The 72,089-nt window shown below is 39.8% G+C and overlaps 2 protein-coding genes across 4 annotated transcripts in view; one reads left to right on the top strand and one right to left on the bottom strand.

Moving 5' to 3' along the window:
- The window catches only part of TASL (TLR adaptor interacting with endolysosomal SLC15A4), a 9,431-nt gene extending 1,172 nt beyond the window's left edge, over positions 1–8,259 (bottom strand). Inside the window, exons 1-3 of one of the 2 annotated variants that reach the window (XM_075174636.1) lie at positions 8,120–8,259; positions 7,411–7,504; positions 1–1,136 (exon numbers count right to left, since the gene is read on the bottom strand). The exon at positions 1–1,136 is cut by the window's left edge and continues 1,172 nt beyond it. In XM_075174636.1, the coding sequence (XP_075030737.1) occupies positions 255–1,130 (876 nt within the window). In that variant the 5' untranslated portion in view covers positions 1,131–1,136; positions 7,411–7,504; positions 8,120–8,259 and the 3' untranslated portion in view covers positions 1–254. The remainder of the gene's footprint in view (positions 1,137–7,410; positions 7,505–8,119) is intronic. The other variant, XM_075174643.1, reaches the window with a different exon arrangement.
- Positions 8,260–29,302: 21,043 nt separating this feature from the next.
- Positions 29,303–69,052, top strand: GK (glycerol kinase). Of its 2 annotated transcripts, XM_075174618.1 has the most exons (20): positions 29,303–29,467; positions 38,480–38,553; positions 39,234–39,340; positions 39,918–39,995; positions 40,990–41,069; positions 42,095–42,232; positions 42,742–42,851; positions 43,474–43,540; positions 45,677–45,712; positions 46,263–46,330; positions 47,895–47,937; positions 48,625–48,705; positions 52,030–52,108; positions 53,997–54,093; positions 55,762–55,846; positions 59,219–59,339; positions 60,749–60,892; positions 61,763–61,843; positions 63,371–63,457; positions 66,607–69,052. In XM_075174618.1, exons 1-20 carry the CDS (start codon positions 29,390–29,392, stop codon positions 66,618–66,620), a joined length of 1,668 nt encoding a protein of 555 aa, XP_075030719.1. In that variant the 5' UTR covers positions 29,303–29,389; the 3' UTR covers positions 66,621–69,052. The 2 variants fall into 2 exon arrangements, with proteins under 2 accessions (XP_075030719.1, XP_075030727.1); XM_075174626.1 differs by lacking the exon at positions 63,371–63,457 and having other exon boundaries at positions 29,305–29,467.
- Positions 69,053–72,089: the final 3,037 nt, after the last annotated feature.

The raw sequence follows: 72,089 nt of genomic DNA, 5'->3' as shown, positions 1-72,089 counted from the left end.
AAAACTTTTTTAATGACTGAGGCTCACTAAAACAGGCCTTTGGGGAAAAACTTTTTTAAAAAAAAAACAATAAATCATCTGGTCCACAATAGGGACTGCACAGTACAAATATTTTTACTTATTTGATATGTACTGGAAGGTTTAATTTAAGTGGTAGATGGTAAATGAATTTTTATGAAGCAGAAAAATGTCGTAAGAAACTAAAAATTGACTTTGCAGAACATAAGAGCTTTCTAACGGCAGTCATTCAAATACTACGCATTAGCGTGGCTATATTGGGAAATGTGCAGACTAGGTGTGCTAATTTCTGAGGATATTTTTCCACTGGCTATTTGTAAGAAGCGGCTAATGACAATGTCTTTGGCCTTGGTGGTCTCCATATTCCTCTCCCGTGATATCTGCATGCTGATTTGATCTACGTTAGTCATGATGAGCTCCGAGGCCAGGATCTGAGTGGGGGATGCCCTGTTTGCTGTGCTATCCATGATGTACTGCTTATACAGTTCCACCAGCTTCTGTTCGAGGTAGTCGTTCAGGGCCGAGTCGGAGAGGGGCTGCTGGTGGGGCACTAAGCTTGCCAGCCGCCAGCACGAGGAGTAGCCTTGGACCGGCTTGCGGCTGGTGTCGCTGGGGGGGACCCTCACGGACTCCATGGGGGGAGGAATCTCTGAGGACTCCAAGAAGGGGCCTATGCCACTGTCGCAGGTAAAATCTGTCGTGACTGAGCTAATTGGCACCACATAGTCCCCGGCTATATGCAAATCGTTATAGTTTTTGCAAATGCTTTTGCAGGAAGATGGAACCAGGTAGGTGTCTTTTCTTGTCAGCCCCTCGCAGACATGCGTAGCTGGAGACGGCTGCCCTTCGGGCACCGGGTGCTGTGCAGGCTGTAGGAGATTATCCTTCTGCCTTCTGCTGTGCTTGCTACCTCTAGAGCAGACTGAGGAAATGCACTTGCCAGCAGATCTGCATCTCTGAAGGAGGCTTTTTCCTTGTGCTTCATCCAAGGAAGAAGAATTAATGGACCTCATTTCATACACCACTTCCTCAGCTGAACTCTTGCTGTAGAGCTCAGGGTTCAGGTCTTCACAAAGGTAGGCGATTCCATAAAGGTAACCTTCCGACAACATCCTTCACTGAAGGAAAGGGGCCACCAGCAGATAGAAAAATGACAAGAAGAAACCATTAGTTCATTACAAAATCATTGAGTGGTGATTACATTTGCAAGTCTGTTACTAGCTGAGGAGAGATGTTTCTGATTTGGACGTGAACAAGAGTGTCTCTGTCTTTCTAGAATACTTGAGTCAATGAGTGAAGTGATCAGCTAGTCTCCCTGTTGGGCTGTTAACTCAATCACATCAAAGTATATTCTGTATAACACAACGTATGGCATGTCCAATACATCCAAAAACAAGTGAGTTGGGAGGAGAGGAACAAGAAGTGGCTTGTTGTGGTAATAGTTGCTGTAATAGCTTACACTTAAATGCGTATATTTTTGTCCTTGACTTCAGTAAGAAGCCAAGGGGTTTCCCCCTTTTTCTCATATGCTTTGAAGCAATTTTTGTTGTATGTGGTTTGTCAGCTGCCTCTGAACCATGTTGATTTGAGATTCATATTGAGAGTATCACCCCTTCTGTTCCATACTAATCACTGTAGGTGTGGTTCCTTTTCATTAAAAAAAACCTCAGATCATTAAATTAGCAGTTAGCACTTCTGCATGCCAGCCAGGATGGAATTAATTGTCTCCAACTTTTAGACACGAAAATGTCAGTGGCAAAAGCAAGGCTTTTGAGAGGCATGATTCATCTGGCCTGTTTTAGACACCTAAATCGAAATGAGATGAATTGTGCCCTAGATTTGCTTATCACTCTCCGTTTACTATAAAAGGATCTTAAACTGACTACCCTAGATGTAGAAATCTGCAGTGTACTTTTGAAGAGACATATTTCAGTGCAATGCATAAGAAAGTGCACGTTTCAGAAGTACTCCGGCTCCGCCACTGTTGGATTAGTCGTGAGTATCACCAGCTCTGAAATCAGTTTCCATTGCGTTTCTATAAAGGCGCAACCAGGTTCCAGCAGTCACTAACTCTCTCCACTCTCTGAGCAGGCAGCTCAGTCTCAAACGCTGTGTAAACATGTTAGCAATGAAATCAGGACATGTGCCTCTGCACATCAGTAAAAGTTCTGCCCAAGCTTTAGCAGCTCCACTACCACATAATTGTTCTTAAGGCCACTTCTGTGTCTCTTTTTTTAACAGATGTCAAGGAGACGATCAATGGGAAAGATGTCCTAAAGAAATTGTGTGGTCCAGCAAAGAGAAAGTAAATCTTAAGTAAAAATAAATTAAAAGAACAAAATATCTTGTGTGAAAGAGGAACAAACAACTTGTCTTTGTTTTTAATAGCAAGTACTCTTCTTCGTTTCCTATTTAATCCAATTATATAATTTTATTCCTTACGGATATTGTCTCTGCGGACATGAACCGATGTCCCAGTTATCTGACAGTTTGCCTGTTGATTTCAATACAGCCACTGTGATGGAGCGCCAGAACAGGAGCATCTTTCCACAAACGGTGCATGGGGAGGTGGCGTCTCTCTGGCACACGCTGTACTACCCCATGCTGCTGTCAACCGCTCGATTTATCTTTTCCAAGAGTGAAAGGACTCTCATTTCTTAGTAAAGTATTTCATGTGTCACAGTTGCTAGTGCAAAATGCTACACTAATAATAAGTGTTGGCTAAATCCTGCCTAAGCATGGATATAGACTTTAGGCAGATGTTGGGAAGAAGACAGCATGAGAAAAGACTTTCCTCGGGCCGGGGGAAATCACTTCCACGCTACGAAGAAGGAGGCTGGAGGGAAAATAAACTTCCTTCAAAAGGAAATATTCATGGAAATTAAATGTGTCCAAACACTCGCTTTGGTGACCCTGGATCCTCTCTGCTGCTGCAAGTTGTGTGAGATTTCCCACAGACAGGTAACATTTAACGAAAAACGATCTATTTAGATGAGAGGGGAAAAAAAACATATTTGGGGCTTGGCATTCCCTGCAGTATGTTGCTGTTGTCTTGCTTTAGGTTTTAGCTGTGATTAAAGTGCCACCACAGAAAACTTAGCCAAATGCTAGAGCTACTCAGGTTATCAACTCATCCCCCTCTCTCTCTTCTGCTTCTGTTCCCCCCATTTGCAGTGCGAAGGCTGTTCCCTTCCCCCACTCATCCATGGCCCGGATGGCTTTATTGCAAAGTCACCTCTAACTTCGGCTAGCGTGAATCTGGAATTGTCATACACATATTCCTATGCTTATTTTTAATGCAGATTCTGAGAAATGGGTGAAAATATAACGTATGGCGCGTTCACTGCTCAATCAACATAGGCAAAGCCAGTTGTGTTCAGGTAGCATGTGACACTTCTGTCTTTCCTACCACCCAGATGTATGCTGTTTCCGTCACAAGGTGATACATTAGGGAAATGAAACCACTGGTTTCATTTCTTCACACTGCATTCTGCAACACTTATTTTAAGTGGTTTAGAGCACACTGTCTGAGACAGGAGTAGAAACAAAAGAACTGGCAAATTCAAAAAGATTAGGCTTCCATCGTGCTCAGGAGTTGTGTGTTTTGCTGAATGAGTTACAAGCTTACCCTCCGAAGTTGGCAAGGGTCGTTGCACTAATCTGAAAATATTCCCAGCTTTGCAAGGAAATCTGATTGAAGTTTTGGTAGGCAGTGTTGAGAGCCTGAATGCCAAAGAGATGCATATATCTCTGGTCCTTGTACTTAACATAATATATACCCCTGTCAAGTTGTTATTCCATCACTACCAATGGTCACACAATTGGGTCACCTTTAATTCTTGCATTTTACATCTGATAAGGATGAGAGTTTTCATTAATTCTACTTTCTCGTGCCCCTTCTCTTAATCCCCCTTCCATGCCACACATGCACGTATACACCAGGCTTCCAAGTGAACAGGGATTATATCTAATGTCTTTCAATATTTTGGGTTTCATGCTCCTTAAATTGAGATTTCACTTCCCTCTTCCTGAAAATAACTGCATGACTTTCGTTGCACAAGGAAAAACAGCCCTTTTACAATTCTGATCTGATGCATTTTGTATGTGAGGTGAACAAAGAGATTTCTCCTTGCGTGGCTACTGTCCTGGCAATGGGAGCTGACTACCTTCTACGTAAGCCTAGATCACAGTGGAGACAGCGGGAGAAGACTGGTTTAATCTGTCTTTGCTATCTGACATAGTCTTTATTACTGTCAGATGATCTTAAAAACTTCTATGTCTTCCCTGAGGTTTTTGTTCAGTTCTTCAGTAGAAGAAAAGCCTAAAAGCAGGAGGAACATTTAAAGCCACGTGGAGAATCCAGTGGTATTGCCAGTATTTTCTGAATGGCAGCAAATTTGCTGGGTTATAATGCTTGGAGATGGTGCCAATGTTTGCATAGAGACCTCAGATTAGAGTCTGGGAGCAGGCAAACAGAATGGGAGTTCTTGGCTCAGGATAAGCAAAATACTTAAGGAAAGCCTGAGAAGTGTACACAAAGAGATATGATAAATTGTGTCCTATATAAAAACCTGAGCAAGACGAAAAGTTGCTAGGGAGAACGGAAAGAACGTGGTGCCAGCTGGGATCACAGCTCAGTGGGGAAAGGGACATTCTTTTGCATTGCAAAAGGAGGGGATGGAAACCCATAGAAGAGACAAGCTTCTTTTGAATATGTCTGGCTTTCAGATCCCCGAGCAAGGCTCTGAATGGCACTAAAGTTGTGCTGCTAGTAGTTGCGGTTCAAGTTTTATCACAGGGCATATCTTATGTTCTAGCTGACTTACTAGATGGGATCCCAGATGACAAAGTCTCCCTGTCTCGAGGGAACCCAGATCTGTACATCTGTACATCTGTAGTATTCTTCCCCATTTTAAGAGGCACTTTTCCAGGCTGTGGAGATATAGACAGATCCCTTCAGCAAGGTTTGGGATCTACCCGAGATTGCAGGACATGCAAGAGTTCACCTGGCAAGCAGGACAGGCTGGCGAGCAAGCCTGCATATGCTGCAGGACCCATATCTCACCTTCCACTGGGGCTGGTGTGAAACAGCTCCCAGGAAGCCTCAGTGCAGCCAGCGTAGGGAAATCAGGAGAGTGAAGGCGGCAGTATAATGAACTGTGCATACGGATGAGTATAGCCTTTCCTTAATTCCTGAAACCCACAGATCTTTGATACCCATTTGATAAAGGCTATCTCCAGTGCCCAGGGCTGACTTGAGTAAAGGCTGATGACACTAAACTGCGTGGTGAGGTGGATGCGTCAGAAGGGAGAGACATTTTACAGAGAGACCTGGACAGGCTGGAAGAGTGGGCCAGCAAGAACTGTAGGAAGTTTGACAATGACAAATGCAAGGTCCTGCAGCTGGGACGACATAACCAAAGAGCCCAGTACAAGCTAGGATCTGTGTGGCTGGGGAGCAGCCCTGCTGAAAGGACCTGGGGGTCCTGATGGACGACAAGCTGAACATGGCTCAGCAGTGCACTGCTGCACCACCGAAGGCAGATGGGATCCTGGGCTGCATCCACAGGGGCACTACTAGCACAGAGAGAGATGTGATCATCCCACTCTATTCAGCGCTTGTCAGGCCATGTCTGGAGTGTCCAGTTCTGGTCCTCACAATTCAAGAAAGATGTGGACAGACTGGAGAGGGTCTAAAGACGGCCATGAAGATGATCAAAGGGCTGGAGAACCTGCCCTATGAGGAAAGATTGAAGGCATTAGGACTCTTCTCCCTGGAGAAAAGAAGGCTGGGTGGGGACCTCATCACAGTATTCCAGTACTTAAAGGGCAGCTACAAAGAGGACAGAGGCTCTCTCTTCACAAGGAGCCACATGGAGAAGACAAGAGGTAATGGGTACAAGTTGCATTGGAGAGGTTTCATCTCAATGTAAGAGAGAAATTTTTTACAGTGAGAACAATCAATGACTGGAACAACCTCCCCAGGGATGTGGTGGAGTCTCCATGGCTGGAGGTTCTCAAGATGCGATTGGACAGGGTGCTAGATAATCTCATCTAGGCTCCCTTTCCCACGAAAGGTTGGACTAGATGATCTTTCGAGGTCCCTTCCAACCTGAGCTGTTCTATGACTCTATGATTCTGTGATAACAGTGAGGTAGGAGTTGGCGCACTTTGCCCATGGCAGAAGAGAAGAGGAATAGCTAAGAGGTGCTTTTGCAAAGGATCCGAACGCTACCCGCTGCATGTGTAACTTCCTCTCCCTGCTGCTGCTGCTGCTGCTCTGGAAGATCTGGGACCTGTGGGACTGCGCTGTGAGGCTCTTTCAGCAGTGGTCATGAGCCAAACCCCTCTTGTCCCCTCCCCACAGCTCTCTTCGCTCTGATCTCACACAAGAAAACATGAGCTCTGCACGTCTTCTTTATTCACATGTCAACAGCTCAAGAGATGCAGGACAGCTAGGAGTACCTCTCCCACGGGGGAATATGGGCTGTCTTGGGGGGAACAGTAGAGGAGGTTTGAGAGGATAATAATCCTGTATTTCAAGAGTATGAGGGAATCTCCTTGAAGGAAGCAAGTGAGGAGAGACATCTTCCCTAAGAACACATTATTCTTTAAATGTCTATTGTACTGTTGAATGTTCTTGTTACACAAGTGTCTACCCATTTTTAATCATGCTACATGGATGGCAGTGAGCTTCAGGAGCAGCTGGTTTCTTTTATTTAGAAAAAAATACATTCTCGCTGTATGTTTAAATGCTGTTGTATCTGTAAACCGAGTTTGGGGGGACAGGCTTCCATAAAAATACAATGAAAACTGTATATGGGTAAATACAGCTTCCTGAGCTCTCAAATAATTTCCCATCCAAGTCTGTTTTATCAGTTCAAGTTCCTTGAAACTTCGTACAGAGCAAGCCTGGTTCATCATTTTCCACACTTTTCTTAATCATCTATACCCATACAAAGTTGTTTTAGGACACCATCAATCTGGTTTGATAGCATTTTACATCTCATATCCACATCTCTAAGCAACAATATGAAATGTGAGGCAAGAAAGGATCGGGCTCCACATTCATAAGGATGACTGGACTACATGATACTTCTACATTGTGCTTTTATGTCTTTCTGGGGTGGAAAACATCTAATGTTTCTGGATTTCTGTGTTTATTTTAATGAGTTGTTAGTTGTTGTCATGACTGAACTATATGGACTGCACTATTTTGTATCTAAGCAGTTGAAGTAAAGGGGAAATAAATTCATGCGCACTCTTATAGAAGAGAATATACTTTCTAGAAGTGAAAAGAATAAATGGTAAAGCAAGACAGAAAAGGCTGAAGGGATTTCCCAGGAGGACTGAGGGAAATGGTGCACTAACGAGCATTGAAATGTTACTCACATCTGCTGTAGAGTATAAAAAAGAAGAGGGAGGGTGCATGTTGTGGGTGTACACCCATGTCAAGCTGAGAATTTGCAGCAAACCAGGAAATTCGCTGTGAATCAGGAAAATACAATGATAAAGCTTCTTTGTTTATACTTTTTAACATCATCTTGTTTTCAGAGAAGTCTCAGCTTTTTTTCTATGAACTTTTCTTTAATATGATTCACACGTTTATCTATTATGGTGCCTATTTTTATTTTTAATCTACAAATAGAGTACTTCACTTCAAAGACATTATTTAGACAGTACATTAACATGCACAGAAACATCAATAAAAATACCATAACTATGCTAAAAGCAACACACCTGGTAAGACTCCCTTTAAAAGTATTCTGAAAAACATTTTTTAGTATGATTCTATGAAAGATTTTAGAAATATCAGAGGAGCAATTTTTTTTGCATTTTGAAGTTGCATTGCTATCACAGTCAGTCACTTGTGAAGATGGCACTTTTGAAATGTTCTCGTCACTTCTTAAGGCAGCAGAAAGTGCATGTGGACAGTGGCTGAGACTCTGCAAACATGCACATGCATTCAAAACAGAAAAAGTACATCTTCATTTTACCAGCTACCAGCTGTGATTCCACACAAACAGAACCGAGCCACTTTGATAAGCAAGAGCAACATTTTCATACATTCATATAATGCAGAGTATGTTTTAGTTCTTACCTGCAAAGATACAGCAGCTGACGAGGTACAGAAAATTTGTTGTCTTCTAACCAGTTTAAAACTTCCTGTGAGTCTGTCCTACCCCAAAATGCAACGTTCTGTGTTTATTTCCTTTTTAAATACGCTTCTAAGATGACATGTGTTTTATTTCTAATCCTCTATAGCACAGAAGTATAGAAAGAAAGTCCCTTAGGAGATGAGGGGGGTTTTATAACTGACTGAACTGCAACACGCTGAACTTGCTTCCTCTTTTATGTCTAAATGAAACTTCGTTGTGAAACTGTGAACTGTTAAAATAGCTGATTGCAACACACTCAGTCCAGGCAGATGGACTTCTCTTTATTAACTGTTATACAAAAAAAACCTGGTGTATTGAACAGCTAGACCAATCTTAGAGAAATTGCTCATTTGTTGGCACCTTACAGCGTATCCCATTTCAACCACTATCTATCGTTCTCCTTTTAACTGACACAGCAAGACATCTAGACATGCCAAGATCGTCATGCCAAACAGGCAGGAAGAGTGAGATGCCAAAGCAGAAATGCATTTCACAGCAGGTCTACTTTGCTGTCTGCAGACCCCCGTACATCTCAGCTTCCACCAAACAGCACAGCTCAGATGGTTTCTCAGGTTTTGCAATCTGATATTTTTACAAATTTTGGTATCTGCAAAACCTGTCATGAGGGAAGTTAGACTCGAGGTGCACTCAGTACCTCAGTGCCTGCCATACCCAGGCAGGCAGCTTGTCTTAGCAGGGGCAGTGTATGAAAACGCCTTGGGCAAGTGGGAGTTCACCCTGCAAGCTTGAGGTGTATGGACAGTGAATATGGCTGGTGTTGGAGTATTCCTTAAAGGACAGAGGACAAGTCTGTTTGAAGGATGTAACTGGACTGTTTGAATTGATCCCAATAGGATGTACAGAATTTGTTTAAAAAGGCATCATCAGGCATCCATACATAGCAATAATAAGAGAAATTTATTTTCATTCTCAGTGAATAACTTCCTTATTAAGGGCCTATTTTTAATATTTTTTTTCTCAGAAGCCTCCAACTCTGCCAGCCAGAAAATATGTTGTAGTAATTTTGCTAAATATTTGCTGTGGTATGATATATGTTAGGGATTAGTATCCAAAGTCTTCTTGGCCATAGGCATGGAAAAAGTACGTATGTCAGTCTGGCCCTACCTACATATCCCTAGCTAATTCATACAACAGTTTAATCAAATAATATTGTGCCCAATCATATGCTATGCTAGTATCAACAGTATCTAAAAAGCACAAAAACTGGACAAAATTGGCAGCTTAATGCAAATCTCAATAGATATCTTTGCTGTAAAGGTGCTCCCTGTGGCAACAAAGCTACTCTACTAACAGACAACTCTCTCATGCTTAACATTAACATTAATATTAGCATTATTGTATTTTCTTCTCTGATCTTTCATCAGTACTATGGACCAATCTCAGGTCTTGTCAAATTTACGTTGGTCCAACACTTTTTTCGGTGTTTCCACATCTGGTTGAAATAGTATTGAGGGGAGCAAGAAATAAATCACTAGGAAGTTTTACTTCTTCTGTAGATCCAGAGAGCTCTATATACACAGGAGCTCAATATTTCTAGTTAGGCTGTTGGGAAATAACTTTGGTTGTATAAAAAACCATTTCTGTAAAGGTCCTCGGAGAGTTTTCAAAATATGTTTTAAATCATCTAAATCCATGTTAAAACAGCAAGATACAAACGGACAGATTTTTGAAAGTAAACAGTGCTTGTACAGCCAGAAAAGCACAGCTATCCAGAACCACTGAAAAATCAATCTACTTTCATGGACATACCTAAGTATGGATTTAAGACTTACCTTCAGGCACCTAGATTTGGAAAAAATAAATGGCCTTTTTTTTTTCCCAGTCAGGCACTTGTAATGTTTTTAGTGCTCTAGAGGAAGTCAAACACTGTCTGCATTTCCGCACAGTAGCCATATGTGCCTATGGAAGGGAGATGTAGAACTGTCATTTCTTGTCATATAAATTGCACATTAACATCCTGACTGTCTAGGCTTTGGGGACACTCCTTTATTCTAGTGACCTTCTCCACATTCCCTCATGACCTTGGAAGGGTTATCCTCAGGTAAGAGGCATTGTCCTATATGAAATTTTACGTTGTGGCTTATCAATTGCTCTGAGTGTAGCACTCTGAAGGCCGGATTCAGAGCTGAATGAGTTGGGGGGCTACACAACGTAGTGGCACCTGACTTTTGGCAAAGACCCCTGCATGTGCTGTGCCTCCCCCAGGCCGTGGAATAGGTTTGAGAGGAGAAGGAAAGCTTCAGCACCTTAGGGAGTCAGTCAGTCAGTCTCTTCATCTGTAAATGTAGCTCAGATTGTCTGAGGCCACGCCAAATTATTTTTGTCGGTGTACTTCGCTACGGCAAGTCCAATGCATCAAGAATGTGTTACCCCACTCCCCAAAAAGAAAAGAAAAACATTTCAAGTAAGTTCCCTGTTTCCTTCCCTACCACATTCCTTCTACTCCCAGGGAGTTTCCGCTAGGAAACAGCTTTAATTTTGACCCTAAGTATATCTATCTTAGCTTTTTATTTCAGTTCACGAGATTTTTTCAAAACAAATCTGCCAGTTGTATGCCCTCACTGTGCTCTGGTTTGCCTCTTGAAGCACATGAAGCAGATTCCTTTTGGATGAAACTCAGCAGGAAGAGACACACCAGGACCATACTTGAAATTTGCCATGGGCAGGTTTCCTCATGGGCTTTCATGGGACCACAGTGGAGCTAGTCCAAAAGAACCTCTCCAGAACATGCATACCATGGAGGCAGGGTTTCAGCACCAGCTGTTTCGCTGTCCACATCTGCTACGAATGTGATGCACTATTGGCTGACGTAAGCGGAACAGAAAAATGCTGTCATGGGACTCATCTATAGGATAGTACTAGACAGTTTATCATTTCTTCACTGAGTAACCCTTGCCCATTAATGATGCCATTAAGCTAGGGTGTCTCAATATGTCGTAACTGATAACGCTACACTGCCATAAACACAAGAGAAGGCTGAAGTTCCTCCTGTATAGCTACAGGCTCCACCAGAGAGGCTCAGTATAAATAAATCTCTGCTTAGCCTGGGCCTGTTTTGTCAAACAGTGCAAAGGCAGCTGCCTGTCACTCATAGGTGAAATGTTTGTATTCTAGAAATTATAAAGTGGGAGCCTTTGAGAGGACCAATATTCCACAGCTTTTTGTTAAAATTAATAGTAGGAGTAAGTACAGAAAATAAATCAATTTTCCTGTGCATATATTCAAGCAGGTATGTACACAGTAAGCTCTATCAGATTATCAATCAATTTTAGCTCTATCCCCATTTGGTACGTTTATACCATTAACTAGGAATTTTGAAATTCAAAAGGTTAAAGATAACACCTTAAGATTATCACCTAGTTTATAATTACTTTGTGCAATATGACAAAGGGCATATTTTGAATCCTTTTGGTTTTTGGAAGGGAAGAGGTTATGGGAAGGAGATAAGCACATTACCCCTTACTTCATCATAAAGAACAACCATGAGCGATTCATGTTCCTTAAAGCAGCAAAATCAATTATATGTCAAGCTGCCTGGTATGCCACACTTGATTAGAGCCTGAAACTCGGTTTCCAATGCGTTAATTACACAAGGATAATCAATTATTTGAATAAAACATCAGTCTTAAAACAGGGAAGAAGCCTCCATCATACAGTTTTCTCTCCTCTTTCTTCATTGCTGGTAGTAGAAAATAGATCAATATAATTTTCTAGGTAAAATGTGAGGATTCCCATCTTCCAAATGAGTGCCAGGCAAGTCTGTTTTTGAGATATCTCAGGCTGAAGGGAGTCTCCTGGATTAATTACTCCACCCCTCTGCCTGTTACATGGAAGAAAGGTGGTTGTGGCATCGTTCCCCTCCTGGCCACGCGCTTCCGAGGAGGAAAAAAAGGGCATGGATGCACAGAGAGCCTTGCCGCTCTGGAAAAGACGGGGGAGTTTCGGTGCCCACCTGTATTTACTGTTTCCAGCTGCCCATGGCCAGTGACCGCCCACGCAGCACCGAGAAGCCTGGCTGCGCCTGGGGCCCAGAGCCTTACCTTCAGGAACACGAGTCAGGGAGCACAGCTCCTTCTGCATGGCTAAATCGATCAAGTTTTGCACCCCGAGATTGATACTTCAAAATGAAATAGTCATTTCATCACACAAATGACCACTAAATCTTTTAGTTATCTACAGAGGCAAGGGCCGTGAATTTTCTACTTTCTTGTTGCACTGTAATATGTGTTTTGTACTTTAAGTGACAATGTAATAGGGAGCACTTGCTGCTTTACATGCTCCCTCTGGTCAATAAAATACACAATTTCTTCTCACGTTAAATTTGGTTTCTCTTTTGTGGCTTACGTAAATATTTTAGTTATATCCAGCCATCTCTACAGGTTCACTCCATGTGAAAATCAAGGAAAAAAAGCAAGGCCTTTGATATGAGAAAATTATAAGCAAGCCTATTGCACCCTCCAATAAAATCTTCAAGGCCAAAGGGAGTTTTCTACGAGAAAAGACGGCAGTATTGGACATAGCATATTGAAGCTGTTCTACGTTACGTTCCCAGCATTAGCCTTTTCTAGTAATGAATAGCCAGTTAATGAAGTCTTTTCAGTTCATGTTCTTTTCTCCTCTCACTAATTTACATGAACTAGGAGGCTGGTATTGTCACAGTTCAGAAATCTTTCCCTTCAATCTCTACCTCTCTTCATTCATAATCCTTTATCTACCTTTAATGGTCAAACTGTTCTGCCCATATTTTTTTAATGAAGGTCATAAATAATGCTGCACCAATGTATTCTGAATAAAGTACCTTACCGTACAAGCGATCCCCCTGATGGCAGAAAGTATATTGTGGTTTCCGTGCATAACCACATATGGGCACATCAGCATATAAGCGCTGTTACTTAGTCTGCAGTGCATGAATCGCAAGTGGCCTGTAAAGCATCAGAAGGTAGTGTGCTGGGCGGGCTGCCCTCTTTCCATTGTCAATGTCTGGCCAAAAGCCAAAAACTTATCTTTTTTCCTCTTTTTTCTTTTTTTGTTTTTTAACTAGTAGCATGATAACTAAGGAACGGATGTTTTTAAACAACAACAAAAAAAATCTAAATGCAACCTACTTTTTAACACCCCTCTAGCCTCAAATAACAATGAGGATAAAAGGTTGTCCACCACGTATAGATACATAGATATATATTTACTGAAATACTGATGTACACCATAAATACTGTGGACAGCTTGCTCTCTGCTGCTGATGGAAATACCTCAGGGTATGATGCATTTCAGTCAGCAGCAGAGAGGAGCTTGAAACTGCAGTATGCTGGGTAGAGTGCAAACCGCAACTACTCTTTAAGCAACGAAGCGTATTTTTCCCCATCTCACCAGCCAGCTCGGCTAAAGGGTTTATCAGCAGCTATAACCCTGCTTATGTTTGCACCTTGCAGATCCTTTTACGGAGTCTTCTGGGGCCATTTTTTAAGCTTTCCAGGATGCGAAGACATCAGTTCTGCTCCTTTCATAGAATTTGTGTTGTGGTAGGCCTCATCCATTTCTTTAAAAGTCCATTTTCAAAGAGGAAAATTAGCAGTGACTTTTTTTTCTGGATTTTTCGCCAAGATGCATCATTCCTTTGTAAGTATATAAACTTTCAAAATATGCATATATAATCTGAAGGGTTGGTGGTTTCTCCCGGGTTTAGTTTTAATTAATGCTTTTCATACATTGAAAACTTCTTTAAATGCTTGAAATTCATATAAATCATTTCAGCACACAATGTGAAAAAAATCCTTAATTATTATTTTTTATTTGCAAACCTGAATGTGCGTAGCCAATAGAAGTGATCAAAATTAGTATTTCAGGTGGCAAACAAATAAAGCAGCCATCCCAGATCCCTGCATTTCAAAGCACCTCCTGCAGAATAAAAAAGTGCTTGAGCCCCTATGTCGATCACTTCCTACCGCAGGAATTCCACAGGGATGTTATAACGCATTCTTTGCTTCACAAGTCTGAAATGATTAATCACATATGCTCACTTAATTAAGTAGCAGCTAATTACATCCTATGTACCAGACAGAAGGGCACATCACTAGAAGTAGTGATAAGACTAACCAGTAGGTCTGGGAGGAAATATTTTTGCTGCTTGGAAAGTAGTGTCACCTTTTATTGAAGGAGTCTTTTGTACAGATACGGTGTCTAGTGGAGAGTCCAGCAGCCCACAACACCGACCTAGGAAGACGGCAGCAGAGCCTGAAGTTGTTTTACCAATGTTGCCAGAGCAGGGTTCTACCTTTCTCTCCTCCTCTTGGCCTTCTTCCCCCAAGAACCTTTTTTTTGCTTTTTTGCCTCTGGGTGAGCTCTGGATTCCCTTCTCAGCAGGTTTCCAGATTTAATAAGCTCTAAGCCTCAGCAAATCCCAGCTGATAAGAGGAGGAGCTTGTTGTTTCACCTGTCTGCATCTTGAGGACAAGGAAGACTATTCATCTCTGCAGGACTAGCCCAGTACAATATCGGCAGTTTTCTTCCTGGCTTTCTGTCAGATTCCCACTGTGGCTAGACAGACTCTCTGCGACAAACCAGGATTTTCTGTGTAATTCCAAAGGAGGAACTAGTTAATTATATTATAAAAGTTTCAAATGCTATTTCCAAAGGCAATACAGATTGGCTGGAACACTGCCTACCTGTATAAAATCCTGCCATATGATACATACTCTAATTCCAACGCTTGCATTGAGTCTTTGTTAAAAATAAATCATGCATCACGCTGCTAATGTACTTCTTGGTTCAGTGGTGGTGAGGCTTTAAGATGCCAGGCAAAGAGCTTTTAACTGGAAAACAGGATTGTGCAATAGATAGAGTTTTTCTTCTTTTTTAGTCTTTTACTATACCTCAGTGTAACATAATAAAATTGAAGGCGGTGAGGCTACTAAGAAGGGATTCTTTTTGACAGTGTATCAAAATACCACAAAAATTGCAGAAACACAAGAGGTATTACAGAGGTTTGGTTACATTAGGTGTATTGGCACGTCTGCAATTTCTAGGTAGAGCCATCCAGTGGTAATTGGCTGAATTTCATGTATCTTTTTCTCAAGTACTGGCTCTTACTTTGACTCTGATTTCCACATCCCTCAGTTCTTATTCTTACATCTTTCCAGCAAACAACCTTTTTGGCTATCCCAAATTCTCTGTCAGTAACACTCAGTTGAAAATTGCGTCTGAATTCAGGCACTGTCTTCAGGAGGTTTCCAGTGGAGATGATTGGGGAAATCTGGAAGCAGCAACAGAAAAAGCAGTTGATCCTCTGAGTACTTTTAATAAGATAATAATAGAAAACCCTCCTGCACTTTGGTACATACAAACCAGATGCCAGCAAACCACTGCCTGTGGTTTTGTTTGAGTTAGGTATTCCTGGGCAACCGTGCCATGAACAAACAAAAAAAGGAAAAGCAGCAACTGTTACAGGCTGGAATGACCGCGGACAAATCGTCGGTTCCATCTGCTGACAAAGAGACAGTGAGCATCGCAGTTTGCAGCTGAAGCAACATCCAGGGGCATGAGACCTGGCAGGGGGGGTGAGAGGGAGGAATGGTACCATGGACAAGTTTCTGAAAAGCAGCTTGAAAGCTAAGGACCACTGAGTTGATTTTTTGAAAGAGATGGTTGCTGGTAAGGGGCAGAAAAACATTAAATCAAGCAATTATACAGGCATAGAGAACCGAAGAAGCTTTTTCAGGTGGAGGCTGAAACTGAGATTTTGCAAGGAAAACTGATAGCAAAAGGTTATTTACTTACATAAATAAGTGGAAAACAATTTAAGAAAAATGGATCCAGTGTGGTTTCTGAAAACAAGAAATATATTTGCTTTAAGGTGGAACTCAGTGAGTTAATGAAAAGTGTATGTTTGATGTGGTGCTTGGAGGATTTACTGAAGATACATATAGATATTCAGACTGGGACAGAAACAATACAAAGATTTAGGAATAAGGTAGAACATTGTAAATTGAAAAATTAAAATTAGGAGCCACCAATGTGTCATTGTAGAAAGAAGGCCAACATCATCTTGTGCTGCATTAGGCAGAGCATTGCCAGCAGATTGAGAGATCTGCTCCCTCCCCTCTGCTCACCCCTGGTGAGACACATCTGGAGTGCTGGGTCCAGTGCTGGGCTCCCCACTATGAGACATGGACATACTGGAACGAGTCCAGCACAGGGCCACAAAGGTGATTAAGGGACTGGAGTACCTGACACAAGAGGAAAGGCAGAGAGAGCTGGGACTGCTCAGCCTGGAGAAGAGAAGGCTCAGGGAGATTTATCTATGTGCACAAATACCTGATGGCGGGAGTAAAGACAACAGAGCCAGACTCCTCTCAGTGGTGCCCAGTGACAGGACGAGAGGTAATGGACACAAACTGAAATACAAGAAATTTCATGTAAATCTAAGACACTTTTTTACTGTGAAGGTGGTCCAACAGAGGAACAGTTGCTCAGAGAGGCTGTGGAGTCTCCATCCTTGAAGATACTCAAAACCCAGCTGGATGCAGCTCTGAGCAACCTGGCCTCACTGACTCTGCTCTGAGCAGATGTTTGGACCAGATGATCGTCACAGGCGCCTTCCTGCCTCAGCTGGTCTGTGATTCTAAATAGGAAGGAGGTAGAAAATATAGTATTTGGTAAAAGACAACAAGTATTTCTCTGAGAATGTTGCTACTGCAACATAAAATAACAATGATGTGTGAAAACACATCCATACAATACAATTAACAAATATGCGTGAGACTAAGCACAACGACACAATAGATAAAAGCTGGATATGAAACTAGACAAAGAGGCAACAAAAAAAACACAAAGAAGAAAAACGGAGACTAAAGGTAAAGAAAGATTTTTGTGCTCAAAGCAACTTTTGATATTTGATAATTTGGGCTATATTGCCAACACTGCCAACATCCTCTATGTTTCTGAATGAGAACTGAATGTAAATATTACATGACTAATTTTCTCAATTCGTAAAATCACTTAATAGCAAGTACTAGTTTACATAAAACTTTCAGGAAAACAAGACAATCTCATGGATTTGGTTACACAAAAGGGAGACAAATTCAAGTCATTTCAGCAACCACTAAGCAAAACTGGAAACTAAGAGAAAGCTAACCAAAGAAGGTAGCCACAGGCCAAGTAATTACATTTCCATAGTAAAAGGTATTACTGGAACAAGTTTGAATGCTGGCATCAAGAATCCCAAAAGAGCAGAGAGATTTCTGAAAATCAACAGGAGGTAGGAAACTTAGAGTTCAGGACAACGTGGATGACACAGGATTTTGTTTGTTTCTTTGTTTTAAAAAAGCAATTATGAAACGAGGAAGAGTAGGAATAGCACCTACTAAACTGAAAAGTTTAACTCCTCAGTCAGTATTAAGGAATGTTTGTATCTTTCTGGGCATTCTAGAAATGTTGAAAAATGTAGGCCTGTGCTGTCAGGCAAAGTTGGTTATTTCCTTTTTTTTTTCCTTTAAATTGTTTATCTTTTTTTTTGTGTTAGGTAGTCTGCATCTTTAATGACTTGGTAAAGGTATTTATTAGGAAAGAACTAGATAAATCATCAGAAATTAGAAATGTTTAATATTTGCACCATTTCTAATTTTTTTTGGCTCGTATCACACCAAGCTGCACAAACACCATTACTTACAACACAGAAGTTGTAACTTGAACATTACAGTGACCCTACAGACATCTGTATGATCATCAAACTGAGGAGCCATTCATGCTTCATCAAGTCAGCCAAGGCAAAATGAAATAATAGAAGTAGTTTGTAAAATAATTATACACACCCAAATGCTATGATAAGATAAGGAGCACTTAGCATCAGAGCACAATTCACATTCTGCTATGGATTTACTGTTACAAGGGGCTAGGAAATACTTCACAACATCCCTGACTCACCCATGTGTGATACATGATGCAATCAATGGTCACAGAAATTTGTATCTGGCCTTGTACCAGAACACAGTACTTTGAACCGCGTGTTATTACGCCTAGGCAAAACTCAGGATTAAGGCGGCTCGCTGCCGTTAAAGCAGTTTGTTTGCTTATCACTCACAGACTCTGGACTGCAGAGGTAAGTGGTTGTATTATAGATAATGTTGTCTGGTAGCCCTGAGGAGCTCTAGACTATGACCGCTAAGGTCAACTGTGTAAACAGAAGACCTGGTCTCTGATGACTACCCTGAAGGGTTGGACTTTTTTTTTTTAACTGAAGTGTTTGAATCTGCTACATCACGCTAAAGAAAAGACTGGGAGGGGGCCATATCTCCATATCTCCCCAATTACATCCCACAACTTCTCCACAGACCAGCTGTATCTCCAGCATGAAGCACGAGCTTTCCTGAAGAGCAGAAGCTGCTTGGTCACTGCCTTGCTGCCTTTCAGCTGTGGCTAAGGAGAGGACAAAGAGAGAACTTCAGCCATTCTGTTGCTTGCTTTCCTGCCAAGCAATGTGACCTCTGGGATGAACTGAGCAGGTCTGACCAGCTCTGCATAGCAACTGAAGGGCACTTCCCATCCAATACGCAGCCCTTAGAGCAGCCCAGGAAAGAGGAAAAACTACCAGCACCCTGATTCACAACGCTGGCAGCTATAGATTGATCCAATCTGTGCTGGTAGGCCACGGTCCTCATGAAATAACATGGGAGAAGAGAAGAGAGGGGAGGGAAGGGGAGGGAAAGGGAGGGGAGGGGAATCTGCCCCAAAATGTCTAAGTTATCCCCTTTGCTGTTTTAAATGGTAAATTGAATTCCTTATGATTAGGAGGTTGGACGTACCTCTTAAATGGTGAAATGTTTGTTAATGCAATGAACACCAGCCTGAAACGAGGAACAGTGGGTGTCTTTGTAGCGCAGGGGGGAGGGAACTTTGTCCTGTCCTCTAAAAAAAATGATTGTTATGAAACCATGTGGGAATTGAGAAGCTCTTTTACCTGAAGACTAGAAGAAATCATCGTTTCACATTTTTTTTCACTTCTCCAGTCCTCAGGCCCTCACTTGCTGCAGGTGGCATGGCTCATGTTCAAAGGCACAAACGCGAGAGGAAGAGGTTGGGCCTCCTCAGATTTGCATTAGTGTGATAAGACATATAAGATTTCCGAAGAAATGGACACTCCACCCTTGAACTGCTTCTTTGGCAGAGAACATTCCAGTTCCTCATTCTTTGCCTCCTGAGGTAAATGAACTGAGCATTGCTCATAAAACTGCAGAATGAACTTTCCCAAGACCAGTGAAATTTGTTATAAACAAGTCTCTGAACTCAAGTCAACAAAAGAGAGGCAGAGCAACTGTGTAACAAATACAGTATCCACACACCAGCCGCTCTTCGTGCAGAAGGACACAACACATTCAGGGAAAATAGCTTCTCACCTGGAGAAAAGCTAATATTCCAAGCTAAAAATAACTTCTCAGAGTTAATCCATTTTGATGAAAAAATCTCTCCTTTTCTCATGGTTTAACCCCAGCTGGCAACCAAGCCCCACATAACCACTTGCTCACTCCCCCACGGTGGGATGGGGGAGAGAATCAGAAGGGTAAAAGTGAGAGAACTCGTGGGTTGAGATAAAGGCAGTTTAATAGGGAAAGCAAAAGCCGCGCACACAAGCAAAGCAAAACAAGGAATTCATTCACTACTTCCCAACGGCAGGCAGGGGTTCAGCCATCTCCAGGAAAGCACGGCTCCATCACGCGTAATGGTTACTTGGGAAGACACACGCCATCACTCCAAACGACCTCCCCTTCCTTCTTCTTCCCCCAGCTTTATATGTTGAGCATGACGTCATATGGTATGGAATATCCCTTTGGTCACTTTGGGGTCAGCTGTCCCGGCTGTGTCCCCTCCCAACTCCTTGTGCACCCCCAGCCCACTCGCTGGTGGGATGGGGTGAGGAGCAGAAAAGGCCTTGACTCTGTGTAAGCCCTGCTCAGCAATAAGGAAAACATCCCTGTGTTATCAACACTGTTTCCAGCACAAATCCAAAACATAGCCCATGCTAGCTACCATGGAAAAAATTAACTCTATCCCAGACAAAACCAGCACACCTTTATTTGCCAAAATATATAGCTCTGAACTGACTTGAAAGCATTTGAAATGTTCAGTGCTTAATTCTGTTACGCAATTCTTAAATCCTTCCTCTCCTGCCCAGCAAGCTGTCATGAGAAATATGCTTTGGTAGCTGGGATCAATTGTTTCACATACGCTGTCTCAGTTGTCAAAATGATAAAAAGTAAAACCTTCTGCTGACGTATATAAGGAAAACATAGCATTTCAGCCACAGAGGAGCTCTTTGTTTTATAACAGGCTTCTAATTATTACAAAATTTTAAAGAGGAAGGGGCAAAAAGAAAGTAAGAATCAGGTCTTCCAGGAGAAGGTACGGAAAAAAATCCTTTTATTTGGATGTTGTGTCCTCTGGGAACTTAAGGCATTATATGTGTCTGTCTCTATTCCTTTGAACCTAGAACACTCCAAAATAGCGAGCACAAGCTTCAGGAATAGCTCCTGCTGGTGCGTGCAATCACATCAGTGCCAGACCTTGGCATCAGAAAGGATCCATTACTCTGGATCAGTCCTTTCATACCCTGGCCCCTGGAAGCATCAGTCGAACTGAGACCTCCTCATCTGACATCTCCTTCCATGACTTCTCCCACCTCTTGACTATTGACTGAAGATGTCTACAGAACTTTGGTTTCTTAATATCCAGTTGCCAATTCAGAAGGTTCTAGGCTAGGCTTCAAAGCCCTTCGCCAATAACAGCAAGGCCTTGAAGGAGAAATAAAAGAAGAAGAAAAGGCCCAAGTGCTTGGCTTGATTCAGCCCCCAGAACTGTTTACAGCTCCTGCCACATCAGCTAGTACTGCTGAAAGAAAAAGACAGGGGAAAAAAAAAAGGTTACTGAGAAGAAAACCTTTTAGGTTTTCTGCAGGACTCAGTCTCTGGGAATCCTTTAAAATCACACTTGAAACTTTACATCTCTCAGTCCAGCTTTTTAGAAAAATACTGACACTGCTCCCTTCAGAAAGGAAAGGCTATGGGGCAGGGCTACTTCTGACATCAAGGCTAGGACTGTCCGCGATTCTCCTCTTCCTAGAACCAAAAATCCATCAGAGCAGGGATGCTTCTCACACAAGATGTTCAGTCTCTTCTGTCCTGATAGTGATGCTGATCAGTCCTGGATTCTGTGAAGCCCAGTCTTTTTCTGCATTTCTAAACACTGCTTTTTTTCATGGAAATGGCCCATTTATCCCCAGTATCAGCCAGAAAGGATTTCTCACCTACATACAGAACCCCTAGATTCACAACATAAATTCAGCGTAGTTTCATAATCTCTTGTGGAAGGTATTCCCAAATGTTACAGTACTGCCGGAGGAGTCAGCAACACCGAACAAGGTTTATAGGAGAATATCCAACAACCAATCTCTCCAGAATGTCTTCACCTATAAATCAGGCTCTACCGGACTCTTCTTACCTACTCGGTGATCTTCTGCAGAAGTAGTGGACTGTAAATATCAAGTCCCTACTTGGACTACAGAGTTTTTGTTTAAACACCCACCCTCTTCTTTCATTTAAGGAAATAGCTTGAAAACTCAAAAATACATAAAAAGATTAGAGCCATAAAAACAGGGGAAAAGTTTTAATCTGGCAGCAACTCTTAAGTCTGGGTTATCCAATTACCAAATCAAGCTTTGCTCCTAGGTCTTCATTCCTTTATTTTGAACCATCTGTGTAAGTTATATATCTGTTTAACTATTAATCTAGTAGCAATTTCTACGCATTCCTCAGCTGTTAAAAACTGACGTAAAAAGTTAAAAACTGAAGCAAAGGCATGTCCCATGCTCCTCTTCTGGCAAGAAATTCCTTGACATTGTGAAATCTGACGTTGGGATTTGCATTCCTTCTGAGTCCTGGATGACCTGGGTATGGAAGTAACCATCGCAATTACCAGCAGTGCCACTTGCAATGTAGGTAACATTTAGGTACTTACAGAAGATCATTCTAACAAGCCCGTTTTGCTGATGGGGTATCCCTTCACATACATATCATGCTTCTGCATAAGAATATCGCCAAATTTACTAGCAGATTAGCTGAAATTGTACACTTTCCTAGCCCTCCAATCTCTAAAATGGAAGAATCACTGCACTCCTTGGATGTCCATGGGGCTCTGCCTTTTGTATTTCAAAACTTTCAGATACTCTCTGATATCATTCATCCCTATTGCTAACACCCAGCCCCATGGAGGTGTTTTTGATTTGGGTATTTAGGACAAAGGTGACATCACTGAATGACTGTCTCAGAATGACCTCGGGACTGTCTCCATCTTCAAAATCTATAGAATGGCCCCCTATAGCTTCTTTATTAAACCACTACAGACTATGAAGCACTACATAACTGCTAAAGCATTTGGAAATGGTGCAGGTAGTGGCAGCAGTCCTGAGGTCATTGTTTGCTTGAAGCGCTTTTCTTGTTTCAGATTCTGCTTGGAGACATGTCACATGGAAACTGGCATGCAGTACGTCCAAAGAAAAGACAAGAAGTTGTTTAGCCGCAGCTTAAGTTTCTTGAGAACTGTAATCCACTAGTACACTAGCTTCATGCTCTCCTCTGAATCTATTTCATATTGCAACTTGGCTCTGTTGCGATTACAAATGGAGAGGAACTGAAAGCATGTGGCTGATGTCTACCTACAGACTTGTCATGGAGTTAAAGGGAGTAGAGCTGGAGCATGGCTACAGGTACTCAGTACTGAGTGCTTGTTGCACTTTTACCCTCAAAAAAGTCACAGAACCATGTATGCTGGAAGGAACCTCTGGAGGCTGACTGGTCCTACCTCCTGTTCAAAGCAGGCCCAGTTAGAGCAGGTTGGGCAGGCCTTGCCCAGTTGCATTTTGAGTATCCTGAAGATGGAGATTTTACAGCCTCTCTGGGCACCCGTTCCAGTGTTTGACAACTCTTACTGTGGGGGAAAAAACAGTTAAAAAAAATGTTGCTTATTTCTAGCCATTCCTTACATCTAAAGAGAATTACACATGTTCCGACTGGTGTCTCTTCCCTCCTGTCCTGTCACCATGCACTTCCGAGAAGAGACTGGATCCATCTCCTCTATAACCTGCCACTAGGTAGCTACAGGCAGCAGTAAGATGTCCCCTAAGCCTTCTCTTCTTGTGGCTGCGCAAACACGGCTCTTTCAGACGATCTTCGTACGTTACCTACCAGTCCCCAAGAACTCCAGCTGCTGGTAACTAACATCATTTTGCCTTAGGATATAACCAGAGCATAAAGAATCTCCAGAACTCTGTATAGCTGAGCTCTCCCATCAGTTTTATGAGAGATACACTAGTTTTGTGAAGTAAACTAGAAAACAGCAATGTATAAAAGTTATTCTCAAAAACTGACAGTATAGTTCAATCTTCATGACAATAGTGTAGTCATTAATATCTCCAGAATTTCCCAACAGATAGCTAACATTTGATTTGATGATATGGAGGCTGAAGGTCCGTGAGCAGCTGAGGCAATCTAAGAGGTTGCAGTTGCTGAGTATTTCATGCTGTCCCTAGTCTCCTCCACATCATCTCCTACTTATTCTTAACCTTTCCCATGCTCCTAGCTGTGGAAAGCTCTGCTTTTGCACCAGCTCTGGCACTCATTGCAGTAAGTGAGTCAGTTCAGCTTCTTGGCAGAAAACAATCTGCTTTTATTCTGTCTGGGTATGTTTTCTGCCATATTAATGAGCTCAGACAACTCAAGAAGGGATCCAACAAAAACCAGACCCATTGCACAATAAGCAGAAACTGAGCACAGCCGGGATCAGGATGGTAGTGGTAAAAACATCGTCTTTTAGGACCTTTGTGTGGCTAGCTCAACTCACCCTGTGGAATCCTGCCTCTGCTGGTTATTATTAGATAATTCAGTCCTGTTCTCTCTGAGGTCAACAGGAATGCAGTTACTGATTCCTGAGAAAGGCAGTGGCTAGGGAATGCAGCGCCTTCAGACCTGAGGGAAAGCTGCCCTTTACCTCTGCTCTGCTAAGGACTTGCTACGTGGGCAGTAATTTAGCTGCTCTGAGCCTTTCTCCATATCTGTAAAAAAATGCTAGAAGCATTACACTTTTGCAAGAGGTTTTGCAGAGATAATACATCAAAAGCTTTTGAAGTTCACAGACAAAGAAATGTACGGACCCTGGGGCCATCTAATTACCTAGAATAAATGACTAGACCACAATATAATAATCAGTACTAAATTCTCAGAATTTGAGAATGTTGCACAGCAATTCAGCACGCAATAGCCAAACTGACACAGAAAACCAAAAGTATGGGATATATTTTCTTACATATACTAAATATGTATTTTCCTTAATATAATTAAATATATTTCTACAAAATGAACATATATTTGATAGCATGTTTTAATAAACACTATCCCTGTATACTCTCTGTAGACATATGGCACCTCTCACTTGAAACATCATTTTTTTCCGCTTTGCTTTAGTTCTTCCGCATGACATAAGAGCTCAGGTTAGTGCAGGATTAATGGAATTTGTTTAAATCCAGTGTAGTGACAGTCTCAGGGTGCTCACACAATTCCACTGCTGCTTCTTGTTTTTAATATCTTCACCACATATGGAAACCTGAGCCTGGAGTGTGCATCACTAAATTTTCAATTCTGAGCCTGGATTTAGAGACAAAAGTGTCAAATAACAGTATTTAGAGCAATTCACCTTTTTTCTAATCCTACTATTATACATAGCAATTTCACTTAAGCTTATTTTTTGAAATATCCGCTATCCAGTGAAAAAAAGATACATGTGAAAAGATGGCCTGTATGAGCAGCAGTTGCCTTGCCTCTGCTAACTTGAAAGCGAGAGTAACGAACAGAATGAGCCTATAAGAACTGGTCATATCATCTGTTTATGGAGCACAAACTAGATTAATTCATTTGATAACAATAATTTAAAAAAAAAGCTAGCAAAATACAGCTGCTACAAAACCAGTAGAAAACTAACTGAGTTTTGATGCTTCCCTTCAATGCAGCGTGCATTTTTGTTCAGGAGTAAATTTTGCAGTAAGTTGCCATATTTTTGTATGGAAGCTAGAAGACCAAGTATCTCAAAGTTAAGGATTTTGAAGCACAGAGTATCCACTATATCACGAATTAATACTTATATTTCTCTGAATTATTCATTTTAACTCCCAAGAATGCTTACTTTTATCTATATAAAATTCTTGTGTGGTTTTTTTTCTGCTTTTCCCATTTTGATTTGAGTAATACTATGCATGTAAAGATGTATTGGCTTAATAGCTACTTTTCAAAGTGCTTAGTATTAGTTTTATTTTTGTCCACCAGAAAGACAGCAACTGCAACAACGATTGCTCAGGGTTTGAACAGTGTGAGAGTGATTCTAAATATAAAATGTCATTCAGGGAAAACTATTGTCTAATACCAGGTCAGAAGTAAAACACATCCTGCGAGACATTTCATTGCATCACCGCAGTCATGGCTTCACAATAAAACTGTTCTTGCCAATTGGTGACAGCGTACTGCATGTGGACACCTTCCAAAATAAACCGAGGAGACAGAACATAGAGTTGTTCGTTCTAATCTCCTTCCTCGGGATCTATGAAAAGGCTCCCCGCATATGGGTGCTACAGACGATCTATAAAAATGTAAGGGCATTGGCAGCCAACGTCATGATCTGTTTGCGTTTGCTCCCTGAGCCAGTGAGAGAGACTGCATTTATCCACGTGTGCAAGCATATGCACTCTCACGCTCATCTTCCCAGTAGGCAAAAGGGTGTATGTGACTCGTTACCCCGGCACACTGTACACTTTATACCTACACCTGTTCCAGGCTAGTTCAAAATATTTTCCTTCAGCTCTTCCTGGGGGAACACAAAGATCAGACAACAGTAAGGAACAGCAGGATTCGACTGCCAAGCCCCCTCTGTCACTAAGAGGCAGAAGGGAAAGACATGTCTGGCATTCACTCTTTAATTCACACTGTATCACATGCTTGGAGTAGCCTGACACAGTCACATTTTGCCCTTAACTTGAGGTCGATAAAAAATAATCAACCAGAAAGAGCAGAATTTAATTACCAATATCCCTCCATTCTGCTGACATGGGAAAAAAAAACAAACCAAAAGCAAAAAACCCAAACCAAAAGCAAACAACTGGGTTTATTTGCTATTGAAAATAGTTCTTCAGGAACCAAATTATGTTGTCTCTGAAAAATGCATAGTAAATATTTATGTGCTTAATGAATGTGTTTCAGATCTGTTCACTACCTTAAAATACCCAAAAAACCCATGGGTCTATATTCAGAGGTGGAGACAACTTCCATTCGAGTTCAGTCTGCAGAACAAGAGGTCAAAAAGCTACATGTGGAACAAGAGCACCATTTTCAGGAATCCGCATTGCACAGGCAGTTGCAAACAAGCGCCATCTTCATAAATGTAATATTTTGGGGAACCGAATTCAACTTTGTTGTAATTAAGTTCTCCAAAATCAATGGGAGCCTCCATTATTTCTGCCAGGCTTGAGATTGTTTTAGTAAGTATATCTAACTTCCAAAATCTCTCCCGCTGTCATGAATAATGTATACAAGGCTCCCAACTAGCACTTGCTAGATATGAGCTTGATTTTTTTTCCCCCATTTTATATGTTCTTCAGTAGGGGAATAGAATAGCTAACAACTTAAGCTGCATCATGTAGACTTGCCTCAGTGAGATCGGAGCTAGAAGCAGAAGAAATTAGTCCACACAGATACCCATGCTCCTTCCTTTAAAGGAAGTTGATTCCTTTAAAACTATCTCAGCACTATGCAGCCTCACACCATCTCACCGTAAGGGTATGGCCACAGCTCCACCCTTCCTTCCCCTGCAGGCAGCTTCCTTGGGACAGTGCCCACTATCTGTACTAATAACTCTGCAAATAGTAATGCTCATGTATTGTATAATAAATACTACAGGAAAAAAAAAATGTTCTCTTCAAACACTGAATAGAAATGCAAAAGAAGGGAGAGTACACTGTTGAATGAGCTAGGAAGAATAAGCTATTCTCCCTGATTCTGTATTGTCCAGTTTCTGACAAAATTCTTCCCCCTTCTGTCTCTCTTGCTTGCGTGTCTGCTGCAGGTTAAAGAAATGGCATAGGTTATCATTGCCACCCCTCTTGTTCCCGATCTATGAAAATACACAGGCACTGCTAAAGAATACCCAAGAAAATGGTAGATCTGCACCTCCTAGAAAATTTCTGTAACCCAGTGATCTACTGCACCTTACACAGGTGCAGTAGTCTTTCATGTTTTCCGTAAACATCCGTCACGATATTGCTTCCTCCCTTTTTGGATCCTGAGAGACCTCAACCTTTGCTGAAAATAGCCATGTCTTATCTTGAGTTAAAATAAGTTCAAAACACCGTATGACAGTTTTTACAAGAAACAGAAGAAGTAACACAAACCCCACGCTTTTCCTAGCAACTATACTAATGAATTCAGACTTAACTAAGATCCCATGAGATTAATTCCTTGAATTGTTAATCAACATGGAGATGTTGTAGTCCTGCATAAACTTTCCAAATCAAATGTGGTTGCTGCCCATGGCTTTAGAGTAGAAGCTCCCTGCAGCGTATGCTGAGACAACTGAAGGATGTAGAGGGGAGGGTCGCTTGCAAAGCCAGGAGAGATCATTATGACTTTCTAGCATGACCTGCTGTGGATCCTTCTCTATGGGTGGCAGCACATCCCTGAGTAAATTGGTCTCTGAACTACAGCTTACATTCTAAGAAAAAATACCAGTCTTGGTTATAAAATTTTAGAATAATAGAGAATCCTCCATAGTATTTGATAAGTGGTTCCACTATTTCATTACTGTCTTGAAAATATGGATCTTATTACTAGACTGTATTTGCCTCATTTCAGTTTTTGTAATGATGGGCTGCAACTAAATCCCTTACTGTGTGTTACACATTAGCAGATAGCGCTGTTCACATCCCAACCAAGGCTCCCAGATGCTAGCTTAAAGTACCAACAAACAAAAAAAAGGGTATGTTGGAAACATTGGGTAAGATGTCATGCAAAACATTACCAAGTGGCAGCAATCAGATTTTGCTTATCAGGCAGCAATGCCACGAGTTTGGACAACCACCACTAATGGGGAGTTACAACAAAGACAAATCTATTTAGTGGTGTCTGTGGGGGCTGACTTACTGGCAACATGTGTCACTAGGTAACTTCTCATGTGTCTTAGTCAGCGTTATTAGCTTTTGCAATTCTATCACAGGTCTTGCAACACCAGCAGTTTTTCTTGAAGCACTAGTTACCAACACATAGGAAGGAAGGAAGATCAAGATCCCATTTTTTAAAGTTAATGAATATTTCTGCTTGACACAGAGTAAAGCTTTGAAAGATGAAACAAGCCCCTTTGGGGCTGCTGACGTTTTTCAGCCCATGCCATGGCTATGGTGACTCAGTTTTGAACACCTTCTCGCCAATATTCGCTCTGATCAGAAAATTTCCACCGGACACCTCGCTTGGCACCTCCCGGGCACTCATCGGGAGTGAGTTGGATCGGTTGGATCCCGCCTCAGAGCGGCAGCGCCGCCGGCCGCACCGGGAAAGCCGGACGCGCCCGCGAGGGGTTTTTTTCCCCTCTCCCCGATTACAAACGAAACAGGTTCCGCTCTGGGGAACGCCGCCGCGGGACACAAATGACCCCAGACCGGGGCCCCGGGACCTCGTCCAGCAGGCTCTCCCGGGAGCCTCGCACGGCCCGCCGAAGACCCTCGCCAAGCGACACGGACTTCCCTCAGGAAACACCTCAGGTTTCCCGCGCCTCCCCTCACGCCAACGGCTCTCGGGCGGGGCGGGGTGCCCTGCTGCGCGCCGCCCGTCACGTGACCCCCCCACTCCTCTCGCCTCGCCTCTGGCCCACTTCCTGCGCTTCCCGGCCCCGCCCCCCGCCTCTCCGCCCCCGCCGCGCCCCGAGCGCTGGTTGGCTGCGGGCTGACAATGCGCGCGGCAGCGCCCCCCGCCCCGCCCGCCCCCGCCCCGCCCCCCCGCCGGCTTCACCCCGGCAGCCACGCGCCGCTGGCCGCGAGCTGGCAGGTCAGTGTCGGCGCGGCCGTTACCCGCTTGCTGAGGGATCGCTGAGGGGACCCAACGGGCGGCTGAGCGGGGCCCATGGCCGCGTCGGACCGGATGGTGCTGGGGCCACTGGTGGGCTCTGTCGATCAGGGCACCAGCTCCACTCGCTTCCTGGTGAGCACATCGTTAGGCTTGGGGCGGCCCCAGGCGCTGAGGCGTGCGGGGGCAGGCAGCGGCCCCGCGGCCTGGGGGAGCCGCTGCTTCGCCTCCTGCCCACTCCCGCATCCTCGCGGAGTGCCTCCGGCCTCTGCTTTGCTCTTGGGGCCCCGCAGGGCCGTGCTGCCGCTGCCCCGGCTCCTGTCTCCTGCCCTGGGCCGGCAACCCTCTGCCCCCCGGCGGGCCGGGGCTGCCGCGCCGCGAGGAGAAGCAGGCGCCGATGGACACAGGGGTGGCGGAGCCGCCGGCCCGGCGATCAGACATCCGTCGCCTTCCCGCCGCGCTGGGGGGAAAGCAGCGCTGCCCGTCCCGCGGAGAACGAGGGGGGAGCGGGCCGGGCCGGGCCAGGGTGCCAGCAGTGCCTGCCCGGCCCCAGAGCAAGCCGGAGGCCGGCATTTCTGGCTGCTGCTTGAGGGGGCTGCAAAATCTCGCGGCTTCGAGCTGGTTGTGTTTTAAATCTGTCGAGTATCTCGCCCTGAATGAAATCAAACGGACAAGGTGCTTCGGCACTGGAGGAATAGATGATCCGTGTGAGTTCAATGTCTGTGATTAGCTGGTGTTCACACAATGCAATGACTCTGCTGTGTTCTTTGAAACCTACTGGGGCCTGCTGCAGTTCCGGAGGCTACAACCCTAATGTCAATGCATCCTGTGCACTGTAGGTATTCAGGTGACTGAACTTGTACACCTTATGAAAGATGGTCTTGTTTAAATGCTGGAGGAAGATAGTTTGTTTAAGGATGGGACAATTAATCTATTAATCATATATATAAGCCCTTTAGTTTAAGGATCTAGTTATTTCCATATTATGCAATAGACGGTAACTAATGTTGTTATTATATATGAAACTTACTATATAAACTTCCTGCTTCCAAATCTCTACAAATGTCCTGTTGCCTAGTCGGTAAGTCGTGGTAGTTTGACTTAGATCCCAGTGATAACTTCCACCATGGAAGTGGAATAGAGATAATGACTAGACACAAAATGTTGTCAAATGTGCACAGTGTTGAACAGGGAAGATGAATGTTTTGGCTTGCCCTTGCTTTTTTTTTTTTTTAATGCTTCCCCTATGTGGAATGTTCTTTCATGAAGCAGGAGACTAGAATATCTTCTTGACCTGTGTTGCCATTATTACTCAATATCACGACCTTCATGGGATTGTCAAATGACAAAACACAGATCTTGGGGGTGGAGAGAAACTTCAAACTGACAAATGAGACCAGTAGGCTATCTTGAATGCCAATCAGGAGTCCTTTTCGGAAAAGAATTTGGAAAAGTTCCCTGTAGCACCTAAAGATAAATTCTATCTGCTTTACGTGTACGCCAAGTTAACTTTTTTCTCAGCCTAAAAGGATAACACCAGTAGAACTAAAAGAGACACCGCAAGCTTTAAATTTATGCTCAGGCTCTTTTTACAAGTATTTTTACAAGTTCTTCTAACAAGGAATTTCTTACACTAGATACATTCATCAATGATTTGTATACAGTCAAGGTTTTTTTCTGTCTACATGAGGTATGTTTCCCTTGTTCGAGGATTCAGGTGCTCACACAAATAAATAAGAGGCCATAATTCTTTCCTTAATTTTTAAAAAAAGTGTATTGTGTCTGTCACTCTTTTCAATTCTTCTTGCATCCATCTCAGTTTCTCTCAATTAATTTCGAAATACAGCATTGTTTTAAACTTGGCAGTGTGATCAAACTATTATGATAATAAAGTTATGTGGATTTGAGCAAAAAAAGATACATCATCACTAAATTAAATCAGAATTAAATTAAATTAAATCAGGGTATCGGGGAGGAAGAGGGCAAAGTGTGCAGGGACCTGCTACAAGTCGCATCAATCATTCAGATAACACATGTATCTGGAGAATTCTGTGCCGGAAAGAGATTGCCACAGTTAGAAGAGAGACTTTGCTTTGTAGTATTTTAAGCCAAAATGTAATGTGGTATTCTTTTTGCCCGAGTTGTTTCCTTGGCTCTCTTATTACCTCTTGATCTTTTACTGTGTTAGTTGTTTTGCATACCTTTCTCACTGATCTCAGTGTACATTATTTTTTCTCTAGTGCTTCCAATCATTTTCATCTTTACCAAGTCACCAGTCAAAATCAAATTGTTGGTTACTTTGCACATGTCTATTCAGTAGTACAGTGCAACTATTACTTAGTTTTTTAAGGCTGCAAACATACGATTTTGACCAGGTTAAAGATGTCTGGGTGAAAAACTGGCTGGTCCTTTGGGGCCAAAGGGTAGTGTCAACAGTTCAGAGTCTAAATTTACAACTACAGGTGGCCAGTTTACAAGTGGTGTTCCATAGCAGTCAGTAGCAAGGGCTGATACCCCATAGTGTTTTCATCAACAGCCTGGAGGATGGGTTGGAATGCCCTCTCAAGTTTGCAGATGACCACAGACCGGGGAAGGAGTTGACTGGAATTCCAGTTGGAGAAGGGGCCTGGCAGAAGCTTCATGAAGTTCAGCAACATTTAGCACTTGGGACAGAAGGCTAAGCAGCAGCTTGGTGAAAAAGGACCGGGATTCCTACTGGACAGCAAGTTGAATATAAGTGAGCAGTGTGTCCTTGTGATGGTGAAGATTAACCACATTAAGAAAAGTGCAGACTGTGGATCAAAGGAAGTAATTATTGCCATATGTGCGGCACTTAGAACACTGTGTCTGGTTTTGGTCCCCCCAGAGGAAGAGTGAGTCTGAAGAACTGGATTCTGTCCAGCAGAGGGTCACTAAGACAATCAGTGCACTGCAGCACAAGGCATGCAAGGAGAGGTTGGGAGATCAGGGGTTGTTTCATCACAGGGGAGTCTAAGGGGGTGTCTTCAGCTACCTACAGTTTGTAGAGAACTCAGAACCAGCCTCTTCTCAGACATGCACAGAAAAAAACAACAGGCAATGAACACAAGTTGCAGCAAGGGAAATTCCAAATAGATGTAAGGAAGAAATGTTTCCCTATGAGGAGCTCTGGATCAGGGGCCCAGAAAGCCTGTGGAATTTCCATCTTTGCAGATACTCAACACCTGACTAGAAAAGTCCCTGAACAACCTGGTCTAATTTTAAGCTTACCTGAGCAGTGAGTTGGGCTAGACAACCTCCAGAGATTCCTTCCAGAATTAATTATTCTGTGTATGGACACAAGTTTTGAGAGATTCTCCTGCTTACGTGAATGAGACTGTATGAGCATAGATGACAAAGAAGCATCAGAAGCACTAGAACTTAGGCGTATTTCTGTTCCTGTCACTCCTTATTTATCCTTGCCTCTCACATACATTACGCATACAGTTCTAGCTTATGCTGTAGTTTTACCCTCTGGGGACCCTAATTTGGATCTTTTCTTTGCTAAGCTGCTTGCTTTTGCAAAATAAACTGTAATTGTTTTTGAGATCTCAGCTTTTCTGTTAAGTTGGGTTGATAACAAATTCAGAGTTACCAGGGAGAGCACAGTACTTTGAGTACCAGTGCAATTGCTTAAGGCTCATTTTCTTAAAGGTATCAAGCAGGAAAATAAATTAAGTGTACCCAGATGACTAAATTCTGGTCTAGATGTTTTGCCAAATATCTTCATCAAATACTTGCATCTCTCAAGTTCCATTTTATTTTATTCAAGAATCATATCATAAAAATCCATTATAACTTCTTTTGCTGAAAGTCTTGGGATCAGGAGCTAATGGCCAGCTGAATCACTGTGTGATCTCTTGAAAGTTATTTGCTGGGTAAATTCTTTCCGGCATTTTATCCAGGAACAGCAAGAATTAGATATTCAGTGAAGTATGTATACAGTACTTCAAGCTGTAGGTTTGTCAGTCAGCCACAGACAATTTTTTTTTTCCACCTCAGTGAAATATTTCTTTCTTCCTTTACTTCATTTCCAGAAGAAACATTCAAATAAAGCTATATCACACTGTAACCATTTTTTTCAGTAAACAGAAACTGGTTTTAATTAAGGAAAACTTGAGCTTACCCTTCAGAGGGGAATCCATTTCACCCCTCTACTGTAGTAACATGACATTTTGGGAAAAAGCAAAACTTGATTGTGTAGCTAACAAGAAGGGTTAAAAATACTGCAAATACTTTAATTTTTCCCTGATTCTTAGCTTTTATCACTTAAAGTACTTTGTAGCTTTGCTTTTTATTCCCATAATCATAAGCACCCCCTTGAGAGGGGAGGGAGGTCTGTTCATCTTCCAAGCAAGATGATTTCTAGGAGACTTGCTAAACTGTGCTTATTCATAAATTCTGATTGCCTGCTCATCCTAGTTAAATGCTAAAGGTGGAATTATTGTTTGTCTGTCATCCTTCCCCCAGTTGGGTTGATTTCAATGCAATTCCAGAACTCCAGCTCTGAGCTTGTTTGCCTGCAAAGCCATAGCTGTTCCAGCTTAACAGAAACTCATGAATATACAGCATAGGCTAACAGAAGTAGCTTTTCTGCAGGCAGAGTTACATGACAAAGCTTGAGAGTCATGAAAAGTTACTTCTAAAATCTATGTTTTCACTATTGTCTTTTCAGCTGTGCAGCTTCTTGCATCACTTCCATGAGCCTCATGTTTCTGTTTGTCTCATGTTTCTTTTCATTCTTTGAAAATAATTACAGCTGATTGATCTGAATTCTTTTCCACTAAGATGATAAAGGCTCAATGTAATACCATGCAACTGTTTGCACCCCTTCATATGATGTCATGTATTAGAGACCCTATAAAGAGCTTGAATTAAGTGACCAGCCCTTGTGCTTGTCTGCTTGCTTACGTACAGCATGGCTAAGTAGGTCTTTCTTCTCTCCTTCACTCTGAGATTCAAGGCTCAAGCTCTAATTCTTTGTATGATAATTTGTTGGGAGTGGAAGGAGAATATTATTTAGTCCTTTTCTTTAATCTCTCACCAGAGAGTTCAGTACGTATCTGGTGATTTTCACTCTCTTTCATCAAATCCTCTCTGTTCAAGATAGCTCTACATGTCCAAATAGCCTATACAATTCTTTTGTGACTACTGCTGGTACAATTAGGGCAAAACTGACTTTGACTTTTTTTTTCCCCCTACAAAAAGTGTATGATATATTTATGATCAGTATCATAAATTGGAACCAGTTCTTAATGAATATGAAAGGAAGGAAAGCAGTGACAGAAACACACTTCAAACCTGTTTCAACAGGAATGTATTGACCTTATCTGAATTACTCATACTTATTGTCACCTATTTCTCTCTCACCACTGTCAGAGAGAAACAAGGACCGTTTGAGGGTTTTTTTGCAACAGTGTTGTTTGGGGGTTTTTTTGGAGGGGGGGATCAGGGAGAGAGGGGAGGTCCTGTTTGTTCTATTTATTCCCTATTTTGTTTATCGTCTTCTAGGTTTAAATGTAATGGCTCATTTATGTTTGGCATCCTTTTGTGTATCAGAATTCTATTTATCACTGTAGAACATGGTATTGTTCTCAGTGAAACTTTTCAATCCCTTGCCCTGAGGTACAGGGAGTGTCTGCTGCTTTTGTTAGGGATGTTAGAAGCTTGCGGTTTTGTGATGGATTAGGAGAGCGTGTTTACCTAGGTCTTCTCTATGGGCATGAAAAATCTATGCATTTGTAGTGTTACTGCTTCTGTTGAGAATTTATTGCTGTTAGAACAGCTTGTTTAGAAGGGGGCAAAAAACCTTGCTGTGCTAGAGCTTCACCCTTTATTATCTGCGGGTCACGCACTCCAGGTTCAATGAATGACCTTGTCTAATTGAATCTGTAATTATTTCCTGCTAACAGTAGGAATCTTTATGCACTCCTCTGTCTCAAGGAATACCGAATGATTAATGGAGAATGATTACCAAATGATATTTAACATTGTTAGTAGATCAGATACATACAGGTTCAATAAAAAGTCTTCTATCTTTCTATCCTTATTATAAAAACCTAGTAAATGTTACTATGCTTTTGGTAGAAAGGCAATTTCAAGTAAAAAAATCTTGCTGCATACATGCGACTTAACAATGTTGCATAACATTTTAAGACCCATATCCCATCATACTAGTTCCTTCCAAGCGTGCAGTACGGAGAGAGCTTACCCTTTTATTAGGATAGCGTCATGTCAAGCCTGAGCTGGTAGATAAAACACAGAGAAGTAAATATGTTAAAAAGAATACAGTGGTGCTTTTTCTATGTAATCTTTCCAACTGGTAACAGAAAAAGATGAACAGGTACCTTTTTAAGACTTCTTTTCTGGGAAGTGGAGGGGAAAAATTAGCTTTTAGTATTTTCCAGAGAGGTTGTGCTGTTTCCATCCTTGGAGGTTTTCAAGACTTGCCTAGAAAAAGTCCTTGAGCAACCTGGTCTAATCTCATAGCTGACCCTGCTTTGAGCAGGAGGTTGTACTAGAAATGTCTCAAGGTCCCTTTCAGCCTGAATTATGATTCTAATACATAACTAGAATGTTTCTAAACTTCAAAGTTTCACTCTAAAGATACACTTTAAAGTTTCAAAGAAACTGGACAATCAGAACTTCATCTGCTCTTTGTGAGAATTGTTCTAATAGTTTCAGAGTAAACTATACTATCTAAATGAAATCAAGGGTTTATGGATTAAAAGCTTTAAGAGAAATTCCTAAAATTTGTGGAATGAGAAAAGAGCATTACCAAGGAAGTCTAGAAAAGACTCAGTTGTATCATAGAGAGTGGATGGGTATAACTGAATTTTGTAACCTTGGCACAAGAGTGTTTTCTAAATCTGACCCTCCTCTGCTTGCCATAAAAAAATAGGATGGTGTCCTATTGGCATGCTCTGCAGTTCACCGGAGTATGCTGTTAGATTTTACTTTCTAGGTCCCTAAATGTTCTTCAAGCAAAAGATTCTGCATGATGCTAGTGAGAAAGAGCCATTTTCACAGGAATGCCATCATTGCCCAGTCAGTTATACTGGCTTACTCATTGTACAATTAAGTGGGATGTTTTACTGGGTTTCGTCTTAGCTTGGCCATAGTAGATGACTTTTGGAAACAGGCCACTGATGATTAATAAAGATCATTGTGTATTCTAGCTGAGCTTCTACTGCAAGGCAGAGCCTCTAACTTGTGATTCCTTAAGAATAGCCATTAGTATAGTCCTCAGGATTCTCTACTCTGCTGGTTTTTATTGTAGTATGTCTAAGTCACTTTTCTGCATGTTCTCTTTTTTAATGTATTGTGTTGTTGCAGTGACATTCTTTTCTTGTCAGATTGTTCATGAGCTCTGCATTTGTAGTTTGTTTTGAAACAAACTGGTTCTGCCTAGGTGCTTTTTCTTTCCTCACAGTTTGGTCCTTTCTGTGATTTCTAAACTACATGTGATTGTCTGTCTCTTAAAATGACTCTTCCTAAAAAAGTGAGCTAACCCAACAAAAGGCATAACTCTGGCATTAGAATATCAGAGCAGTAACTAAAGAAATGTTATTATGACTAGCAGTGGGTATTTTACTGAGAGGTGTGTTCTAAAATGCATCATTAGTTTAATTTCTACAACCTCCACAAGAAAAAAATGTGGTTCTTTCCCAATCCCAGAGACATGGATTTCATGGATGGACCACTTGGTGGATAAGGAATTGCAGGATGGTCGCACTCAAAGAGTTGCGGTCAACGGCTCAATGTCCATGTGGAGACCAGTGACGAGTGGTGTTCCTCAGGGGTCGGTATTGGGACCGGCACTGTTTAAAGTCTTTGTTGGCGACATGGACTGTGGGATCAAGTGCACCCTCAGCAAGTTTGCCGACGACACCAAGCTGAGTGGTGCGGTCAACACGCTGGAGGGAAGGGATGCCATCCAGAGAGACTTTCACAGGCTTGAGAGGTGGGCTCATGCGAACCTCATGAAGTTCAACAAGGCCAAGTGCAAGGTCCTGCACCTGGATCGGGGCAATCCCAAGCACAAATACAGGCTGGGCGGAGAATGGATTGAGAGCAGCCCTGAGGAGGACTTGGTGTGGTGTTGGGGTACCCAGAGCTGAACGCAGTACTCCAGGTGGGGTCTCACGAGAGCCGGTCCCAATACCAACCCCTGAGGAACACCACTCATCACTGATCTCCACATGGACATTGAGTCGTTGACCGCAACTCTTTGAGTGCGACCATCATGACCCGGCAATGTGCGCTTGCAGCCCAGAAAGCCAACCATATCCTGGGCTGCATCAAAAGAAGAGTGGCCAGCAGGTCGAGGGAGGTGATTCTGCCTCTCTACTTGGCTCTCGTGAGACCCCACCTGGAGTACTACATTTAGCTCTGGGTCCCCCAACATAAGAAGGACATGGACCTGTTGGAGCGAATCCAGAGGAGGGCCATGAAGATGATCAGGGGGATGGAGCACCTCTCCTATGAGGACAGGCTGAGAGAGTTGGGGTCGTTCAGCCTGGAGAAGAGAAGGCTCTGGGGATACCTTATAGCAGCCTTCCAGTACCTGAAGGGGGCCTACAAGAAAGGTGGAGAGGGACTTTTTACAAGGGTATGTAGTGATAGGACAAGGGGTAATGGCTTTAAACTGAAAGAGGGTAGATTTAGATTAGCTATAAGGAAGAAATTCTTCACTATGAGGGTGGTGAGGCACTGGAACAGGTTGCCCAGAGAAGTTGTGGATGCCCTGTTCTTGGAAGTGTTCAAGGCCAGGTTGGATGGGGCTTTGAGCGACCTGGTCTAGTGGAAGGTGTCCCTGCTCATGGCAGGGGGGTTGGAACTAGATGATCTTTAAAGTCCTTTCCAACCCAAATCATTCTATGATTCTATGATTCCATCAAGAAGAAAAAGCAGTTATAATTGACAGCAAAACTTACCAAAATATTCCTTGCTCACCTTAATTACAAAAATTCATATATCTGAACCCAGGTTATATGGATATTTGGGTTGATGATAGAAAATAACTATCAATTATCACAGCACTGTATTTGTTCAAAAGAATAAATGTTAAGTTATTGTTGTTTAAACTTCTGTGTTCATAGAAAATTCCATTGTGTAATTTATTTGCAGGTTTTTAATGCAAAAACAGCAGAGCTGTTGAGTCACCATCAAGTTGAGATACAGCAGAAATTTCCTAAAGAAGGGTATGAATTTTCTGTGGTTTTTTATTTGTTTGTGTACATTTTGGTAGAACTTATGTATTTTTATCTATGAATGATCAAAACTGAAGTTGATTAATAATTATTAAGAACATAGTATCTGCTATAAAAGACTGTGTGGTAGAAAAAATGGCATAAAAAAACGCATACTGGGTGTCCGTTATGTGCTCTGAGTTACGTAAACTAAAAATACTTAGTGTTTTACTCTGACCACTCATTAACGTATTTAAAGTTTAAACTTTAAAGTTTAAAACTAAAGTTTAAACGAGACTTAAAGTCTCATTTAAAATGGTAAAGCTGGTCATTTTTACAATTTAATCATAGTCTTCAGATTAGTCCATAGAAATTGCTTACTTTGTTCTCTGAGGTGTTCTGTTTATTTGTTCTTAACTGACCTAGCATATGCTGCCAAAGCACTCTCTATAGAACAAAACAAAACAAAACAAAATTCTTTGTTTTCTGCCGATGGTTTTGTTGTGAAAATATAGCTTACTGTTTAAAAAGGGTTTGAAATACATTACACTTTTTCTAGATATGTAAAACATCATACTTTATAATTATGATTGTGTCAAAATGCTCAGCTGGTTTTTCAGATTACAATTTCTTTTTTTCCCTAAATGTAGTTTTTTATCTTTTTATTAACTGGTTTTTACTATTTGTTAAAGATGGGTGGAACAAGATCCAAAGGAAATATTAAAGTCTGTCCATGAATGTGTGGAAAGGACCTGCGAGAAACTGCAACAACTGAACATAGACATCGCTAACATAAAAGGTATTCCTAGTACTTAAGGGTAACTGAGGGCTTTAATATACTCATGGTTGAGCAAGTCAGATTCTCCAGTTTTTAAGTCAATAAATAGAAAGGTGGCAGTGTGTGCTGGCCTCAAAGAAAATGTTAAATTGGAATTGAGAGCAGTTTGTTTGGGAGGAATAATGAGAAAGTAAGTCCTTCAGGTATATTGGCAATGCAAAATCTATAAAGTAGACTTAACCTAATCAAAAAGCAGAAGCACGGAGCCAAGTGATGAATGAAGAAATTCTGAAACTTAAATTAGGACTTACTGGTAAAAGCTAGTTTCCCTATCAGTGTTGTTGCGCGCTCAGTTTGTGGCAAAAAAAGAGAGATTTAGAGCACATAGATTAAGCAGCAAAAGTTGAATGATGAGTTTTTAGAAGTAATATTTCTAGAGTATAACATGAAAAAGTTGGAAGCTTTTTATTTCCCATTTACTTTCCTCTTCTCCTTACCTGTTCCTCCCTCCTCTCTACCTCTCCCTTCCCTCCCTCACCCCCTAAAAGGGGAAAACAAACCTTCTGAAAAGGATACTTCTTTCTATTTTGTCCTGAAGCCATTGGAGTCAGCAACCAGAGAGAAACGACAGTGGTTTGGGACAAGACAACTGGAGAACCTCTTTATAATGCTATTGGTAACTACTATACTTTCTGAATATGTAATATCATAAAATGAGCGCGTTGTAGAAAAATGGTTTCCTAGTTTCCTGTGCAGATCTCATTGTGGCCTAGCCTACTAACTTCTTTGATTTTTTGATATCTGTGTCATAAGCTGTGTGTTTGTATACGCCAGTGCAATTAAAAAAAGCCTATTCTGTTAAAATTACTACTTAATAGTTAATAAATTGCTTTATGGGCTTTTAACAAAAAACAATGTTCCTGAGGGGTTCTGTACGTCCCTGGCATGTAATGAAGCTCTGATTTATGCCAATCACTTCCTTTTAAATGAAGGAGCTTACTAAATTTTCAGGATGCTTTTGGTTTAACTTTAAAGGAAAAACATGTTAAGTAGGTTTAATGAATACTTATTGATTTTGAGTTTTATTTTTAACTTACCTTGGCTTTTCAGCTGAGAAATGGTCATTGTCTAGATTTGCTCTTTTAGGCCATGTCAAGTGCTAGATTTAGTTTAGCATAGAATCACTGAAAAAACAGGACTCTTCTATATTCAAATATATGTTTTTACAGCTTTATCTTAAGCCCAGCTGTACTTTGATAACTCTGACATAGCACTTTAGTTCAAAGTTTTCAGAGAAATAGTAAATAATCAACCTGCTATTTGTTTTACCCTCCTAGTTTAATGAGAGTCATCTGCTGTAAACAAAGTAGTATTAGTCATTTGCTTATGCTCTGGTAGGGAAAAGTATATATCCTATTACGTGGAAAATCCTGTTTGATTTCTCAAATCGTTTGTTCTTCTAAATCAAATGAGTTTATCTAACCATTTTTAATTTTTACAACAGCGCATTAAAAATACAATGGCAATACAATATTATTTCAACTACATAAAAAGCTAAAAATAAATACAGGAATTTACTGGCAAGAGCTCTAGTTTTGTAGAAGCAGGTTGTACATGTCACTTCTCGTGTATTAAATCAGTTAATCAATTAATTTTATTCATGTTTTTAGTGTGGCTTGACCTGAGAACCCAGTCAACAGTTGAACGGCTTCTTAAAAGAATTCCAGGAAAAAACAAAGCCTTTTTTAAGGTAAGAGATATTCCAGAACATTTAAATAGTAGCTGAATTCTTACTGCTACAGTATATAATGTTTTGGAGATGTGTGCTTAAAATTCCCCCAAATAAATTAAGTCAGTTGTAGCTTCTAGTCCCTTCTTAGCTTGTTAAATAATAAAAAATGTGCATCATTCTATACTACAGATTTGAGACTGGAAAATGTTTATTTTCCTCAAAATAAGTGGTTAACTTCTTACGTATCTCACTAGAGAAGTTAAATGAGTAATTGTTATTGAAACTTAATCATGTGCTACCTATCCAATGATAAGTAAACATCATACAGAAAAAATAAGAGCAAGTAGAAAAAAACTGTTTGGAAAATAATTTATTGACGTGAAATATATTATCCTTTCTCACCTTATGCCTTAATATTGAAATGAATTGCAACCAATCTGAGAACTGGGAAGATATTTTATAAAGAGCAAATTCATTCTTTTTTTAATATGAGAATATATATAACAATTTGGAAAAAAATGCTTGCAAACAAGTGTCATAATTCTTTGATTTATATTTTCCTTGACTGATTGTATAAATATTATATATTTTATATATTACGTATTTTCCTATAGCCAGGAAATGGATGTCAAAAAGCATATAAACTTATTTGATTTTTAAGTTCTAGTAGAATACAAATTCCATCTTTCCTGTGCTCTGTTGCTCATTTTTGTTGTCATTACTTGCTGTCTAGTCATATGGAGATATCTTAGGTAAGACAGGACTTCTGCAAACAACTATTTCCACATAAATGATCTTTGAACTGCATTTAGATCAGCTTTGATCTTTGTCCATTAATGCACTGGTCATTTTGTTTTGATGTTTTCAGACTTGTGTATTGTATGCTTAGTACTTATTTAAATAACAAGCTTGTGTCATTTCTCTGAGTTTTGTGTCTTTGGTTTTTCACTTACTATCACCATTTCTGTAAATAATTACAGGATTCATGGAAAAGATACTTGCATGGTCTTGAAATGATTTTTTTTTAAAATTTTATTTTACAGTTTAGGACTGGTCTTCCACTTAGCACTTACTTTAGTGCAGTGAAACTTCGTTGGCTTTTGGATAATGTGGAAGAGATTAGGCAAGCAGTTGATGATGGAAGAGCTATGTTTGGTACTATTGATTCATGGCTTATATGGGTATGTATTTGTGAGTTTATTATCACTCTTTTTAAAATGAATTTCCATATCATGCAAATTTCTGTGCAAAGTACTGTGACACATGATACCCCCTGATCATACAGTGATGTCAATACAAGCCACTAAAGAAATTCCATTAAAGTTCCTTACAAGATGAACTTTTACTGTCCCTCTATCGCTGTGGGTTTTTTGTAGATGCCTATGTGTAGTTTACTGTTTATAGGTTTCTGTAAAATTTTGCTTATGCTTTTGGAAAAATCTTGGACTTCAGAAAAATATATTAGCCACCTTTGCAATATAAGAATCCAGGAGGTACTGCTGTACCCTTACTACCTCTCTCATGCCTTTTTTCCACTATATCAGGTCTGCCTTTTTAGTTGTTGCAGAAATATCAGAATTCCTAGTCCCACGATGAAAGCTTTGTGAATGTAGAAATTTTTTTTTTGTAATTTGCTAAAGTAAACCTATATCTTTTCTTGGCAAATACTGTTGATATTTTTTTTGTTCAGAGTTTGACAGGTGGAAAGAATGGAGGCGTTCACTGTACAGATGTAACCAATGCCAGTAGAACAATGTTGTTCAACATTCATTCCTTGGAATGGGATCCTGAGCTCTGCCAGTAAGCTCAGTTTTTCAGTAATAATAATAATACTGTTATTTAAATAGATTCTATAAGTGATGTGTAAAGAAACTAACTTAATAGTAAGAATCTCTTATGTAGACTAAGATCAGCAATTACTGTTCTATTTACTGTTAACATTAATAATTAAGATTCATTGTTCTCCAGATGTCCAAATTACAACTGTCTGGATTAATTAAAAGTAGCAGAGCCTTGATTTTTTTCTGTAGGTGGAGGACTGGTTCATGGAAACAATTATATTTAATAGTTTCTTTGTTCCTTAATCAAATTTGTAAGGCAGTTACAATGATAGTGTCTCTATTTAAATTTAAATGTATTAATAACAGTATTATAAAGATATTGTTGGAAGAGCAATGACTTCCCACATGAAAGAGTTGGATATGTCTTCAAAATATTCAAATATATGCTGTTTTACTCCATAATTCAGTGTCACGTACTGTAACAAGTGGAAAAACATAGTGATGTATTAAACCCTAGAAATCAAAGTTCCTTTTATGTTTTTTTTTCTTTACAGCTTAAACTTACTTAAGAAAATAAATGCAAAATGCTTTCTGATTTAGCACTGACCATATGTATATAAATTATTTTGTATTGTGTTCAGGTTCTTTGATATTCCTATGGAAATACTTCCAAAAGTACGAAGCTCCTCTGAGATTTATGGCCTGATGGTATGTTTTCTTGCATGTGTGTGAAGTTAATCTTGTAAAAATGTAACTATATCAATATAAATTTGACAGAATTTCCATAGATTAAGACTAATGGCTTTTTCTAGTATTGTTTGATTTATTATAGTATGTCATTATCTACTGTTGTGTAATATTAGATGAAATTGAATATCTGTTGTTTTCACTTTTAAGTGTCAAATAGACAAAATGGGAGAGGTTTTTGATAAGGCTAAAAATCTGATTTTTTTATTACAATTACTTATTGACTTAGAAACCACCCATCAGAATGCAATGTATAATCAGTAGATTAAAAGAATGAGATTGCTGTTATTAGAGCACAATATTTTTACTTTTTGTACAATTGAAAAGAAGAGATTAAAGGCTATGGAAGTCTTCATGATCTAAGAAGACTGGACAAGATGTATAATGTCTTATTTCCACCTAACTGAAGGCAAGACTAGTCAGTTTCTGTGAACTGGAAAATCACAAGTGACACTTTAGATTGCCTTCTTTTTGAAAAATAATCTCCTCTTGCACTCAGTAAAAAAAAAATTTTGGAATATTGTGATGTGGTTTTAATCACACTGCTTCTAGTGTAGCTGTGAATATTACTTAGGAGTAAATCATTAATTGATATCATGGGGCTGACGTTTCAAGTTTACTTTGATGCAGCACCAGCTCTTCTCAATACAGTGGCATCTAATTTATTCTTAAAAACTTGAGAGTCAGATAAACTGGATATTGTGATTTTGCATTCTTTTTCCTGGTAGTTTGCCCTATTGTTTACTAAGAACATAGAGGCATTTTGTAATTAAGACAAGTTATGAGATTTTTATTTAAAACATAACTCTAACTTGCCTGAAATGTAAGTATTTTTGCTAATCTGTTAATGGAGATGCCATTAGAAGTCATTGCTGGCTTTTATTAATGTGAAGGTCAGATGAGAGTTAGTTGTATTAAGCTGAATGAGTGAGGTAAATGGAAAAAGATACTACCTGGCAACTGAAACAGAACAGCTGGTCACTTTAAATGTGAACTTTTGTTTCTCTTCCCCTTTCCTTCCATTTTTTTTCTTTTTCTTCCTTTTGCTGACTGTAGAAAATCTCTCCTAGCCTGGTGAGTAGAGGCTTCCGTTAGGCCAACCACCTATATCTTATCCATTGTGTTCAGATGCTGTGCATTTCCATTGGTTTAAAGAATAATAAAAGCACACTTTCTAGACCAATAAATTTGGTGGGTATTTCCAAATTTGAGATATTACAATTACAGTTCATGCCAAGGTTGTTTCTAAAATGTAGTCCTGATGTATGTGTTTGCATTAATTTGCAGGCTGTTGAATATTTCTTTTTATAGTGAAGTAAAAAATACAGCTACTGGCTAATAAATGTTGGCTGTCTCATTTTATAAATGAGAGAAGTGGGCCACTCTGTCTACAAATATTCATTCTATTGTAGTGAAACATCAGATTCATGCAGAGTTTTTTAGTGCATTTATAAACTCAATTACCTTAAATCCAGCTAATTAAAATGAGAATTAAATTTCAAAAGATTCAGATTGGAAATGCATTTGCATGGCTTCACTGAAAATGTGTTTTCACAATTTCACAAAGAAACAATTTAAAGAAAGGAGTAAAAATTCTCAGGATATAAATTTCTTATGTTACCTATTGCAAGAATGCAACTGAAAAACTATATGGTAGTGTTTGGAAGAAATTCTGTATGAGGCTTAAAATGCTGTATCTTAAAATGAGGCATCTGTCTTTGCTTAGCGTGTCATCACAATCACGTTTTTTTCTAGTCACTTTACCATTTTTGCATTTTTGCATTTTACACTTGACACTGACTGCACAGGTTACACTGAACCTAATTTTCTGTACACTATGATTTCAACAAAATTTACATTAAGAACTGTTGAGGTGACATAAAATATACCTATAAATTTCTGGGTCTCTATTTTTTAGTGTTTTAGGCATGAGCTGCATTAAGCTGAAGTCCAATGTACACCTGAACTGAACCGTGTTGCTTACGTGACCCTTTTTGTTTTCCTTTGAGCATTACAAGTTTAGCTTCTTTTTCATTGCCTTAAATTGTAGTCATGGAAAGCTAATTCAGAGCTTTTCTTTCTCTTTTTGCAAATCAGAAATCTGGAGCTTTGACAGGTGTACCAATTTCCGGGGTAAGTCCTACTTCAACTCAGATTCTGGCATGAGAACCTGATACTGCGTGAACATATCTTCACTGGAAAAAGCTTTAAGATGGGTGAATCCTGCTACAAATTAAGTTGATGGTTTTTTACTTCATGTTAAACATGAAGTAAACTTTTGAGGTTGAATTATTAGTTGATTGGGTTCTTCATTATTAAATTAAGGTCTGGCTGCGGAAATACAGCTGACAGCTTTAATGCATATGGGTAGTGCTGTTGGAAACTTAGGATTTCGAAGTAAATGAGTAACATTGCAAAATGGAAGCAAGCTCCATGCATAAAGATAGTATATTTTGATTTTGATTTCTTTAAATTGTTCACCATAAATAGCACAACACATTTCATTTGCAGTTCTTGTGAAGGGAAGAGTAGTAAAAAGGACAGGTTGTCTCTACAGATTTTTCCTCACTTTCAATTATTTGCGTGCTCCTAATAGATTATAGTTAAATATATCTGTTCATGTTCATTTTTCATGGATGTGATTAATGTGCAGACATTTGCTAAAAAAAAAATCTCTTTTCAGTGCTTGGGTGACCAGTCTGCTGCTCTTGTTGGGCAAATGTGTTTTCAAGATGGGCAGGCAAAAAATACGTAAGTTATTATGAAAGTTGTAAGATAAACAGTACGTCACTGTTCTGTTTTGAATTTAGTATTATGTTCTCTTTCAAGCTGTCTGCCAAATGCTTCTGTAGTTACCGCATAACTAAACTACAGCTCTACTTTTTGACTGTGTTGACCTACAAAGTAAACAGTGTCCTGACTTTTATATAAAATAGTGAAGATATTAAAGTTAAATGGTTTGTGAGTTATATTTTGGAACAGGGTCACTTTGAGGAAATATCTCTATGTGACAGGAGGTTTTTCATTTTAAAATTCTCCAAAACACAGATTAAAACAGTTGTAGTATCATTTAAATTGTGACATAAAGTTAAGCAAATACAAGCCATGTGAGTTAGATTACATAGACTTAAATGACAAAAAAACCACAGCATTGCTAGATGGGAAAGGTTCATTTCAGCTGCAGAGCTTAGTGTTGCTTCTGTGTCTAGCTCAGAATTTTACGTTTTTTTTTTTCTATTTCTCAACCTCTTAGTGTCCCTTGTTTAAAATAGCTGATCAGTTAAATCAGGCAACTGGTGTAATCAAACTTTCATTTCAGGAAAAGCTCTCTACTTAAATGACTTACTGTTCCATTTACAACTGTGTGCTTAACTGAGCATGTAGGTACATACACAGTATTGGAGTTTCACAGATTTAATTACACGTTAATCTATACTTGTTGCTAATTAACCTTCACTTTATCTTTTATATTTATACACAAATTTAATGGTTAGTGGCCTTGTATTTTACTAAAACAAACATGGTTCTAAGTAATATTGTCGCAAAGTATTTTTATAAGAGATACTTTTATAACATAAGAGACCTTTTGAAAAAAATCCAGCTAAACCAAAAGCTAAAAGTGAGATTTTTTAACCTATTAGTGTTATTGCTTTACCCTTTTTCTCTCCAAACGTAACTGAAGACTTTCTCAGTACTACTTTAAGCTGTTAATTTTCAGGGTATTAAAAAGGTAGGGAACTAATCATTTCTTAGAATACGTTAGAGTGGATTATAAGTATTTCTTACTCCTTTTATTAAACTGTGTCCTCATGTGTGTGTGTATGCACACATACATGTGTTGTGGTCTTCAAATGAGAAACATGCCATTTTTAGAAATTTTTGAACTCAACATGTTTAAAGAAAACTCTCCTCTTTGTGACAGTAATAAAGTTTCTTAAATTTTCCCCTTTAAAAGCTTGAATTTAATATTGTGAAATATTTATTTTATAAAGTAGCTTTCGTAATCTTTGAATTGAAGTAGGTAAACACCAAAGAGGAATTCACACTTAGTTTTCAGCCGTATCTGCACCTTCATCAAGTATTACTCAAGAAATAGCCAGAGAGAGAGGTGTGGGACTAGATTTTTCAGCTGCGGGCTGCGTTTAGATCAACTTTTTGAGGATGGTTTTATCATCAGTTAATGGTTACATAACCTTCAAGGGGCAAAAAGTGGTGTTTTGATTCTCCACAGAGGGGTTAGATTCATGAACTGCAGTAACAGGTTATCCTTTAAACGTCCTGTCCTGGTTTTAACTTTCCTTTGCTTTCATGCTAGGTATGGAACAGGATGTTTCTTGCTGTGCAATACAGGTCAGAAGGTCAGTTGCATTTTTTAGTTGTTTACTTTTTTTTACAATCTTTATTTAAGTCTTGAGTACAACTATATATTAGCCTTTCTTAAACTTATTAGCAACAATTATATTGCTAAAGATAAGGAAAAGCGCATACTGAAATCTGACAGAATAGAAAGTAATAATTTGTTCAGGGTGTTTCAGTAAGACTCCATTTCCTAGCTCCTTAAGTTTCCAAAAAGAACTTTTCAAAGAGCAAGTTTCTTGCTCTTTCCTTGTATATGTTTCTTAACCTCACCCAGAAGTGCTGAGTGTTGTGTTACTTAATCGCATGCTTTTCTCCTTCTCTTGGCTATTTTATTTCTTCCCTTCATTTCCTCCCATTGTTTCTTCGTAGTTGTAGTTGAATAAATAATGCAAAGCTTTGGCTTCCTTCTCATTCACATCTCCTTCTAAAGACCCCCAATTCTTTGCTATAAGGAGACTGGAAAAATCTGAGGCAGCTTGTGGAAACAAGAATTAACACCCGTAATCGGAGGGTTCTATCTTAGTTGTTTATTTAGAGTGACTGATGATTTACTTTTAAACTTTCCATATTTAATTTTTTTTCCAGTAAAGGTTTTGTCTCTTGTTTATTATCATTGAAATATATTTATTTAAATATTTTCTGCCTCTGTTCATGCTTTACCTTTTCTTTCCCCTTTCCCCATTTAGTCTGTGTTTTCTGAGCATGGTCTTCTAACTACAATAGCTTACAAACTGGGCAGAGACAAACCTGTTTGTTATGCACTAGAGGTAAGTACAGTAATTTCTTCCGTCTTGTAGTGATACGTGTTCTTGTTTACTTCTGTTTTCTAATATCCTTATGTTATCTTCAGTTGCATGGAAATCAAAATGACTTTGTGTTATAGCTTGTATGCTTCAAGGCTTATGTGTGGTTTTGGTTATCCCTATCTCCAATCCATATCATGTAATCTAATAAAAATATTTCTACATTGTATCATTTATCATTTATATTTTCAGGGCATGATGGCTAAAACATTTTTTCTGTTACAGAGTCTTTCAAATCTTTAATAAATATTATAAATAAATAAAAAAGAAAAATTTTTATACTAAAATTGCATTTAAATAAGAGGGAAAAAAGTGCTAGTGTTTCAGTTATCCTCTCAAAATAAAAGGCATGACTAAATGTCTTTGGTTTTTATTTCATTCTAATGGATTTTACTTCTAACTTTTAAAAATCTGAATCAAATTTCTGGAACAAGAATCCTCTAACAATTGATCTTTTTTTACCAACTAAGACTTAGGTGCCTACTTGCAGAATTTAGTTCCTCAGTTCTCCACAGAACTCTGAGGACGTCCAAATTCTGTGGAAAATTGGATTTTTACTGTAACTTCAGGATTCATTGTTCTAAAGCTCTGCTTCTGAAGCACATATCAGCTGAGCACCTATTTGGCACCAAAGCTTCGTCGGGTTCAATAGAAGGATTATTATTCCTTCTATGTTGCTTAGTGGTATTGATCTAATAGTTATTCTCAAAACATGCATACTGAACTCTGTGCTGCCATTGAGCTTTTGTAGAGAGCCTACGTTTTCCATGTGAGACAGACAAAGACAAAACACAGGATTTTCTGCACTGGGAGAAGCCAATGTGACGCCCATCTACAAGAAGGGCCAGAAGGAGGATCCAGGGAACTACAGGCTGGTCAGCCTGACCTCAGGGCCAGGGAAGATCATGGAGCGGTTTGTCTTGAGGGCGCTCACGATCCATGTGCGGGACAACCAGGGGATCAGGCCCAGCCAGGACGGGTTCATGGAAGGCAGGTCCTGCTTGACCAACCTAATCTCCTTCTATGAGCAGGTGACCCGCCTAGTGGATGAGGGAAAGGCTGTGGATGTGGTCTACCTGGACTTCAGTAAAGCCTTTGACGCTGTCTCCCACAGCATTCTCCTAGAGAAGCTGGCGGCTCACGGCCTAGACAGGTACCCTCTTCGCTGGGTAAAAAACTGGCTGGACGGCCGAGCCCAGAGAGTTGTGGTGAACGGAGTTAAATCCAGTTGGCGGCCGGTCATGAGCGGTGTTCCCCAGGGCTCAGTTTTGGGGCCGGTCCTGTTCAATATCTTTATCAGCGATCTGGATGAGGGGATCGAGTGCTCCCTCAGTAAGTTTGCAGACGACACCAAGTTGGGCGGGAGTGTTGATCTGCTGGAGGGTAGGAAGGCTCTGCAGAGGGACCTGGACAGGCTGGATCGATGGGCCGAGGCCAATGTATGAGGTTCAACAAGGCCAAGTGCCGGGTCCTGCACCTGGGTCACAACAACCCCAGGCAACGCTACAGGCTTGGGCAAGAGTGGCTGGAAAGCTGCCCAGAGGAAAAGGACCTGGGGGTGCTGGTTGACAGCCGGCTGAACATGAGCCGGCAGTGTGCCCAGGTGGCCAAGAAGGCCAACGGCATCCTGGCCTGTATCAGAAATGGTGTGGCCAGCAGGAGTAGGGAAATGATCGTGCCCCTGTACTCGTCACTGGTGAGGCCGCACCTCGAATACGGTGTTCAGTTTTGGGCCCCTCACTACAAGAAGGACATGGAGGTGCTGGAGCATGTCCAAAGAAGGGCAATGAAGCTGGTGAAGGGTCTGGAGAACAAGTCGTATGAGGAGCATCTGAGGGAGCTGGGACTGTTTAGTATGGAAAAGAGGAGGCTGAGGGGAGACCTTATCGTGCTCTACAACTACCTGAAAGGAGGTTGTAGCGAGGTGGGGGTTGGTCTCTTCTGCCAAGTAACCGGCGACAGGACGAGAGGAAATGGCCTTAAGTTGTGCCAGGGGAGGTTTAGATTGGACATTAGGAAAAATTTCTTTACTGAAAGAGTGGTCAGGCCTTGGAACAGGCTGCCCAGGGAAGTGGTGGAGCCACCATCCCTGGAAGTATTTAAAAGATGTGTAGATGTGGCACTTAGGGACATTGTTGAGTGGGCATGGTGGTGTTGGGTTGACGGTTGGACTCGATGATCTTAGAGGTCTTTTTCAACCTTAGTGATTCTATGATTCTGATAGTTTGTGGCTTACAGTGCTTTATTAGGATGTGGGAGGCTGTGTTCATTTCCTTTTGCTTCCCTAAGGAAAGTTGATCCTGCATTTGCCATGTTCTGGCAAACATTGGGGTTTTCATTTTGTGCAGGTGTGTGAGATGTTTGTTTTATTTTTAACCCATGTTCTTAAAGCAAGAACTGGAACTGTCTTGAGAGTGATTTGTATTTCTGCATGCTGAAACACGTGCATGTATACTTTGCTTCTTCCTCATCTCCAAGTCTTTAATGATACTGCTGAAGAAATGGCATCAACAGAAGATATTAAGTGTTCTTTCTCCTGTATCCATGCTAGAATCATCTACAATCTGCTGGTTGAGACACTTTCCAGAGAGGCAAGAAATGTGGATTCACCCTTTTCTTTTAATCAAACCCATATCTTGTAACCGTAATAGCTAGTTGGTTGAAAAACACCCTAATCCTTCTAGCAACGGCTTTGAATGAAAATACAATGCTGCTCCTGTTTTACCTGAAGCTTAGTCTAGTAGACTTGAGACTGTCTTGTAGAGAGGTCCATTTGGACTTTGGAGTGAGATGGGAGCCATGCCATTCATCTATGATATGATGGAGCCATTCAGGGCCATTTGCTGAGGCAACAGAGGAATTTTGCTGGCAAATACAAGTGCCTAAATTTTCTGTCTATCTGGGCATTTGTATAATCAGTCTTGGTTTTTTAAATCAAAGCATAAAAATCTTAATTTGTCAGAAAAAGAAGGCTGAGGCTGCTGGACCTCATGAGTAAATTAGAGAGACAAGAAGACTGCTTAGGAAATGTTATGGTAACTCCCCTCCATGGAAAAAATCGTGCAATATGCACCTTTTCTACATGGAGCCTGCGTAAGAGGCTGCCGTTTTTACATGACAGTCTCCAGCTGCCAAGAAACTTGTGGTTTGTTTGTGAGCATTCTTGGGAGCGCTTTAAGCTGTCGACCTGCAATGGGAGGCCACAGCTACCCTCCTCTCCAGTCCTGTAAAAAGGAACATGAAGCTACCAGTTGTTGTCTCCTAATGTAGTGATTTTGTTTCCTTCAGGGATCTGTTGCAATAGCTGGTGCTGTTGTTCGTTGGCTGAGGGACAATCTAGGTATTGTTAAGACTTCACAGGAAGTTGGTGAGTATTCACAATTTGGAGCTGTTCAGTTTTTTAAGTTTTCTTTTCCAATGTCTTCATGTCTCTAATATTGAATGAAAGCTCAAAATTTTCAAGTAAAGAAAAGCTGGAAGATGCATATATTTTGCTGTGCTTGCATTTGTTTTGCATCCATGAAATCACTGTTCATTGATACATGTATTTCATACAGCATATCAATATGGTCTTTGAAACCCTTTGTCAGCTTTGTTCTATTGCAATCTGTACTTTTTAGTAGTTTCTCTAGCAAGCAGATATGCAGGAAGATACTATACTTGCAGTGTATTTCCTCGTTTCATACAATATTGAATTTTCTAGAGCCAAGGGTATTTAAGTCTCTATTACAGAACCTAGAGCATATTTGATCCTAAACCTACATATGCATTCCTATCATAAACATGAGAACCTGATGCCCTACATATGCAACAATTTATGTAGAAGGCTTCACATCCATTGAGTTAGGGACCTGAGTTTGCAAAGCTGCCTCTTAAAGGAATTGTGGAGAATGTTGATCCATTTTGGCTAAGAATACAATAATCCTTTAGCATTTGGGTATCTGATGTTTTCTGCTTGAGCTGAACTGAAACAAGCTGGTGTGTGACATTATAGAAACTAGGAATATATCAAACTTTGAAAAAGGAGAAAATGATAGAAGCATGCAATTATAACAGTTTGAAAGTGACTGATTTAGTGAGATTTAGGATTAAAAAGCAATTCATTACATATTTTTAATAATTTAATATCTTAGTCAAAGATGGAAAAAATTAGAATTCAAATTTTATGTAAAACTTCAAAGACTAAGCAAAAACTTAAAATCTCAGTCTGTTTTTCTGTAAGAAAGCTTCGCAGATCATACAGAAGAATATAAACTACTGTCACATGAATTAGCCAGCTGTTGAAACACTACAGTACCTGCTGGCTTCACAAGTTTGACTAGACCTTTGGAAGGTTTGAGTTTCAAGAACTTCAATCTTGTCAGTGTTGTTAAAGTCATGTGAGACTTCATCATCTCTTCCTGTTTCCCTGAACGTTTCCTTCCTTCTTCCTTCTACCTTCACTCTGCTTTTAAGTGGAGTCTGTAAGAAAGTACCATTTTAAAAAGATTTTTTGAATAAGTTTTCCTACCTCCTTTCTCTATTGCTGTGCTTCTCTGATCAATGCAAACAGCAGAAGTTTATAAAAGCAGAAAAAAATACTTTCCTTTCTTGTTATAGGAAGGAGCTGCACATTAGCATTACTTGCTTGCTAGTTCTGGATGTTTTAATATAATTTTTAAAATTACAAATATTTTAATATTGGGGAGTTCAGATATCCAAAGTTATTACTCAGATATTAAGAAACTTCAGATTTCCTTGTAGCTGGCCTTGTGATTATATACATAAGCTGAGAATTTAGAACTTTAGAACTTTAGAAATTCATTTGAAATTAATGGGAATTTAAACTCCCTTTGGTCTTGATCCAGTTTCACTTGCTTGCCTTGACTTAAATGCAAGTAAATTGACCTTTTGGACTGCTTTGAAGGTTGCGTTCTTTACCCACAGGATACCCTTTCAAAACTTCACAGAATCTAGGTCAGAATATTGAGTACACGATTTTGGTTTTCGTGTTTTGATTTTTCATTTTACATTTCCCACAACGCCCGATGCCCCATCTTCCATTCATATTGTTGCAAATGGACAACTAGTTAGTAAGGAGCAGAGTGCCAGAGTTAGTTGTATTTTCTAATTGTATGTGGCTTGATTATTTTTGTAGCTACCTGACATATTCTGAATATTTTCCCTATTTAAATAATAACACCTTTAAGAGTCATATTTAAGTGTTGGTACAGTTGTGAAAAGCTAAGTGAAGACTGTTTGTGTGTGTGCATTAGAAAAACTGGCTGCGGAAGTGGGGACTTCTTACGGCTGCTACTTTGTGCCAGCATTTTCAGGACTGTATGCACCATACTGGGAACCCAGTGCAAGGGGGTAAGGGTCTGATTAAATGTTGCATTTGCAGGGAGATTTAATGATTTCACAGATATTATCACTAGTCCTTCCAGGTATGTGAAATTGTTCTTTTTGTTCCTTTGATGTGTCTGGATACATCATTCTCTGTGGTATCTTCAAGCAACTACTGTGTTTCTCTTTTGTGTTTAATCTGTTTGAACAGCAACTGCTACTGGGAGAAAAAGAAGGATTAGCTAACTCAGCTACTCACCCTCCTCTCCCTTCCCCCTCCAAAAAAAAGGACGCGGGGAGAAGGGAAAACATTTGGGCTGGGTTGTGCATCTCAGAGGACAAACACAAGATAGTTCTATCATTCTGGCCACTAATGGGGCCAGCTTTTTTCCTCACACATTTCTGGTTCTGAAAGGATTTTCGTCTCACTAAAGAGGAGGTGTGCATACCTGTGAGCTGTCAGGCAACAAAAGTACAAAGTGAGGAATTTAGTGCTGATTAGTTTTTCTGAGCTCAGTTTCCCATGGCTGCTGCATTCACTGTCTCAAACAATACAGGCTATTTAATTCCTCCTCACTTCTCCTCTCTCTCCTTCCCCTTATGTCCAGCTTTCTTTCCAGTCTGTTGAACGCTCTTTTCTCCTCTCCTTCCAGTCCCTTTCGTGGTTGTTAAGACTTAACCAGCTGGTACTAGTTAGAACTACTAGTTCAAACAATAACCTTCTATTTGTCTTTTCTGCTATTGTGAGCTTGCCTACTGTTGCTAGAATCACAACATGCCATGGGAGTCACAGAGGCATAACAAATTTAAATATAAAATAACTTTCCTAAAGTGAAAAAAGAAATCTTAAAGAATATCTAGTTCCCAAGGTTTTGAGTATTTGCATCTTTAGAATTTAGATGCTTTTTGTAGGTAAGGAAGAAAAAAGTCTTAGAAGTTTTTACGGTTTTTCAGATCACAGTGCTTAACTTTTTAACTGTTAAAAGCTGATCTTTGGAATGGTAACAACTAAAAATGTGCTTTAATATCTTTGAACCTGCATGAATCCATCACCAAATACAGCAGCATTTCTGTGTAGTACGCTACTATTCCTCAGATGTTGAAATAGAATAAAAGGATGACTATTTGCTCTGCAGTTCAGAATACATTGACAGAATTCAGCTTACTCATGGTTAGATGTAGCATAATTTCCATAACCAAAAGTCTCTTTGAAGGTGCAGAAGGAACTAATGATTAGAATAGATCTGAAAACAATTTTAAGCATTTAGAGCACAGCACTGACCCAGCTGGGCTTTTCCTTAAGAACTGAAAGCACCAGAGAATTTATTAAGATCTTAGTGATAGGTGATATTATTTTTTAAAGAAAAATCAGCCTCAAACATACATTTCCTTTTCTTAAAGGAAGACCAGAATTTGTGTGTGTGTGTGCACGCGCGTGAATATGCACCCATTTGCATGCAGTTTGGCAATAAAATTTTAATTTATGGCAATTGTATTGATTGGACACTGAAAGCATGTTTGTCAGGAAAACAGGGATGAGAGTTTAGATTAAAGAGAAACAAGCTTTTTAATATTAAAAAGCAGTCCTCACATTGGAACTGAATGAGCTTTGAATTAGGCCTTTCTCTGAAGCAGTGGCATACGTCTGGTAAAGAAGTATGTCCTAACTGTTGGTTTTTTTTTTCTCTTCAACAGTATTATCTGTGGCCTTACTCAGTTTACAAATAAAAACCACATCGCCTTTGCTGCATTAGAAGCGGTCTGCTTTCAAACACGAGAGGTAAAGGCAAATTGGGTCTTAAATTAATTGTAAATTAGTATAACAGGGACTGTAGCTCTTCAGGAAGAGAGAGGATTGAAAAGATTTAATGAAGATTAATCATATAGTTTATATTGTACTTGGATGCTATTCTTCTCTTTACATGGTGCTAATGTTGAAAAATTGTTCCTGTGGACTTAGCTACAATGATCTGGTTGGGTGGTACATTATTTTGGGGTGGCAATCGCACTTTTTATCAGCACTTAAAATAAGGTGAACGTATTTTGTGAATGTTTTGGGAAACATTAAAATGACAAGGCCAGTGCAATAACTAAAAAGTTGCATTAGTTCTACAACACAGGAGACTACATTTTATATTGTCTACTGTGATGGAGATGGCTTATGTGGCTTTCGGTACACATGAACAAAAATGCGTTAAAGTGAGACAGCAGCAAACATGCCAAGGGAAATCTGGATTCACTTCTGGCCCATTACATCTTGTATTGCCTTAGCTGGCATTCTGCAACAGCAAAAGTAAATTCTCACAGAAGAAATGAATCCTCCAACCAAATCAAAGGGGTTGATATGAGTATGTTCTGAGCATTAGAATCTTTATATCACCATCTACTGTCAGTTTACGCTCCCTGTGTTCCATACAAATACAGGAGGAAATGCAATCCCTAGACCCCAAAGGGTAACCAGTCAAACCTTAATTTGATTGCATGTTTTCAAACTTCTGTTATTTAAACATAATAAGTTATAAAATAAGACCCAGCTAAAACTGTGTGAGAGGAGAAAAACAGCTTGCTGTTTCTGTAGTGACATAGGATAGAGTAAGAAGTACTCGTGGAAAAAGACAGCCAGAAATTTCACCCAGGTGTCTGCTTTTGAAGCTATGCTAACAGCCTCTGAGTCCTCAGAAAGTTGTGAAGGAGCTTGGAAGTAGCATATCTCTCTAATTCTGGTACTAGAAGTCAGGGTAAAGTTACAGGGAACTGAACTGATAGTCTAGTTTGTGTCTGTTCCTCTCTTTCCTTGTCCCTCCCATCCATTTCCTCTCATGTGACGATTCAATGAACTTTCCAGCAGAAAATTATCCCTCTTTTACTGGGCAATTTTTCTGCTGGATTAATGACCTCAGCTACCTCGCAGAGGAGTGTAGCAAATGTCAGAACAAGAGACAGGGCATGTGGCTGGGAGTAGGAGGGAGGGGAATAAAGCTCTCGGTCTGAGTGAGGGTGAAGTTAACTGTTTGAACAGATCTAATACTTCCTTATACTTTAGTGAATGTGCTTTTATCACAGTGACAGGAGTGCCTGATTAGGTCTCTGGACACACTTAAATTAACAGATTAAATCCTAGTGACACAGATAAAATATATGTACATTTTTCAGACATACATTGTTAGTTCTGTCTTGTCAAAAACAAAGTTCTTTTGTTTTAATTCCAGTTAAAATGGAAGTCTTTTGTATCCTTCAGGAAAACCCTCAAATTTCATGTTCATTGGAGTTTTTGCTTGGTTTATTGTGCCGTCCAATCCTTCTAAGTCTCTGTTCCTTGTTATCCAAAAAGCTCCTTCCTTGTGCAGACAGATGACACTTATTACGTTTTTTCTTCCAGAAGGCATTTTGGAAAAATAAGCAATTTTTCAGTTCTAAGAGCTGTACGACGCTGTCATTAGACAAAACTTACGTACTTGGATACTTTGCTCTTCATTCAACCTCAGTACAATAGAGACAGCAGCAGCATGATCATGATGTGTTTTAGTCTTTCATCCCTCCCTGATTTCTAGCATTCTTTTCATTTTTTTAATCTCTACTGAGTGCATAGTATGATCCAACATGCTCTTGCACCTGGTAAATAAAGCCAGAGCCTCCAACAGTATGTGTATCTCAAACTGAGATTATGAGGCACTGCTGAAGTTCTGAATGGTAAAAAAGGCACGTTAAATCAGCATAGACAAATGTAAAATGATACATGTGAAAGAAATAAGTGGTAGGGAGCAGTACTAGCTTAGTACTGCCAGCAAACTTTGCTGCTGTACTATGAGTCCTCTTTTCCAGATTATTTCTAATGTATTGAACAGTGCAGGCCCATGGGCAGAATCTACCACCATGAAAACTGGCCTTTTACTCTTACCTTCTAATTTTTAACCAGTGTTTATTCTGTGGCAGTTCTTTTAGTTCCTTTAAAGATTTTCTGGTAAGGGACCTTGCTGACTTACTTTCTGGGAACGGGTAGAATCTACCGGATAACTCATCTCTATGTAGTTTTTATTACATTACAAACCTACAATTTTTTTGTTCTTTTTTAAAAAACTGTTGACTTTTCCCAGTAAGGTATGCATAACTGGGTACTTTGTGAACTACAGAACAACGCAGAACACGTTGTAGTTTTGGTCTTTTTTTGCTTTGTCATTTAAAGCTGAGGAAAGCACACCTCTTTTTTGTTCAAATAAATAGAAAAATTACAAAGAGAAAATGATTCTGCACTAGTTAATGCCTAACTTTGTCAACAAAAATTTTGCACTAACCTTAAAAAATTTAAATGAGACATTTAATTGGCTGCTTTTACAAAAGCCTAGAAAACCCACTGTTCTGCATTTAATAGGTGCTTGTAGGATAATGCTGTGGTGTTAGCAGTAGCTAACATTTGAGGCAAATCTTACATTTTTAGGAAGCCCTCTAAAAAGCATATTGATAGGTATCAGTGAATTAAAGACTCCTCTGTTAGTTAATTATCCCTTGCAAACACTTCAACGCTTTTAATTTATTTTCTGCTATCCACTGTGCCCAAAAGAAGGAAACATAATTTTACAAAAAATTATACTAACAGTTTATTTTTGCAGTCTGTCTCGTGTAAGGTAAAATTCTTAATTTTCAACAACCAACTGAAAATATTTCAAGAGGCTGCTCTTTCAAAACAGTTCAATCTTCAGCAGTTCCTGTTGAAATGTCTTCCAGGTTGCCAGTTCAAACATTTTAATTTTTCAATTCTTTAATGCATCAAATTAGAGAAATTATCTAGGCAAACTGTAATCAGCTAAAGGACTCCGTTTAGTATTACTTCTTCCTTGTTAGCTTTGATAAATGTTGTAGTTGTCATCAGCTTTTCTTCAAAATTCTTCTTCTCAGACCATATAAGCAACACATACAGAGCATCAGAGGAGAAACATCTCTTGCACTAGGATTTCTGTAATAAATAGAATGCATCTGCTGTATATTAAACAAAACTGTATTGTCACTACCTCTGTTTTGCCCTCTTGATATATAGGGGAGGGAAATTTTCTATTTAACACTCTTCAGCAAATGCTGAATTATCAGTATTTTACACTCAGAGGGTATCATGGATTTTTCTGCAATTAAATCATAACATATATTAGTCTTACTTAAGATTTTAGATGCCATAAACAAGGACTGTGGGATACCACTAAATCAGTTACAAGTAGACGGAGGAATGACCAATAACAAAGTCCTCATGCAACTCCAATCAGACATTCTCTGTATTCCAGTAGGTAAGATGAAATTACAACTCCTATTTTCTTTTTAAAGCTGAAAACAACATTGGTTTTTAACGGCTAATGAGGGCAAATTGGGTGGCTTATTTTGTTGTTATTGCTGTTTTTTTGCTACTGCTTGAGAATGTTGGGGTTTTTTTCAGAAAAAGTTTTTAGATCTTGCGTCCAGTTTTGAGATTCACTTTCATAGAGAATCACTGACTCGTTTCTTTTGTTGAAATATTACAGCACCATGATGGTATTGAACTTTAAAGTTGTCATATCAATTTCTAAACATCTAACAATTTTAAAATCAGTTAAATTAATGCTCTCCTGCAACATGTTGGCCCTGAGAATCTTGCTCAGAGATAAATCAGAACTTCGCACCTCCACTGCTTGTGTTTTGCTCTTGCATTTCAGAAAATAGCAAATACCCTTTTTTCTGTTCCCTTTGCCTGCACAAACCTTTGATTTAATTTACAATGTAAAAGAAGACCCACAAAACACATTGTCCATTCTGTTTCTTCCCACAGCAGCAACAAAGAAGGGAATAGAGGTTACAACAAAAGTGAGAATCTTACAACCAGTTTTCTTGGCGTGCATAATATGAAATACAAACCCAAATGGGGTTGTTCCTCTGAGGCAAATGGAAGTTCACAATACCATTATTCTGATCCAACAGCAATGGAGACATTTTAGAAATGATCATGTAACACTTCTTTCACAGATGCCCCCTAGATTAATAAAAAGGTTTTTTAGCTTTTGAAGGATGTGTTTCAATACACTAAAGCTCTTTAAAGACCTCACTTAAAACCTAGAGCATTTCAGCGTCAGTGAAAAGGGTGCATCTTTCTGAAGACATGTTTTAACACCTGTAGCAGATCCCAAGTTGCCAAGTGTTGCGAGCTATACATTAGCATTCTTAAGGATGCAGTGTGTCACTGAGTAACATCAGGATATTATACATCTTCATCTATACTGAAGACTGATAACTTGCTGCAGAAAAGTAATAATCTTGCCTAATATGTAGCTTCTAGGAAATCATTTAGAAAAACATTGTGTTGTCTCTTATGCATAAATGTGAGACACTTCAGTGGAAAGTTTTTAGCTCTAGAGATTATAGCTTGCCTTTAATAATACATAATACACAAGGCTCATACTATCAGTGCAGATGCGTAGTTAGAAGATGAAAGGATATGATCAATAAAATCAGATTTTAAAGGTTCCTCTCCCTGAAGCAGAGAAGCAGGCAGTTCTAGAGTTAATGGAACAGATTACCATTGACATCTTTGGGGTGGGATGGTCTTCTATAGCGTCTGTGGAAGGCGAACAAGCTAGTAAGTACAGGTGTGTTGCCTCTTTAGTTCTGATGTCATCAAGGTGACTTTCATTAAAATCATCATGGCCTTCTCTGTGATTTACTTCAGTAAAGCCATCAATGCCTGAAACAACAGCTCTAGGAGCTGCTATGGCAGCAGGAGCTGCAGAAGGAGTTGGAATTTGGAGTCTGAATCCTGGAGATTTGACAGCAGTGACATGTGAACGATTTGAACCACAGATCAACCCAGAGGGTAAAACCCTTTCGTATTATCTAAGAAGTTGCAAACTTAATATTTTCTGTCCAACAGATTGGTTTTTTTCTTTGTTGCAGTCTAACATACTGACATGAAAACAGCTATAGATGAATATCCTCACAAATGTTGAAGATCAGCTTTGCAGTGTTTGGTTTAGAGAAAAGTGGATTTCATTTCCTGTTTCGTCCATTTATTGACTAGTAAAATTGGAAGATGGTTAAAACAACATAACTCCACAGGGGAATGTGTTGGGTTTTTTTTCTTTCTCATTTTTGAAAGAAGCTTGGCACCGGGCATTGCAGTTAGCTTTTGATTTATAGCAAGTAAAATCAAAGAATCTTGAAAGGTTTTTACTGAGAAAGATGTCTCCTAAAGCTCCTCAGCATCTGTGAGTTTTCACAGATGTAGAAAGGACAGACTGTCTGTTTTGGGGAGACTTTTCTTCTGGCTTTAAAAAGCCTACATTAATCATTGTTTTTTAGCTAACCATCTTTTTCGTCGGTTCTTAAGTGCTTCTAGAGATGGAAAGCATGGACTTGACATAACTAATCCATGTGCAAGACAAATGCATTTTTGTCTTTCAATTATTTCTTAATTTGCTTCATTTTATCCTACTTGTAAATATTCTTACTGGTGAACATGCAGAAAATTGTTTTTAAGGTTTATTTCTCCTTACTGTGCATAACTGTGGGGTTTTGGGTTTTGGTTTCTTATTCAGAACAGCATTTTATAATACTTGGTCTGTGCAGACAAACTATACTGTGCAAAAAAGTGGAAAGCTAATATTGTAGTCTTGCTTCTTAAATACTTGTAGTTGTATTCATATGCGTTGAGAGGCTTTTCTGTTTGCTGATTTCTCAATTTCAGAAAGTGAGTTTCGCTATGCCAGATGGAAGAAAGCTGTGATGAAATCTATGGGCTGGGAGACATCTGAAGCTCCTCCAAATGGTAAACCAGAAATTAATACAGGTCAAGTATTATTAATTAGCCAATTAGCTTAGGTAGTTAATCTTGAGTTTGGTGACCTTTTCTGTTCCCACTATCTCTGAACTATTCCAATGATTTAAAAATTATTACTTAAAACCACTGTGGAAACAAAGCAGGAAAATAGACAGATAGGTCTTCCTCTTGAAAGGAGGGCCCAAGCAATATCTTGTAGGGCTCTAAAAACAGAGGACATGAAATCAAGACTAACTGCAGGTTTTGCAGAATACCATTGGTTTACAAAAGAAAAAAAGTCTTACTTAGAAGAGGAGATACAGTGCAGGGATTTTGTAAACTTCCTTATATCGTGTTGCAAAGGAGAAAAGTTTCATCCTATGATTTTTCCTGCTATATCTTGCCTTTATTATTTGCTGTATAGGAAGGAGGGATTGATAGCCACATCAAAATCTGTTTGACCCACAAGGGCTAAGAGCAAGAAGTTACCATAAAGTGAAGAATTGCATAGACCTATTGTTCACACACAGAGAATATACAAACACTTTTGAGGGACTGAACAAGATCTTTCTTTTGAAATAGAGGGCTTTTCGTCTGTTAAGTTTTAATTAAATAAAACCTGCAGTCTTCTATGATCTATAATTTGAATTTATATTTCAGCACTATTTCAGGGTAAGTTTTTAGTTCTGAGTCATCCTACAACACATCATTTATGGGCTTTATCTTCATTTTATTTCCCTTTTGTTGGAAAAACTATTAGAATGAAAAGTATTAAGTAAAGAATCCTCAAAATGTAAACTCCCCCCACAATCCACAGTTGCAGCCCTCAAGCTGCATGAAATCTCTTACTTTATCCTTGAAAGCTAAAGCTAAAATTTTCCTTTTACCATTCTATATGTTGGTTTAAGTATTTTTAGCACCATTGTTCTATCTGTCAAGACTGTTTGGAAGGGAAATGGGTAACTTAGCATGAGTAACAAGATTCATTTCAGTATTGTCCATTATGATTTAGTAGCCTTACATCTAAACTCTCTGTTACGTATCGTAAAATCCCAAGTGCTTGATGCATATCTTACTTTATACATCTTTATTTCCTTTTGAAGGATAGAAGATTCTGCCTTGCAGAAAATAAAATTAGATCTTGTTCTTCAGCTCATGTGAAAAGGGATATGTTTATCAAAACTTACCCTCAGTGATTATCTGGTTTAACGCTGGGGGGGGAAATGTTATTTTCCTTAGTTCTTGCTTTGAAACTTTGTCTTCCTCCTGTTAGGGGTGTTTAAGATTGAAGAATACTAGAAATGGGCTCAACCTAGATAGTGCTAACAGTGGAATTTGGATTTGAACTCTTACCTTGAGAGCCTGTTTCGAATTATTGTGGGGGTTATGCAAAATCTTTTTTAGTTTTTCTGCAAATGTCACTACACTTGTTACTTTTTGCTGTTCATATGATTTTTAACACATATATTGCAATTTATATATATATTTCTCTTTTGATTTGCTTGACTGGAAACACCCTCCCCTGGATGACATCAGGTGACACTAGTATCTTCTGTAGTCTGCCTTTGGGTTTTTTTATTATGAGTAGCATGATAATGTTAATCGGAGCAAAGTACGTCTCAGGTTAGTTATTATTTGAACAAGATCACTTTAAAAGCTATCTACGCTAGTTTAAGTGTTGGGTTTTTTTGTATTCCATCTGTTTATTTTTAGCAAAAATGACTGATGCTTTTTGTTGTTCATGCACACGAGTGTTTGAGGGTGTGAATTAGACATAAGGGAACCAAGTGAATGCCATCTTGAATTCATCCTCATGTGCCGTGAAATTCATAGTTGTTAGATGCACATGAAACCTCCAACTCTCCCCTTCCTTTGTCTACCTGTGCAGACTGTACACAGTTTATAAAAGGGATATAGGTTGGAGCAGCCTAGCAGAGTTTTCCATTGCCTGTATTGTAGTGTGCATTGCCGTTAGAATAAGATTCCATCCTTTATCCTGTATTTCTTCTCATAACGTTTAAAATTATTTTGAGGATCTTGTTTAAGTAAAGTTAAGACTTCTCTTCTGTCACTGAAAGGCTTCATGCACCCCTTTCATTTTTCTGGTCCCCTTGGAAAAGAAAATCTTCATCTACTAAATCTATAGAATATTCTTTTTGTACTTTACTCTTGATGGATAAGTGAATTCATTCTGTGTAAAGAGAAGAGACTCTAAAAGGCCCATCTGCAAAACTGGGGAAAGGGACTGTGTGCATATGCAATGAAGATGCATCTTCAACCTATTAATATATGTTTTATTTTAAAAGAAAGTTCTTAATATGGATGACGGTGTTAGTTACTTATGCCAGAAGTAAGACATTTCATTAAGATACTCTTATGCTAAGAAAAAGAAGTTTATATGGTGATGTTATTTGTTCTTTGTTGTTATGTTTCATAATTTCATTCCAAAGAAAATATTTTATAGTATAGCCATTGTTGTGGCTTAGTAAGCTTTTTGGGGGTGGTTGTTTAGTTTTCTTTCTTCGTTTTGGTTTTGGCAGGATGGGCGGGGGGTATTAATTAAACAGACAATTGAGGACTCTAGCATGCTCCTGTGTTGATGTGTTTGTATTTTGTTTCTACTCCTTTAGCCTGAATTAACTATGCAATTGTAATTTTCCTTACATGGAAGAGACTGTCTGAGCTTGTAGGAGAACTAAAATCAAACTAAACAAATACTAGGCAAAAATCAAACTGAACAAATGGATTGACATTGATTTACTAGCTCTGGAATGTATCTGTGAATGAGAACAATCTTGATTATGAAGAATAAAGTAAAACCAGCTGAGAATAAGTGGGTGAATTTTTAACAAGCTGAATTAAGCAACTTGAATATTAATTCCAGGTCAGTTCTTCACCACATGGAGGATACCTAAAATAATATGAAGATCAGTGTTAAGTGGGCAGATAAGCAACTTAAATTCTGGGTTTATTGCTTTTTAAAAACATTTTAAAACATTGCATTTTAAAAACAACTAATCAGTAACCTGTAAATAAATACCTAAACTTGCACTTGCTGGAACTCCCTTCCCTAAGCTTGTCCGTGCCTTTCTGACCCACAAGTGGAAAACATATTCATCTCAACTCACTCTCGCCTTCAGAACCCATTTTTGTCCTTGTTTTCAGATAACAGTAACTATTGATATACTTACTGTTACTACATATATATATATATACACACACACACTTACTATATATACCAATATAGTTACTTTATATACCAATATATTGGTATATTATTTACATGGTAAGCCTGGGGACAGGAGAAGTTGCAAGAACTTTCCAGCTCTTATTTGTTTTAAAAATTATGATGTCTAAAAAGGAATAGCATCAGTGATGATATGTACAGGTTGTAGTTTTGCTCAGCTGTGTGTTAGGGTAAAACATGATATATAGAATTTGTGTTGCTCATTGGAGCAGGGTTGCTTCCCCCTTAGACATTTACTCTTGTAAATATCCTTTTGCTTTTAAAAGCTGCAACTAGCTGACCAGACTTTCCTTATAATTCAGTGTAGGAACTCCATTAATTAATTTATTACATTTTATCTTTTAATGAAACACTGGAACTCCAACACAGTCATCAGTATAGTAGGTTTGAGGATTGAATCTACTGAGGATTGAGTTCATCCTTCATGTGCTGAAACAGCAGTAAGTCTTGCATGGCAACAGTGCTGTTGTTGAACATGTCTCTGTAGGGCAGGACTATGATTTTACAACTACTGAAATGCAAAGGAAAAATCTGCTGTGGCAGAACAGAGAACAGTAACGTGGCAAAAAACCATTTACAGAACTGCTAAACTAACTGCCTTTTCATGCAGCACCTGATGACTGAGTATGAAGAACAATACTGCATTTCATGATATCATCTCATAATTTCATCAAAATTAGGTCAATTACTTGTACCTTATTTTAAGATCTTCATTATTCTTCTCTCCCAGGGGAGAAAGGCCCAATATTTTGTTTTATTTCACTATTAAAGCAAGTTGTATGCAGCGACTGGAGTCCTTATGCTAGGATTCTCTTATGTTTTTCACACTAGTTTTGGAAGTGGACATCTGAGAGGTTTCAACATACTCTGTAGCTGTACTTCTTTGGGAGTGGGAATTAACTGAAAGCAATACTATATTTTATTACGCTCAAATTTAAAGAAATGCCTTTGCATGCTTAAATTGGCACCTCTCAAGTGAGGTATAAGTGGGGATTGGCTATATACGGGATCTTACGTGACATCTGGAGTATAAAGTTCTTTGACTTTATTCTCACAGAATAAGGTGTCAGTGCTGATAGTAATACTGTATTCTTCCTGCTTAAATACCCTTTGGGGTTTTTAAGATTCCTTTTTTAGTTTCTTGTGTTGTGATAGTTACTGCCAATTTACATATAGGGATCACTATGCAGTTCTCCAAGTTAGTGCAATAGTATTTCCCAGATGTCTGAAAGCTGAGCTCATATTCAGAAAAAAAATAAGCTTAGAGTACCTTCCTTCAGTTCTTCTACTTGTTGAAAATTTACCCATCTTCATAGTGTGGTCTCCTCTCCTACTATATGCACATCCCACACACTTAAGTGCTGGCTTATCTGGTGTCACAAGATACATCTCATTTATAATTGCATTAATTGAAAACAAAAGATGGTTATACTGAATTCCTCTTACAGCTCAGCTGTGTTATAGAATGTTATTAATGTTTTAGAGTAAATTCTATGTTACTAATGCATGTTGTCTCTTATTTAAGGTACTGGTAAATGAGACTACTTAGTGGACTCTCTGGATGCAGCTGATTTTTTGTTTTGTTTTGTTGTCTGAAGAGATTCCACCACCAATGTGATTATACTACTTGTGTGACTAAACCCATTCATTAATCCATCTGTTGCCAGTCCCTGAGTAATCTCCCAGTGGTACACTGAAACTTAAGTCTTCAGCCCTTCATCACTCTGCTCCCTTCTCCATCAACTCCAACTGCACTGGAGGCCTTCAGGTGGACTATCCCACATCATCCTCTAAAATTTCACAAGCCCTCGCTCTGTTTGAGAAAGTTGGTGTAACAAAACCCTGCAACTTCTGAGGTAATGTCAGATGTTTAGCTATCTTTGTCAGGGTTTTGGTACTTTACACAATACACTGCAGAAAGTTAATGGTGCACTATAGAACTTCATAAACATCTTAGAATTCTTCCAGCTGCTGTGAATTACCTTTCATATATCTATGGTTGCCAAAGATGTTTTATTGTGGTGGTCACTGGTCTGAAACACCTTCAATGGTACAAACCTTTTAAACACTAGCTCAAAATGTATTATCAGTAGCACACATCGCCACCGGTTTGGCAATGAAGAGGTTGCTGATATGGCCCACGGAGTACTGTTGAAATGATCAATTACAAAGTTAAAAAGTTTGGTTTGGCTTCTGGCGTATGTAGTCAGTTTGCCCATTATAAGTAAGACACTAAGTCCTGTAGCTGTACCTTTAAAGAAATAGGAGTAAATAGATGTTTTGGTTAAGGCCGTTTCATGTTCTTGTGCTTTTGTGTTAGATTGGAAAGACATGCTATTGAGAGGACAGCTTCTTGGTCCTCAGCAACTGATAACTCTAAAAACTACTCTGTACAATGCACTTTTCTTGACCAATACTGGATATATTCTGTCATCTGCTTAAGGATATTTTAGTGACTATTTGTTAAACTCTTGAAAGTTGAAGCTAACTTAGTTTTCCTTAAAGAGGGTCCACCCCAAATTAAATATCTGTGCTTTAGTTCTTGTTCACATTTAGTATCTCAGGGACCAAAATCTCCCTTTCAGTTTCCATGTCCATAGTTTTAACAGCAAGTTGTTGCAAAATATTCTGGGACAACCCAAAACCCTGGCTTGGAAGAGCAAGCACTTGGCACCTGAAACAGGCCACTGGAATTCACAGGCAACCTGCCTGACAACTGAGTTGTGTCCACTTTGAAACTTTTTGTCCTCCACAGGTAAAGGAGCGAGGCAATAATCTTATCTCCAGCTTTCCTGTTTGTACCGACAGCATGACAAATGCCAGCCTTATTGGTTAGGTCGGAGAAAATGTGTTCAGTATAAAATGATAGTGAGGTTAAATGTGGGAACAACATGGAGAATTTCAAAGATGTGTTTAAATGCACTAGGAGTTAAAGGGAGCGGGTTTTTTTGTGTGTGCGTTTGTTCTTAGAGATTTTTGTCTTTAAAAAAATAGTCTTTAACAAAGTTTGTTTTTCTTCGTTAAACTATGATTAGAGGCTTAGTTTTTAAAAAGATGTTAAATATGTGTGTGTCTGAAGCAATGGATTGCACAGAAGTTCAGGTCTGTAAAATATATTTAATATCAAATGCATATTAATTGCCTTTTTATTATCAAGTGCAATGACCTTTGAAAATGTGACTTTTAATTAAGAAGTTAGAGAAGGAACATTTTTCGTCCTGTGGTTTCATGTATAAATTCAACAGGGGGGATTTTTGTGCACAGGTGAAAATATAACAACAGCATTCAAATCCCGTATCTACTATAAATACTCAAATGTGAGGTGTGACAACTAAAATTTCTGGGTTTTCCAGCTTGTATTGGAGAGGTGAAGAAAGAGTGAAAAATGAACACAAACCCATAGAAAAATATACTCCTTACCTTTACTCAGAGCTGTTGCTGATCCCACCGTACCCCAGGGAGCAGGAGTAAGCAGCCTGTGGAGCAGAGAGGGCAAGGGCAGCACACCCCTCAAACACTGGGCTTCTGAGTACGACTTCTTGCCAAAAACACTGAAGTACTGAACCTGGGAACGATTAATGCTGAAGTGCTGCCTTTGCCAGCGATGTGTGTGGCGGGGGGAAAGGTCGCACAGAATAAGTAGGAGGGGGATTTTTTGCTGCTTTTCTGACTTACCTTTTACTGGGAAACACAATTCCTGTTACTTTTTCACTGAGTAAAAATCATTATTTTATTTTCAATTGCTGTTGCAAATATTTTTTAAGAATTTCACACCACTGTTAACTTTCTACCAACATAGTTGAAATATATTGTAAACTGCGTGTTGGGGCGGGGGGTACAAACTGTTGAAAGTTGGCTTTTTGTGAAGCTGTGATTTATTTTTTTCTACAAATTACCAGATTTATAAATTCTTACCTGAGAAATGCATTAACTTGGTATTAAAATACCATAAATAAATTGATGTCAGTTTATTCTTGCACGTTATCTTTCAGACGCATTTTCATTAATGTTTTTCACACGAGGCATTAGCTTACGTTGATGCATATTAAACAATAGAGCACCCTCTTTAAGTATCACAGACACATCCTTTAACTTGCTCAGATACACGGCTCAAACACATGCAGTACTATGCATTCTGCTCTTTAGTGTTATATTCAGTTTCAAGGACTGGATTAGAAAATACGTTTCCTCGAGTCCCTCCGTTCAGGAAGAAGCAGGAATACACAAGTAGAATGATGAAAAGGAACCCGGTCGTAACACAGGTTTCATCCCAAGGTCTCGAACAATGTTTTTGCTCTTATACCATGGTCTGGTAATCACTACAGATTAAAAAGCCATTATGAGTTGGGGGAAGCAATGTTCATGGAACAGAAAACATTGCTGGGGGCACTAGCCAGGAGCGCAAGCTGTTTATGTTATTTTAAGAAAGCAGCATGGGGGTATGTGTACGTGTGGAGGGTACATGTATGGACCGTGGCTGCCAGATTCTTGTTCGTTCTGTCTCTATGTAGCTGCCACTTGTATTCTACGCATGTAGTGCTGAGTAATTATACCAAGCATATAGCCTTCATCCATAGTCTTTACAAAGTCTTTAGTCCCCTATATCCAAATCAGTTGTGTGAGTCAGAAACACACACTCTTCCCCCTCCCCCCCAAAAAAAAAGGCATTTTAAATATCCTATCAGCACAGAAACCTTAGGTAGCATGTTATTACTCCGTATCAGACTTCTCCCTCTGCTTGTGAGACTCTAGAGTCTTCCTTTCACATGGCAAAATTGCAGCCTTGCCCTTAGCTGCCCTGCAGAAGAGCACACTCAAATTTCATGATTCGTCAAGCTGGAATATTATGAGATGAGAACATCATTAATGTAATTAGTACCAGAAATTTATACATATAAATAATTTTTGTTCAACAAAAGCTAATACAATGTCTCGTCTATTATTAGAACTATACAAACAAGCTTCTTAATATCCTTATCGGCATCAAAGCCATAATCTTTCCATCTAAAGAATCCTGGATCTGTAGCTATTGGAATGCTGTCCCATTAAGAGCTGTAACACAAGCCCAGTATGTTGTGGGGTTTTTTTAATTATTATCATTGACTGGCATTTACGGAAGTAGGACTCATCAGTCCTGGAGATAAGGGCAGGCAAATGAGTAGCAGCCCTTTAAAGCTCAGAAATGACAGAAGAACATTGCTGGAGTGATTTTTCTATGCTGTCCAGAGGGACCTCAACAGGCTGGAGAAATGGGCTGGCAGGAACCTCATGCAGTTCAACAAGGGGAAGCACCAAGTCCTCCCCCTGGGAGGAACAACCCCAGGCACCAGGACGTGCTGGGACCAGCCCGCTGGGAAGCGGCTTTGCAGAAGAGGCCCTGGGGGTCCTGGTGGACACCAAGTTGAACGTGAGGCAGCAATTGCAAGAAAGAAGGCCAACAGCACCCTGGGCTGCATCAAGCAGAGCATCACCAGCAGGTCAAGGGATCCTTCCCCTCTAATCAGCCCTGGTGGGACACATCTGGCATGCCGGGTCCAGCTCAGGGATCGCCAGTATGAGAGAGACGCAGACACACCAGAGTGAGTCCTGTGGTAGGCCACAAAGATGGTTAAACGATTGGAGCATCTGTCGTATGGGAGAAGCTGAGAGATCTGGGACTGCTCCACTTGCAGAGAGCTCAGATACAAATACCTGATGCAGGGCGTAAAGGCAACGGAGCCAGAACGTCCTCTGCGGTGCCCAGTGACAGGATGAGAGGCAATGGGCACAAACGGAAACACAGGAAATTCCATTCAAACAAAAGAAAACCATTTTTTACTCTGAGGGTGGTCACATAAGGCAGCAGGTTGCTCAGAGAGGTTGTGGAGTCTCCATCCTTCAAGATACTCAAAACCCGATGGGACATAGCCCTGATCTGGCTGACCCTGCTCTGAGCAGGGGGTTGGACCAGGCGATCAGAGGTGCCCTCCTGCCTCAGCTGGTCTGTGATGTGGTCAGTCAGCTTGTCTCCAGCACAGGCTGAAGGCTTGAGCCAGCTAATAATAAAGGCTGGGGAAAAGGAAATGCTAGTTTATTTGGCCAAAACCAGTTCACTTCACATGAATCAGCTTTCACCCACTGTTGTATTTCAACATTATTCAACTGGAGTTATTACTGTGTTATCCCATGTACGTATTTGTTTTGGAAGAGTCAGCCCTGTTGTGTGGGCTTATTATCTTACGTGTTTTAGTTTGGAGAGATAATCTTTTAAGCAGTTGCTTGAGGGAGTTTAAGCAGAATGACTCTTTTGCAGATTCCTGATTGCTTTAGTGTAATACCCCATTTTTCATAGGGAATTATACCACCAGGTGCTTCAAAGCAGCCCAAAAGGCAAGCATGGGATAATGTGCTTCCAAAGAGACCACAGTTAAATTGTAGTCAGCAAAACCTGAAAATATGGGTTCGTTAAATTTTTGTAATGGGAAGACATCGGTTTGGGAGTCACTTCTTTTTGTCTGTAGTGTTTTTTCCTTAAATCCATGGGCTGCTGATCTGGGGGTTCCTTCTCTGACTATCCTTGAAAGTAAATTCACTTCGGTTGAAAGGATGTCCTGCATCGTTACTTTTCAGTGCTGCAGGGATGGAGCGCTCTGAGAACTGAAGAGCCAGCAGCTCTACCTTCCTGACCACCTGATACACTTGTCGGGTCTTGTGCAACTAGAAAAGAGCTTGCAGACAGGACAGCTTTGGTGATCAGTTGTCGCTCTCCAGAACAAGTGTTTTCCCTCCCAGCTCTCAAGCTGTTGGAGTTGTCTTCTATTTGTTTTGGCAACAGGATGGGTTAGTCAGTGTGCTCAACAGCACCCACATTTCCTATGCTCCTTCATAAACAGCTTCAGGAGTTTTGAGTATATCACTTCAGCTACTCATTTTTTGCTAAGTTTTCTGACGACTTCAGTCCTATCTGCCTTCCTTGCAGGTGAACAGATTGCTGAAAACCTGCCATAGAGCACACTGTTTGATACAGAG

The sequence above is a fragment of the Calonectris borealis genome, chromosome 1 (genome assembly GCF_964195595.1).
Source record: "Calonectris borealis chromosome 1, bCalBor7.hap1.2, whole genome shotgun sequence".
Taxonomy (NCBI): Eukaryota; Metazoa; Chordata; class Aves; order Procellariiformes; family Procellariidae; genus Calonectris; species Calonectris borealis.
This window is presented reverse-complemented; position numbering and strand designations above follow the sequence as displayed.

Bases quoted from the DNA above. Each gene is read 5' to 3' on its own strand.
- GK (XM_075174618.1), top strand. From the start codon at position 29,390: ATGGCCGCGTCGGACCGGATGGTGCTGGGGCCACTGGTGGGCTCTGTC. The intron at 46,331-47,894 runs GTAAGTTATTAT...CTTTCATGCTAG, and splicing joins GATGGGCAGGCAAAAAATAC to GTATGGAACAGGATGTTTCT. The intron at 52,109-53,996 runs GTGAGTATTCAC...TGTGTGCATTAG, and splicing joins TAAGACTTCACAGGAAGTTG to AAAAACTGGCTGCGGAAGTG.